The sequence below is a fragment of the Lepisosteus oculatus genome, chromosome 18 (assembly GCF_040954835.1).
Source record: "Lepisosteus oculatus isolate fLepOcu1 chromosome 18, fLepOcu1.hap2, whole genome shotgun sequence".
NCBI classification, from domain to species: Eukaryota; Metazoa; Chordata; class Actinopteri; order Semionotiformes; family Lepisosteidae; genus Lepisosteus; species Lepisosteus oculatus.
The window spans coordinates 6,026,309-6,098,397 of record NC_090713.1 but is presented as its reverse complement, the minus strand read 5'-3'; positions in this window follow the sequence as shown (position 1 = coordinate 6,098,397).

Genomic DNA, 72,089 nt, shown 5'->3' with positions numbered 1-72,089 from the left:
TCCGTATACTAGATATTATGGAACCACTTCAGAAGGGTGTCAGCCAGTCAGATTCCAGGAATCGGTACTTTAAAGGAAAAATACACACCGGTATTCCATTTCTCCCTAAACATTTTAAGTATCGAAGTCTTTAACTAACATGTGAAATAGCGTGTAAAAAAGTGGTAGTTTTAAGCTTTTCTGCTAATACAATATGGAATTGCGTATCTAAAGAAATTAATAACGATATGATTATATTCGTGTACTGCGACATTTCTTTGAAAAAATAGAATAGCAATATTATGGACAATTAATTGACTTTTATATTTCTAAATATCACAACATGATCAAATTTAAGTCATTTTAATAACAATGAATAGTCACCTATGTGTTACAATATAAACATTTATATTGATTTAAATCACGTTTTGATTTAAATCGCAAACACGTGTTTAAATATATGTGTTTTTTGATTCACAATCAGACAGATGCAACATAAATTGATATCTTTGTCTTCTAAGTAACTTAATAAACTTGCAGCATAGCTTTCTCCCCATTTACATTTATTTTTCTTGGGATCAAACGTGGAAAGATTAGATTGTAATCGTTAAATACATTTTAGAAAAGTGTAATCTATACTAAAAAGCTGTACACCACCTGCTATAAAGATACATATTGTAATACTTTCGGGCTCGGATAGGACGGACACAAGAACTCAGACTTGCGGAGTTACATCTCAACAAAACAACAACAAATCTCAATATCTTGTACGAATTATTCGTAATACAAACCAAAAACTCTATCAAATTCCTCCAATTATCATAATCCCGCCCCTTATGCAACACCAAACCCTCCTCCCATCCTAGTTTATCCTCTTTATCATCAACAAAATCCAGCTCAATTTTCAACATAAAGCATTACACAAAATCAATACCTCAACACTCTATACTCAACAACGATAATTCATAAAACAGCCAGAACATGTAACTCCACATTCCCAAATAGACCTCATTTCCATAGCCTTATGCAAAACCAACATCCCTCCCCTGTTCTCTCTCTCCGCTGGCGTTTGTAATCGTTTTTATTTTTAAATACATTTTAGCAAAGTCATGTATTTTAAAAATCTTAAGATTTCTATATTTATGTCTTTATTTAGTGGTTTCATTAGTGACAAACGCTAAACTTTCTTGGAAAAATGTCTTTTATGTAAACCATGTTTGCTATTAATTCATTTAGGGCTAGAATATGTTCATTGTCTTCCAATGAAAGAAGGGTTCCTTTCACCGTAGTCGGGTTGACATTAGAAGCTTGCCACGCCCGGACTGTTACTGTTATTTATTAAGTTTTTAATAAAATGCTTTTATTCACTCATAATCTGACAATTTCAGGAAGACTAAGGAAGGACTAAGGGAATTGTCATCTGTTGTTGAAGCTCTATGAGCTCGGTGACTTTGAGACCACTTGTTATCCCAGGTTGTTTGAATCGCCACAATTCAAATAGAGAAAAAAGAGCTGACTGATTTTTATTTCGAGAGACTGGATAAGTAATTCAAGTGTTTTTTAACTTCCTGAAAAACAAATAATAATTTAACTATATGTGCAAATGTTTTATGATATGTCGCTGTTGTGAATGTCTGAATGTCGGATTCTTGTAAATAGTTCCCTGGTTTCGCACCCCTGTTATACTTGTACCCAATTGCCACTATTTTACCCAATTTTTTGTATGGCTGTGTAACACTGTGTGTGTGGCCAGTAACTGTTGATGTTGTGTAAAATTTGACAGTAATAATCTGTTGCATCTTCAGGCTGGACTGTGATGGTTAGAGTGAAGTCAGTCCCAGATCCACTGCCACTGAACCAACTTGGGGTCACAGAGTTTAGTTTATTTACTAGATAAATCAGAAGTCTAGGAGCTCCTTCAGATTTTTTATGGTACCAGGCTATGTGATTACCATTGCTGTCACTGTAAACTGGACTGCTGGTCTTACAGCTCACAGTGACTGTCTGTCCTTGAAGAACTGATCTCACTGATGGACTCTGAGTCGCAGTAACCTGTCCACTGCACTCTGAAAGAAAAAAGACGGAACAAGAAATACGGAAAGTTATACTAGAATATTGTTTAAAAATGTAGTACAATATTTGTTTACATACAGTATATCTGTTACAAAATCTTTCTGTTGTATATCATTCTAACCTTGAAAGCAGAGAAAGAGAATAGTGACAAAAATGATGGTAACAGTCATTGTTGCTGTGGGTTCTGTTGCCATATAGGGCAGCTCTCAGTCATGAAGTGTTAAACTCACAGGGCTATAAACACAATTTTTGCAAATTGGTTTCATTTGAATCAGGGACACATAAATAAAATATGTTATCTTTGAATGGAGTAAGATAAGTGTAGTGGCAAGGCTTATTAAAATACAGGAATTAAGTTTGCTGTTCCCTTGCCAGTCTCTCTCTCCCTCATCTCAAGTGGTGTTGAATACAGACAGGCCATTCCATTTGGTTCACATTTAAGGTGTTTTTCTAGCTGATAGAGCTTCCTGATAAGGAACAACTCCCAAGGCTGAATTCATCAGCCACCCTAATAAATGGTAATCTCTTGCACCTTACTATCTGGGAGATTCCAAGAGAGAGTCTCATCCCAAGTTGTTTACAACCCCAAGGTCAGAGAGCATGGTTACTCATCCTCCACCTAGATCAGCCAATCAGAATCTGGCAGGGCAGGGTAACCCCTCGTGGGTCTTGAATGCCCACTGAACTTTCAACCAATGAACTACAGTAGTTCCTCAAGGTAAAACAGGCAGCTCAGGGCTCCTCAAGTACTCCTCCTGGACATTCTCCGACTCATCTTGGACAATCACGTAATAATAATAATAATAATAATAATAATAATAATAATAATAATAATAATAATAATAATAATAATAATAATAAGAAGAAGAAGAATAATAATAAGAATAATAATTGCTTACACTTATATAGCGCTTTTCTGGACACTCCACTCAAAGCGCTTTACAGGTAATGGGGACTCCCCTCCACCACCACCAATGTGCAGCATCCACCTGGATTATGCGAAGGCAGCCATAGTGCGCCAGAACGCTCACCACACATCAGGTATTAGTGGGGAGGAGAGCAGAGTAATGAAGCCAACTCATAGATGTAATGGCCAGTGTGTCCGAGTTCCAGGACTTTACTTTGTTCTAAGAGTTGGAGGTCGTCGCATGAAACCAAAGGATCCGCCCGAGGTTAGCCCAGCAGCAGGCCTCTTGAACACACTGTGAATGCTCACCTGATCAACAAGTGAACTACGGTCGGAACTGTAGACAGCTGAATCTCAGGATTCAGGACTAGCGCTACATCGGGAATGACGGTCTTCCCGTCGAAAGAGTATGACCTGCTTGGACCCGCAGTCACTTTTCTCATGTGCACAGTCTCTGCTGGTTTCAGCCAACACTAACTAGCTGGTCTGCAGAGAGCCACTACCAGCGTTGCAGCAGAAATCTTTCTCCCACATTGCACGCCAAACCAGCACTGCTTGGCACCGGGCTAGAGAACGCTGATTGGACACAGGAACAAGCCTGCCGCTGTTCCTTTGTGTCCGCAGGAGATCTGAATCCAAACAGATTGGATAAGTATTCAACATTCTGCATTACAGCTCGAGAATTCAATTGTTACCAATTGATATCAATTTAATTCCTATGAGTGATGTACTTGCCTTTGAGTATCTAGTGTAGAAGTTGTAATCCAAGTTAATTTATGAGCGGTATAAATGAATGATATACTGAATATATGTCCCTCTTGGTTTGTAACTCTTCGTGATTGAATATACCTTTGTATTCTGCTAACCCTCACTATAAGATCTGTTATGTTCATATGCACATTTTATGCATTAATAAATGTATTGTCGCGTAATAGTATCCATGTGTGTGCATGGCTGAGTTATCCCGCAAGGTTGGTTTTATAATAGCCATCAAAGAATCATTTTGTGACTTACTGCTACAATTAATAATTGTCCCAGTAAATGCACAAAACCCCTACATTTATTGGTGCCTCACGAGAGGATGCCTATTAACGTGTTTTAATATGACTCAAAATCATAGTTCTTAATTTAGATTTCCAATTGAGAACAGATCTCTCCGATAGTTGGGTATCCTGATTTTCAACAAGAGGAACATTTGACTCAACATTATTGAGGTATGTTGTGTTTCTTTTCTTTTCAGCGTGGAATAAGCCTTTACTTGTTCCTTTGCAGCCTACTCATGCTGACACAACTGCCCACTTGATACTTCATAGAAGACAATTTACAGAAGATCTTGAGAAGACATGGAAATAGTCAGTTGTGCAAATTAAACACAGTAACAATTTGATTCCAAATATATTAAAACAATCCTTCAGTTATATCTAGATGCTGTTATCTAGGAGGTACTGTACCTCCAAATTGAGCTGCTGGGCAAGGGCAATACTGGATAGGGATGCAACTGTGAGGTCATTGGCTACTCTTACAGTTTAATAATGTGTTCTGCAAACAAATCCGATTTTATTCTCCCCGATAGATCAAAGGAATCATGTCATATCTTATTCTGTACCTATCTTATCTATACCAGACTTCTGCATTTAACTGTACTTCTAAACATTTTACTCCTACCTCAGATACCTCAGATAAGTCAAGCCACCTACAGTACTTAAAGATTCGTTTGGCATAAAAATGTTGACATTTCTGCCACATTACATTTTTCACAGAAGGAACAGGCCGACCTTGTGTTAATGGAAATTCATTACTCAGTATCTTTTTGCAGAACTGACTGCCTTAGTCTTTAAGGAGATTGAAGCCCAAACATGTTTTATGTGCTATTGGGGGCAATTTTTTTTTCTAATTTATTCTTCCAGGGAACTAGCTGCTTTGTAGTTATTAAATCTAGATTTGTTTTATTACTGCTTGTTAAGCATTTTAATCCAGAAGAGTACCTTAACCCAGACTGCCATTGGCTATCTCTGTTCTTTTACACGTACAGTATGAAATGTGTTCTTCCTTTTGTCAACATGCACAGTATTTCACTACTCCCTTTCTTCTGAAGAACATCCTTGTCTTATCCCCCAATTGAAAACTACTAAGTGATGAAACTGTCATGAAAAGGCTGTGATTTTTTCTGAATGCAATTTATCAATCTATTGTTTTATGCATGATATGGAATGGGCAATTTCCCTTGCACTGAGTTATTAGGATTATGTGAATATCTTACCTTAGCACCTACACATTTACAAATTTCTCAAAGCCACTGCCGATTTGACACATTTTCTGCTGGTCCCTTTGCTCATTTGTGAATTCGGCCTGATCTACAGCAGGTGAAGTCTGGGACCTAAGACACACATTCCACTTCTTAATGATGGATGTGACTGTACTCAAAAAGTGAAGTTGCCTTCTCATGATCTGGGCCTTTGAACCACCGTGCTGCCAATTTGTTTTGAGAGCTCTTTGTTCTCAAAGACAAGAGTCTTTGTGATATGACTGTGTGATAAGTGATCTGTGACATTTTTGTGAAGTACTAAGTGAGTTGAGAACTCTTAAGTCTTTAAAGGGAACAGAAAGAGACAGATGCATGTATCATGAAGTCTACTGTAGTTAAACCTCTTTTGATTACAGATGGTGTCCATGGCCAAAAGTGATATTTTTTTTCATTTTACACTTCCACTAAGTTCAATTCACCCTACCACTGCTATTAAGAACATGTGCACTGTAGGACCCATCTGCTTTTTTCACACTCTGAACTCTGAAGTGCCCCAGCCAGGTGATCATCAGCGGGAGGAGGACTGTGGCTCTGAACAGGTTCTCAGGTGTTTGGAAAGCCACAGTGGTCATTGCTGTGTTTACATCCGAGGACACTTCAGACAGCTAGAACTTGATGGCAACACGTGGCTGTTAGTATGGCCACTTTCAATCTTACATTCCTTTCATGAGCTGAATACTGTCACAGTCAAGTTACCAGCGCCGATTAACAGATATGGGCAGATAAGATGATTATCCGTCTTTTGATGGAGATATACATTAGGAGTGAGGAGTTTCAGACTCAATTCCCACAAGACCAACTGTGTCCTATTCTTTTGTGCCACCTGAGCTCTCAGTTACATAATTGTCCACAATAACCACTCTGCCATCTACACTACTATACTGTCTGTACTTTAACTCACTTTTGAATCGTCTTGGAAATCAAAAGCAATAAAGATCTGGCATAAATTGGGTGCTTAATAATGTCTGTTTCAAAGTTGTTATTTTTTTTGTAATGTGCAATTATTCATGTCAATTATGTACATTCTTAGTAGAACACTTTAAAAATATTGACTCATGTAACACAGTACTGGATCACATTTCTGAAAGTATTTTGCAGGATTTTAGGGAAATTTTAATTTGGAAGAATCCTGAAGTGAATTAAGGTGCACATGATTTAATATTTATATATATATGTCTTGTCTATGTTGTAGTAGTTTATCACTGTTAACTGATAAACCGTATTGCACTTCAAAGATATAAAACAATTGTCAGCTTTACTTGTGAAGATAAAAGACTCAGGTTGCCAGGAGATACTTTTCCTGCTCCAGTGACCAGTCCAGAATGAAAGTTAAAGGACATGACAGGGAAGCCCATCTTGTAATTAAGAGGTCTTAAACAGGTCAATGAATGCAAACAATGAACACTTTGTAGCAGGCATATAATCCCCAAATCTCAAATAAATATATATATATATTTCATCAGACTCAATCAATAATCAAAACTGATTCTTTATTAAGAACTTTTAGGTACTGTATCTGCAACAAACTGCCTGTAGGTGATAGTGTGGGCAGTCCTCTGGGACACAAATTAGATTAGAATGGTAAACTATTTAGTCCTGACTGCAACAAATATTGCCCTTTAAGAATATATTGTCCCAAGTTGTGTACTGAAATTCCCTATTACAATAAACTGTTGAATAGTTATTATACTACTTCTAATTAGTTGATTAAAGACAGCATTTCAACTTCCTTCTTATACTCTGAGTACTTGAAGACTACCAGGGTAACACAGTGTTAATACACAATTATTGAGGACATACAGTTCACAAACTCATCTCCATTTGTTTTGAACTGAACGTCATGTCATGTCATGTCATTTACTAAACTGCTTTATACCATATGGTGTCATGGGAAGCCAGAGTCTACCTGGAAAGCAACAAGCACAAGGCAGGGTACACCCTGGACAGGGCGTCAGTCCACCGCAGGGCAAGTGCAAGCCAATCACACATGGGGATAATTTGGAGGCCATGGTAAAGGCCAAGGGGGAAAATTTGGACCTGACACCAGGATAACTCCCTACTCTTGTGAGAAATGTCCAGGGATTTTTAATGACCACTGAGAGTGAGGACCTTGGCTTATCATTTCTTTCCGAACCTCATTCTTACTGAATGTAAAAGAAAAAATTTTAAAGTCAAGATGAAGTGAAAAAACCTGTACTTTGAATTTCATGCATTTAAAATTGAGCACAGGAAGCAATTATTTGTCAATTTGTACTACTCAATTTGAACGGCTGACTACCTCATTGCAGATGGGCTGGACGGCCTCCTCTCTTTTCTAACTTTTCTGATGACCCTGTGTCAGTGAAAAACTCTCTGCTCCTCTAACTGGCACCAACCTGTAAGGGTGGCAGGGTCAAGAAAGACACTTGGCAAGCAGACAGGTCAGAGAAGTGTCTGCAGGTTCTCCTTTTCCCAGTGAGGAACAGGGGCTGAATCACAAGCGTCAGAAGTACTGACAAACCACAATGGAGAACTGCAGAAAAATGAAAAAACAGCAATTTCATTTTGTTAAAAAAGTGCATTGAAAGAACATCTAAACATTCTTGTTCTTGTGATAAAACTAATCCAAGTACTGTATCTTCAACAAAATAATGCCAAAATAGTAGAACTGACAGTGACAGCAATCAAATCTATTTGAACAAGAAATCATGTTTTTCCATCAGTAGGTTGCATTTTACTTTTCATATTTGAGGGAATTAACAAAAAGTTTGTATTATATCTTGTTAACTGTGTATCTTTTTACTTAGATTTTACTAAATCCGTTCCAGTATGCCTGGTCTCAAAAGATAAGATAGTCACATGGGGTCTTTACGCATAGCTTGCATAGTTCTCAGGGAAATGACCAGTGACCTTTCCTGGAACAAATGGTCTATTCAGCAGAAGGGGATGCTTGCCATGCAAGCTGGCATTAAAGAAAATAAATGTCCTGGTCAGCTTTCTAGAATGACCATACATAGCCACAGTGCAAGTAGAGAGTCATGTGGGAGTGTATCTTGTATTGTTTGTTTCACTGTATAAAAGAGCACTGTAAGCATTATCTTTAAGTCTTGTGCCTAAAAGCAAGACTTCCATATGCATATGAAATAAAGACGACTTTTAGCACACAAACTCTCAGCTGATGCCCTTTGTTTGGCAGAACATATTTGAAATAAAAAAAATCCACTCTACTGTAATGTATATTTTAGAATAGTAAGGAAGATGGATTTAGGACTCAATGTTTTTGGCATCATTTTGATTAATTGTGTCATGTAGCTCGAAGCAACGGTAGGTAGGACCCTGTGCCTGGCTATGCTGGAAATCCCTTGTGGTTCAGTGCCAAATCTAGGGACAAAGTCGACGTCTTGGACAAGAGCTAGGGGTCAACAGCCAGGAAGGTTCCAAGGAGGCGAAGTACAATGGCTGTAGGCAAAGTCGTTGTCTTGGACGAAAGCTTGGGGTCAGGAAGGTTTCGTGGAGGCGAAATACATTAATGAGAGGCGAGGACGAGAGCTAGGAGTCAAATACCGGGAGAGTAGTAATTTGGAAATCGAGAAGAAAGTAACAGGGTACTGAGCTCAGGGAGGAAACCTCAATAGTGAGCGCGGAAAGGAGACGTGTGAGGGTTTAAATAGTGTGGAGTTAATTGGTGCGTGGGCATTTAGGGAGAGAAGAGCTTGTGGAAATGCAGGAGTGTTTGCATGCTTGCGTGTGGTTTGTGACAAATTGATTTTGACATGAGTCTTGTTGTGTTAGATGATATTAAAGGACTTCTTGATTGGGATGAGATGAGGAGTGTTTTTCCACTGCTGAATATCAATCCTGGTATAAATCAAGTGTAAATCTTACATATTTAACTGAAGTCCATTCACAGTTCCACTGTTATCATCAACTCCACCCATGTCACCTGTTGCTCTACATCTGCACCAGATTCCTTACCTTGGAGTTTGCCATCTTGCTTCCCTGCATAACCGCACAGCAAAAATAATATTTCCAATTAACATTTACTCTAAACAACACATCCTTACCCAGTGTGGCTTCTACACTGGCTAAACTAATTACTTTCTAATTACTTCCACACCTCAAACGTAACACCGCATTTCCTTATCACTGCCACTGCCAAATGCCATCTACAGGATGAACTTTTAAACAGCATATAAACTTGTTCTCAAACCAGATTTTTCATGGTGTGTATTATCTTTAAGAAAAATAAAAAAATACAAAATTTTAACAAGCAAACAAAAAAGAGGGGTGCCTCTTTTTTAACTAATACATCTAATTTCAAGCCCACTACACAAACACAAAGAGGAACCAGTATCCTCTAATATATCAGGAACACAGCACCCTCGTTTCATCCGGAAATTGGAGCCATTCCTCAGGTGGACTCTCCAACAGTAATACAAAGTATTCTTTAGTTCCGAATCAAGGTTTGGCATTTTTGCCTCAGCATTTTGCTGTGTTACTTAAACTGTCGAGATGGAGTGTGAATCTAGAGGAAGAGTAGCAACTCACAGCCATCAATCTAGAAAATAGCACAAGCCATGGACTCTATTTGGCTTTGACGTGTGGATATCAGAGATGGAGTGCAGCTCCATCAGTCTGTGAGAACATTGGGACTGTACTGGCCTTGTGTGTTTTCTACCACAATTTGACCTCCAGTCAAACTCCATTCAAAACCTCCTTAAAAAAAACAGGAGTCAGGAACCCAGGTTTCAAGGTTTTATTGAACAAACACCAAGCATTTAACTTTTGAATAAAGAGATTAGATTAGATTAAAGATACAAACTAAAATTTGATTAATTTCTAACATTTAAACACATTTTTCATTTCTTGTTCAATTTTTAAACTATATTAACAAAATATATTTTTAGTTTTGTATTTTGAACATTAATAACTGCGCTTTTGTTATATGAATCAGACTGGCCTGGTACACAGTACTATGTTTCACATCGTTCACTCAAAAAAGTGAAGAATATTGTTCTGAAATATATCTGTATATATTGTAAACACATTAAGTTTATATAATAAAACAGCCTGTCTGTTATTAGTCCAAAAGCTTACTCTTAAACCCCACACACATCCTAATGTCCAGACTGACAGAAGGTCTGTAGGTTCTCCTCCTGGAATGGAGACCAGTCTCCCATAGGGTCATCCTCAGCAATGCTGCTCTCATTTGTACAGCTGGGAAGACTTGAGCAGTTCAAGTGAAGTGTCTGGCTCACAGCAGCAGGCCAGTGCTGCAATAGGAGAACAATTCCACAGCCCTCTGTTTGCAAGATAAGAGACCTTACTGCTGCACACTGCCTGTAAAAGATCGAGAGGCAACATTGCATCAGAACAGTAGAGCTTCAGAAAAAATAACACAACTGAAAAACTCAAACCTTGCAAGTGCTGTACATATGAGCTCAATTCTCCCTGAAACAGAATGAGAGGAGGCTGAAAGGATGATACTATAAAAATGAGTAAGTTAATGCTTTTTTAGAAGTCACTGAATCACTAGACCTGGTGTCAACAACTTCCACTGTGCTCGATTCTGTCTTCTTCTCTCTTCCTCAATCAGGACTGTGTTCCCCCCATTACTGTGCTGGGCTCTGGGGGGGGGTCTGTGCGCCATGGTGGCTCTCATGGGGACTTTAACTGAGCTGGGGGCTCAGAACCTGCTGGGCACTTTCATTTACCTGTGTGGAGTGTCAGGATCTACCTGGTGAGTCTGAGAGACTGGGCTCCAAGATCAGTTGTGAGCCTGTGAATTCAGTTCCCTTTCCGAAAGATGAGAAACAGCAATAGATCTGTGTTGATAGTCAGGTCTGCAGTGTAATCCTGGAAATTCAGATTTCAGTCCAGAAGGTTCTTGAAGAGCTGTGGAGTCAGCTGTGCACAATCCATGCACTGGTGGAATGTTTTCGGTTTCTTTCCTGATCTGTGTGTTTGTGTGTCTAACACTGCAAGTGTATGTCTTCTCTGAACCATTACCCACAGTGGTCCTCTCACTTGGAGGATGCAGAGACAAAGATGGTGGAAACACTCACAGGGGACAATTTCAGCTTTTCAAAAATGAGACAAAAAATTTATGAGTTGACAGAGGATGAGAGCTTTTCCTTAACAGACGTACAGTATGGGCTGCCGGTTTTGTTTACAAAGTGGTGAAAGCATTGCCTTTTGTGTATGCTTGTGTGTAACTGCCTGTATGTTCTCTTTCTATGTGGCTGGCTGTTTGTAAACCCGTTTTGCAGATTTTTTGGGGTAATTCAGCCTTTGTAGGAATATATTACCCATCTCTACTTCAATCAACACCTTTTTTCTTCTGAAGAAAAAGAGCCGTATTTCAAAACCATGAATGAGAAGGGGAGATCTTGACTCAGTATTTAATTTCAATATCATGTCTTTAGAGATTAAATTAGCTAAATTCAAATTACTATTAATAATACTTAATAAAACAAAAAACATTTTTTATAAAGCACTCCAGCAAAGTAAGACAGATTGTGACATTGAGGGAAAGGGTGTTTAGTACAACTGAGTGCAGTTACCTCAGATGGCCACTGGAGGACACAATGATCCAGATCTGTGTAGCTCAGACACTGGGCACCTGATTCGTCAGCGTTAAACACCTGCGCTCTGCAGAGGGAAGCTGGATTGATACAGTACACTGCAACTCTGTGTTCCTCTTTTACACCTTCAGGTAACTTAGTCCTGACAAGCTGAATTTGAAGTATGAGAATCCTGGCTACCCTGCCGAAATGAGAAATCTTCCACAGTAGATAATTATCCACTGATTGTCAAAAGTAACAGTAAAGTTAGGTTTCCCATACAAATACTATCTGCTGCAGTAGTAGGTATTGATCACAAAATACACAACTGGGAATACTGGTAAAAATGTATATTCTTATTAATGCAGGTCAACAAAAAAGAAGAAATTACAAAATTCAGCGTTTGTTAAACACATTTATTGAAACTGCTAAAGATTTCAACAATATTATATTAAGAAACATTAAAGAATTTGTTAATTGTGTTAAATCACATATTTTTAAGCTGTAACATTCAATCATCCTACGGTTCATTTTGAGCTGCATTTCTTGTAATTACTGCAATTAACATGTTAAGATTCTCTTCAGCCTCACTGTCCTTGTCCTTCACCTCATTGAATCTGTGCCCAGTCCAGGCCTAGACCTGCAGCACCATTCTGTGAGACTTGGTTTAAAAGAGGAAATCTCTGGACCCAGATGGTTATTCTCACTTGTTTCTTTCCAGATGGATAATCACAAACTTTCAATAGAGGGAGATGAGGACGTGACCAACCCTTACACCATCTGCACAGTCATTGACTAGTTACAGATGAAAAAGGAAAAACACAACAAAGGCAAGACTCCCATTTCAGATGTTTGCTGTAGAGACCATAATTATATACTCTGATTATTATATTACAAGCTGTATAGGCAGATATTGAAGCAACAATAATAGCAGCAAGAAGTAATAGTAATAGCAGCAATAGTACATTAATTTCTTTTAATTGTTGATCCATAAAATGTTGTCCTAATATAGCAGGCAATTTAACTGAACTGAAGCAAACTGAGTAAATTATCTCACTTAAGGGCATACTGTAGCTGCAGTGACTCAACTACTGTAGGATCTGAACTCCCACTCTCCCTTGACGAATTCCAGAGCCCTAAACGCTGCAGCAACAAGCACTTCAGAAGCGGCAGTAGTGAAATAAGCAGTTCTTTTGTTTGGGAAACAAGGTGGATAGTTTTGATTAAGCAACCAAATAGCCAACAGATTTCTTAGATCAGCGATCAGAGGTAGTGACATGACATTCCATTGAATGAGAAGATTGCAGAGCAAGTTGTTTTGACTTGACTGGTGACATTTACCTCTTGAATTATTCTTATTTTGTATGGCCAGCTGCACCAGCAGAGCGTGTTACATCTGCAGTGGTCAGCGGCCACAACTCCACTTTGATTAGATCGCTGAAGAGACAGGAAACTGCAGAGCACCTGGCTGTAGTGAGAAGACACAGTAAGCTGGCCACTCCCCCTGAATGAACTGTGATGCCCTTTCTCTTGGGTCCATCCCACCTCTGTGTCTGCCCTGGTTCCCTGGTGGATGGCCTGTGGTCGTAACAGTTCAAAAGAGGTTCTCTAATTCCATTTCTCTGTCTTCCTTTCCTCCCTGTCTGTTCCCTTTGTAGGGACTTGGTTTGAAATAACCCGTCATGAAGCACGGCACCCTGAGTATGGAGCCTTTGTAAACACCAGTGCCCGTGGGAGTCAGTTCAGTGGGGGAGACAAAATAAACCACAGAGATGAGATGGACATTCTACACTTGCAAGCTTTCATGAAATACAGCTCATATCTGCGTTAAAGAATCTAAAAAATCCAAGTATTTATTTCTGAATGACTTTATAGGTGTAATTAAGCAACAACTTCAAACCAAGTCACTGCTGACCCTCACAATTTTGAAAGCTTTCATATGGGGTGAAGATGTTAATTCAACTCCAAACCAGCTCTGATGTTCATTTTATGCTGTTCTTTGTTTTGTTAGGGCTGTGTAGTAGTGCAGTAGGTGATATGGGGAGAACATAAAATTCATTAAAGGTATGACTTACTACATACTGCCCTAGAACATTAAGACAGATGGGACACCTACGGTATGTTAGGATGCTTTTTATATATTACAACTTGGCCTTCAGCACAATTGTTCCCACCAGGTAAGAATTATATCAAACACATTATTTTAGAATATATTATATACAGTATTTTATATTACAGAATGAAGAAACATAGTGAAGGCAGGTAAAGTAAAGTGCAGGTAAAGTGCACAAAGTGTTGCTCTATTGCTCTGTCCTCTATATGTAGATGTTAAATATCTTTTCAGCAGTGATCAAAACTACACCTCCTTGATCATAAGAACAGTTACAGTGTAAACAAAAGGAGACTACTTGATCCATCTGGTTCGTAGGAGTGAGATGAAATTCCTTTGCAACTCTTTGTGGAATCTCCCCTCATCTTTGAATCCTCCCCTGTGTCCCAAATCTTCCCTTCTATGCTTTCCCAGCTAAGATTTATTTATATCTTTCACAGCCAGAGTTCAGAAAGGAAATGAGAAGTGGGGGTGTTCTGGTGATTACAGAGGGTGTAGGAAAAGCTAACAACTTGAACTTTTGAACTTTGAACTTTATTGCCATATGTAACCGGTAATGGTACAATGGAATTCTTGCTTACAGAAAGTCTCTCGATTGTAAAACAAGTGTAAAAAACAAAACAAAGTGCAAACAGTGCATCAAGACAATATACAAACAATAGACAATGTGCAAGTAAACATGTAGACAGTTTGAATGTAAACAATACAGACATCTAAACAATGACTGGAGATGTGCAATAGATAAGAAATCATAAAGAGGTAGATGGTGATGGTGTAGGTGTGGTCCGAGGGGGATGGCTAAATGTGTTCGCCAGTCTCACTGCTTGTGGATAGAAGCTATTGAAGAATCTAGTGGTAAGTGTCCGTATGCTCTTATATCTCTTGCCTGAGGGCAGTGGGGTGAAGAGCTCATGCCCGGGGTGGTGACTGTCCTCTGTGATGGCCAAAATTCTACCACGGCAGTGGTCCTCATAGAGCTGTTTAATCTCAGTGAGACCGCAGCCGATGATCTACTGGGCCATATTGACCATTCTCTGCAGTGCCTTTCTTTCTCGCGAAGAGGTGTTGCCATACCACACGGTGATCCCGTTGGTGAGGATGCTCTCGATGGTGCAGCAGTAGAAGTTCACCAACACATGTATTGGCATCCCCCATGGCTTGAGGCACATCAAGAAATAACGGCACTGCTGAGCCGTCTTCATAATAGAGTCAGTGTTCACAGTCCAGGTTAGATCTTTAGAGATGTGAATTCCCAAAAACCTAAAGCTGGTGACTGTTTCCACTTCCGTTCCATAAATACTGAGTGGGCTGTGAGTGTATGGCCTGTGTCTCCGAAAGTCCACTATTAGCTCTTTCGTTTTCTTTATGTTCAAGTCCAGGTTATTGCTATGACACCACCTAAGCAGCTGTACGACTTCATCCCTGTAAGTGGACTCGTCATCATCACTGATCAGTCCTATTATAGTGGTGTCATCTGCAAACTTAATGATGTGGTTGTTGCTGTGTCTTGCTGTGCTGTCATGAGTAAATAGGGAGTACAACCTTGGACTCAGACAGCAGCCTTGTGGGGTTCCAGTGCTCAGGGTGAGTGGTGTTGATGTTTTATTGCCTATCCGCACCATCTGTGGTCTCTCGATAAGAAAGTCCAGCAGCCAGTTGCAGACAGAGTTGCACAGACCTAATCCCCTGAACTTTGTCACCAGTTGACTGGGTATGATGGAATTGAATGCTGAACTGTAGTCCACAAACAGCATTCTCACATACGAGTTCTTAGTGTCCAGGTGTTTCAAGGCTGTATGCAGAGCCTGGGAGACAGCATCATCCACTGATCTGTTGTTCTGGTAGGCAAACTGCAAGGGGTCCAGGGACTCTGTGATGGAGGAGTTGATGTGTGACAACACCAGCTTCTCCAGGCATTTCATCACCACAGATCTTAATGCTACTGGGCGGTAATCATTCAGGCATGTCACTTTTGCCTTTTTGGGGGTTGGAACAATAGTGTTTTTTTTAAAGCAGGTGGGGACCATGGACTGTGACAGGGAGGAGTTAAAGATGTCCGTAAACATTGTGGTCAGCTGGGCTGCACATGTCCTCAGTACGCGAGGTGGCATCCCATCAGGCCCTGCAGCCTTACGGATTTTCACCGAGTCTTCTGCACGTCCTGCTCTGAGAGTTTCAGAACAAACTCGCCCTGCACACTTGGGGTCTTCTCAGCATTGCCCGTGTTCAGAGCATCAAAGCGGGCATAGAAATGGTTCAGCTCGTCAGGCAGGGATGAGTTGTTCGTGTCAATCTCCTGGCTGCGGCCGTTGTAGCTTGTGATTGACTGTAATCCCTGCCACAGCCTCCGGGTGTCAGCGCACTAAGTGGGGCTAATGAACAAAGTGACTACATGCAGTTGAGTTAGTGTAACAGTGCAATGTCCTCATTTATCCTAGAGCTTCTTCACTGTCTCAGGTCAAGGTAGATCCGTAAAGCAATCCGATATGTCACCACTGAAATGGAAATGAGTGGTATCTGGAAAATAAATTGTCCTTCAATATTTGTTGATTGGCATCCGCCATACTGTTTGTACCAGAGAAGCTTGGAAACCTTTTTTACTGCAAGGAACAGACAGAACAAAAAAGGACCTCACCATCTCTGACAGTCACTGGCCATTAAACGCATACTTAAAGTACTGTAGCATACTGTAGCTTCCAAGCTACTACCCCACACCCACTTTATTAACTTCATGGAAAAATTATCTGCATTTTATTCCCAGCCAGCTTCATCACTTTTTAAGCTTGCAAAGATTTAGATTTAGTGTTGTTTTTAAAAACATTATCATCTTAATCAGTTTCTCCTGTATACACTGACTCTGGAGGAACACAAGTGCTTCATAACATTGGCAATTATATTCCAATTCAATCAAGAATGCTGGACTATACTACTGTACACTCCAGTAAAATTTCAATAGACATGGATGTAAAAAAATACCCAAAGAAACTGCTTCTCACTAAACTTCAAGATCTTTAATGTTTGGTGCACCAGCATACTTCTACATTGCCTGATGATGTCATTTACAGTGCAGCACTCCAGTCAGCTGCAAGGACCCCTGAGCTGCTCAACACTCCATTTACTGATGTGTCTTGTCTTTCTGTTCCTGTTGCTTCTTCTGTACTCTGTACTGCTTTGTGTTTTCTTCTTGTTATCTATAGCCAAGCTATTTTCTCAATTGTCCTCACTTAGTTTCCCATTGTTCTGTAAGACATACAGATCCAGCCATTCAAAATGCATGGTAGAACCCCATACTGTGCGGAATCACTCACAGTTCACTGCATTGTACCCCAGTATGTGATTTGGCTGGCCAAAATGACCGACAGGGGCACTCGTGGTACATTGGTTGTAAGTGAAACGATTTAATCATTTAATCTCTTTACTGTGTATGTTTTAATCCACTTAGTATTGAATATTTTTATGGAATTTTACAACTAAAGGAAATTTAAAGAAAAAATACACACCAGTATTCCACTTTCTTCCTAAACATTTAAAGCATCAAAGTCTTTTATTTGGTTACATACTGTGGTTATTTTGGAAATGTTTTTATGTGCTCCTTCTGACTATATTAAGTTTATATACTTTCTACAAAGTTATAATGTTTTAACCTTTTCTGCAAATAATTACGCTCGTTATAGCAGTAAAAAAACGCATACTTTTTAGAATTTGATTAATACGGAATATAATATGCAATTGTGTATCTAAAGTAATTAATAATGATATAATTATATTCATATACTGTAGCTCAAATTATCACAGTAGTACACATTCTTTGGAAATGTCTAAAAATGTTGACATTTTTTATATTTCTAAATATGTTCGAAGCTAAGTGATTTATTTATAACAACAAATTATTTCAAACTGCTACTGTACTGCCACTACTGTCATTATTACTGATAATAAATATTATCGACACTATATTGAATTTGTTGGTATTTCTAAATATCACAAAACATTCAAAGTTAAGTGAGTAAAGTGATTAACATTTTTCATGAATACTTGTGCTCGTTATCGCTGTAAAAGAAAGTCATACTTTTTAGAATTTAATTATTAGGGAATATAATATGGAATCGCATATCTAAAGAAATTACTAATGGCATTAATTTAAGGATCTAAATATATGTATTTATATAACTGGTAGTATTACTGTAATCCACTTTCTTGGTAAACATGTTTTATTTTTAATTTGACTTATTCACGCATGATGAATTGTGAGAGAGTGATAGATGGAGACAAGATGGGGGTTTCTTGTCAAAACTACATTCCCCAGAATGCAGTAGGAAATAATGTACCACGCTCACTGATGCACTGTATCAGAGAGAATGATGGAATTTTTAGCTCATTATGAGTGAATTCATAAAGTGAGAATTACGTACAATCCTACATCTGCGAAACATCTGATCCTGTATTCTTCACACCTGAAACTGAGTCACCTCTTGACTGACAAAAGCTTTAAAGAATTTTACATTTTTATTTTCAACAAATTGTAAATATGATGTTTACATTGGCGTTTATTCCTGATGGTAACTGTAACAAATTGTCATGTTTCACATGCTTGCGAAACAACCATGACATTCTCGTCCAATCTAAGGTTTGATGTTTTTTTATTTTGAAACCATGATCTTGACATGCAGGTGTGAGTAGAGTTAACAGCTTCAGATTTAAAAGGTTATCAATAATATCTTCAGTGTCACATTTACATTAGAATGTTCTTCCAAGTGTAAAAACAGGTGATACACAACATGTCTCCTCCATTAATTTTTAGTTTACAGACCGTCCAAAGTCATTTATTTTGAATAATATCTTCCATATCGCATTAAAATTGGAACACTTTTCACAGGTGTAAATCCACCTATTTTCTAACCGCTTTATCAAGGACAGGTAACAGTTTCACCCCTCCCCCTTCCCTCTGCCTGTCTGACCTCTTCCCATTTTTTAACCATTCTGTGCCCGAATCGCAGCGAGTGAGAAAGAGTAGGAAGAAGAAAGTGAATCCTGTTTTGTTTTTAGTCAGAAGGCTTCAACTGATACATAAAAATTATAGCATAATGCGTTCTCGTGTTATGAAGTCATTTGCCCCTGGGATCCGCTTTAGTTTCCCAGAGATTGCTCATTAATGATATTAATTTAGGAACATAAACATATTATGTAAACTGTATATGGCAGATGTTGGTAGTTTAAAGATTTGCATATCTAAAGAAATTAATAACAATATAATTATATTCATATACTGTAACTCAAATTCTGCTAAACTAAAAAATAGACAGAAGAAGAATATTATTGGACAATGTTGTGAGGCTCTGGCGGAATTTCTTTAGATAAGCGATTCCATATTATATTCCCTATTAATCAAATTCTAAAAGTATGCTTTTGTTTACTCCGATAACGAGCATATTCGCAGAAAAGGTTAAAACATTATAACTTTTCACAAAGTATATAAACTTTCTGTAGTCAGAAGGAGCATGCAAAAATGTTTCCAAAATAACCACATGTAAGAAAATGTTTAGGAAGAAAGTGGAATACTGGTGTGTATTTTTTCTTTAAACTACCAATATCTACCATATACAGTTTACATAATATGTTTATGTTCCTAAATTAATATAATTTATTACCTCCAGACATGTTATGCTCCTCTTCTTTTTATGCTCAGCTACTAAAATTTCCCCTTAGATTTAAAATTCCATATAAACATTCAATACTAAGCAGATTAAAACATGCACAGTAAAGAGATTAAATTATTAAATCTTTTCACTCACGACCCGTGCACCACAAGTGCCCCTGTTGGTCATTTTGGCCAGCCAATCATGTACCGTGGTACAATGCAGTAACTTGTAGGTAACTGTGTGCGGTACGGGTTTGTACCATGCATTTTGAATGACTGCATCTGTAAATAATGACAAAATAGAGCATGAAACTCTTAATCTGACGGTCGTGGGTTCGAGCCCCATGTCGGCGAGTGTGAATGTTCTTATTTAAAGAAGCTTCCTGTTTGTCCTTGACCCTCTTACACCTTAATGGTGTAGTGGCAAGGCTTATTAGTAAGACAAAATTAGGTGTTGCTGTGCTTCCTAAATGAGGCCCCCATCTCTCTCATCTCTGTGGTCCAGTCACAGAGAAGCCAGCCTTTAATGTGTGCCCTGATTTAGGAATGTTTGTTTTTCTGATAAGGAACAGCTCCTAGAGCGGGGATGCAGCCCAACTATCATGATCAATGATCGTTCCTGGTGCCTATCTGTCTGTGACATTCTTGGGAACATCAGGATTGCAGCCTTAAAGTCAGAGGTCAGTTACGTTTTAGGGGAAAGTGTCTTTTCCTTCTTCCTTGACTGGCTGACACATCCGGTTTCTTGTAATGTACTCACACCTGCCACCTCAGACAAACTTGAAGATCATTCCTTGCAGTGTTTGTCTGGCAGGCAACGAGTACACCATCGCCAGGAAAACCAAAGCCGGAAGGATGTCTGCTTTAAACACTTTCCCTGTAAGGGGTCAGCGAATGCATTTTCCACAGACCTAGCTACACTTTCACCTTGACGATCCCCTATTAGTCCAGTTCATGGTCTCATGGTCTCATTGTCCTGGCTCTGGAACAAATCCCCCAATATCTTGAGGGGCTCAATGCAGAGCTTACCACCTTCCAATGCCATTGTCCTATCCAGCAGGGAGCTGACGCCTTCCCTTATGGTGTCTCCCAGTTTCCCCTGACAGAACATCTCCTGTCCTACCTCACCTCCATCAGTACTCTTGCCTTCTGCCCCTTCAAGAAAGCAGCACCTGCTTCCACCTCTATCTGCTTTTCTGAAAAAGCTCTCTGTAGAATACAGCCACCACTTCTACTTTGTAGCCCTTATCAAGCACTTCCTCTCCATCTCCCCATCTCAGGCTGCGGATGACCCTCTTCTTCTGGGCTCCCCAGACCTGAATAAAGAAATAAGAGGAACAGGTTTCATGATTTTCATAATGTTCCTTTTGTGCCTTGAACAGAAAAGCCGTGGCTTTCTCAGTGTACAGGTTACTGTCCTTCAGGTTCCTAGCTCTGTCTGAATTGAAGGCTCCACCCCTGTTTGCTGAGCTGTACTTCTCCTCCAGCTGTTTCTGGAGCTGCGCTGCTTCCTTCTTCTCCCTGGTTACCTTCCATCTGTAGTAGGTCTTTGCCAGGGTTTTGGTTCTCTCCTTCACTGCTTCCCACCATTCCACTACTGAGCTGTAGCCGCACTTCATACAGGCCCAGCTCTTGTAGTGTTACTTGAATCATGCCTTGAAGCAGTCTTCCTCCAGTATCTCCCGGTTCAGCTTCCAGTACTCACAACTGAATGCCGGCAGGTTGGTGTTAGCCCCCACTATCACGCAGCTGTCCTCGGAATACCACGCCGGGGACACCGCCGTAGATTCCAGGAAGCAGGTCTTGTGCACAAACATGTAATCCAGGCATTCCCATGTCACTGGGGTAACACCATCTGAAGCCATCCAAAAGGGAGAATTGCTTCGGAGGAAGGTGCTGTTGCCAGGAGTACCTGAAAACAATTTTCCTTGATGGCCTGGCCCTCTTCTTTTGGCCCTCTGACACACAATAGAAACTGAGTAAGAGCTCAATAAGCTGCATGCCTGTATGAGGTGGACCCAGTTACAGAATGCAAACCCTGGATTGGGGTGGAACTGTATCATCAATCTCTATTGTCAGGCAAACACATCTCTAAAATAGGAAACAAAGGATAATATACTGTACTGACTTACAATGATGTAAAAATGAAAATGCATCCTTTTAAGATTCTATTGTTTTACATATTGTGACACAGCATAGACAATTACTTTTCTTAGTGCAATGCCACTGGACACCACTAGAGGGCCAAAACACCAGCAATTACAGACCTTTAGCATTTGTCTAAAATGTGTTTTCTCACATCAGCACCACCGGTACCGGTAGCTGAAAGTCACACTGCTGTCTAAGATATTCATTGCAGAATCATGCAGACAGCTCCATGGGTCAGGTGCATAATCTTTTCCTCATTCTCTATTAGAGAACTTATTTTCACTTGCTCCTAAATGAGATATTCTATACTAAACTGGTGGAATACATACTCCGAAAAGCCATGATGTGTCACACTATGAAAGCATACAGTATCTGACTTTCACCAGGTCCTCACCATGTCCTCACAGTAGATACCTGGAAATCTAATCTCATGTGACAGAGAATGCAAATTTTACTTTACTATTAATCAAAAGTCAATCATGTTGTATTTATTAGTGGATGATTATCTGTAATTGTCTCTCTCAGTGTGTCTCCTGTCCTTTTGTTGTGTTTATTACTACTGCATTCTCTGAGATCACTATGTTCTCCTTTCTCACTATGTGTCCTGTCCTGTTATGTGTGTTTATTATTGAATGATTCTCTGTTATCTCCCCTCTCACTTACTGTGTCTCCTGTCCTGGTGTGTGTGTTTTTTAGTAACAGTTTCTCTGTTATCTCCTCTCTCTCTCTCACTGTGTCTCCTTTCCTGTTCTGTGAATTTATTACTTGTCTCCCTTGTGTGTTATGGTTTTGTACGTTTGCTCCTGTTGTTCTTTTCATTACATTTGGTAAACTTTAAAGGGCACGAATGTACCTGCAATTGAAGTGGCTGCAATATGTGTTCCTGGTATAAATATCAAACAACGCCATTGTCACTTAAATCAGAAGCTTAGTGTTTATTGCGGAACAAAACTTTATATATTTTTCTCTATCACTGCGTTTCCTGTCCAGGTGTGTGTGTTTATTACTGAGAAACCCACCATCTGTTAAGTTATCTAGAGTAGGCTTGAAGAGTAGGCTTTTTGGAGCAAAAAAATAATACAAATAATAACAAACACTGGAAAAGCCAGTGGAAGAATACTGGTATAGCTCACAGGATGTTCTGGTAGACTGAGGGATTAGCACTGTGACGGGACTGTCGTACAGATGGGCAGTGAAATACAGGATGTTAAATTAGCAAGCTACAGTATTAGCTCACCATCATCATCACTACCGGATAAATGACCACTGTCTGACATCTTTCCCTCTTCTTTTTCACAACTCTTCCTGTCTTTCTTCTTGGTGTCCCCTTGACGATATGAGTCTGCTTTTAAAAAGAACAATCCTACCAGTTTAGAATTCTGCTAACAGGAAATAATAAAACAAAGAAGACAATCACAGGCCTCTCTGGCCTGTTAGCTGTGCTGTAAAAGTTAAAAATACAGGGCTCACTGGTGCTGAGATATGACACATCTGAGGCCTTGGAGACACTGGCTGACACTGAGGCCTTCAAGCTGATTGTGAGAGAATTCTCCAAAGATTGTTTAAAGATTTCTGCAGCTCATCAACTTGAATAGCTCAGCATATCTCTGTATCACTAAATGTGAAGATAAGGACAGCACTTAAACCATGTGCACTTGAACCATGTACATTACCTGGGTAACCATTATTGCTTTAGAGACTGAGTGATCTGGGTCAATTGCAATGAACATCCTGAGTTAGCATGGTGATGCATACTGTATGTGTGGAGTACATGTTAGCACAGTACTTTCTCAGGATTATCTCCAGCAGCCTGCTCAGTTGTGATGTAGAACCCCTGGAATAAATGAGATCCCATTCTTAGTACAGTACTGAGGATTAAGCCATTGTTTTGCCAAGCACAAGCTGTAAAGGGCTCAGATTCTGAATGCTTAAATCACTTGTACTAATAAGCTAACATGTAAGGCAACATTAATATATATAGTTCAGGTGGGTAGCTGCGTCAGCATGCGTAGGCTGCAAAGGAACAAGTAATAGGTTTATTCCATGCTGAAAAAAAGAAGAAAGAGAACACAACGTTTCGGCCGTGGAGCCTTCTTCAGGTGAGAGAGAGACAGGGCAGTAAGCAAAGGTAATGTAGTGAGAGAACAAAAGCTGGGAGAGAGGAGGAACAAGGGGCAGGAGCAGGGGACAGAAAGAGGGGCCATTCAAGAGGTGTGAAATCAGGATAGGTAGAGAGAGGTGTGAAATGAAACCTACAATGAATAGAGTGAATTTAGAAGAAAAGTAGTCTGTCATTAAGAGAAGGGGGAGGTGTGATCCTAGCTGCAGGATAATTTTGGTTTCTGTAGTTTTTCTGATGTATGAGTTTGGTAAACCGTCTTTGAGAACACAGACGGACAGATTAGAGTGGTCATGGCCGTCAGAGGTGAAATGAGAAACAATGGGCTTGGAGAGGGCTTGTTACAAGCGATACATTGATGACTGCGCCGGTGCCGCCACATGCTCTAACGACCAGCTTGAGCGCTTCTGCATCATTTCACCAACTTCCACCCGTCCCTCAAATATACAGTTAACATATCTTCCACTACTCTTTTGTTTCTAGACATCAACTTCTCCATCAACTACCCCCGACTCTCCACTTCGGTCTATTTCAAACCCATGGATTCATACAGCTATCTCCTGTATAGATCATTTCACCCCAAACAAACAAAAAACTCCCTCATTTTTTCACAGTTTCTTTGGCTACGGCAATTATGCAGCAACGACAACGACTTCCAGAACCAAGCCCTCAAAATGTACTCCTTTTTCATCAACAGAGGATACCCAAGCAGTGTGATTGACAGGGCCCTTTCCCAAGCCATAAACACCCCTTGGACCATCAACTCAATCAGGAACTCCCGCCATGACAACCGCATTTCTTTGGTCCTTCCTTACCACCCCTAACAACATGCCGCCCCATATATTAGGGAGCACTTTGGAACAAGGTACCGTCTCTTTCAAGACAATGATCTGAAACACACAGCAACAAGGGCGAGGCTTATAGCAGAAGGAGTGAACTGGGTGAAAACTCCAGCCGAATCCCCATATCTAAATCCAATAGAGATGGTATGGCATTCGCTGAAAGTCAATGTTCGGAAAACTGCTAAACCCAGCACAAAACAAGAACTGATCAATGCGATCTACAAGTTCTGGATGGAAGAACTGACAGTTCAAAATTGCAACAATTTTATTAACAGGCTGTTTCGTGTTCTTCCTAGGATTCTTGAGTGGGGTCGGGGGCATTCGGGAATGTGTGTTATGTGAGTCAGATTATGAATGAATAAAAGCATTGTATTAAAAACGCATTTCCGTTTGTCTGTGTGCTGTACCAGCTGTACAGAAAATTAAAGTGCCCCTTTCCATTCAACGGGTGTCTGAGTCGCTGTGTCCTATCTTTCTGACAGTCGCTGTTGTGAATATCTGTAGATTGTATCTTATTTTTAGTTTTTGTTTTGTTTCACGTTAATTTTATAAGGGAGAGTGTCATAGAGAAGACTCCTTTGCCCCCATCTTAATTAATTTTTTTTTATTTTTTCACAATCTGGCAATGCCAGACAGAATTCACATTTGCTGTAGCCAAATGGCCTTGCAGATCAGAAAATCAAGGAACAAAAAAATTATCGCGCCCGGCTTTTCAACGGATTTGCTTTAACTTGCAAATGCGTCAGACATTTCCTGGCGTATTGTGTTTTAAAGAAGATGGGAGTTTTTTTTAAATACATTTTAGAAAAGTGTAATCTATACTGAAAAGCTGTATTTATTCAATGCTACTTGATAGTTACATTAATAGAGATAAGAATTCAAGTTGATACTGTTTAGACTTTTAATTATTTTAAACTGTATTACAGCATCGAGAGAGAGATTTCCATTTAAATCGCAATGCATGTTTAATTAAATGTCTTATAGATTCACAATCTGACAATGCAACGTAAATCACTACCTTTGTCTTCTGTATAATATTGTTCACCTCTCTGTCCAGCAGATTAATAACAGTAATAATAATAAACTTCATTTCATGTAGTGCCTTTAAAGGTGGCTTCTCAAAGTGCTTTACAGGATAAAAACAACAATAACAACAAAAACAATATTGTATTTCATTGCACTTTGTCAGATCATCTTTAAATCAATTGTTGATTTCAAGTTTGACGGTAAATGTTTATATCATAACGCATGCAGCCTCCATTGCTTGTAAGAGCCATCTTACCAGCGCGGTGACGTCACAGCCCTTCCCTGGTTCTAGCAGGGACCGCAGTCACTGGGCTGAGGGGAGATTCTCCTTTGGCTCAAGAGGCTGGGTCCCTGTTGAGTGATGCCAGAGGCCTGCGTTTGGGTCCCTGAAGGTGGGGGGCTGACCTGATACAGCAATGGTGAGGGTGCCCACGTGAACCCCGTAGTGTTACAATATTATTATATCAAATTTTTATTTCTTTATAAAAATTTAAAAAATCGTTTGCACAGCCTAAGAGGGGGGGTCTGCTCTCATTGACTGCTGACACTCCTCCATACACTCAAGTGAAAAATTAATAACACTAATGTAAACGTCGTATTTACAATTTGTTGATAATAAAAAATTTAAGTTCTCTAACATCTGTGTAAAAGCAGAGGAATGCAGCTAAAGAGGCTGAACCATCTAGTGATATACTGCACAACACAGATGGGCTCCATTGAGTCAAGCCAGGGCAATGGATCGGAGTCCACTGTCTATCACCCCAAGGTCCAGGGCAGACACCAGGACCATACCTGATAACTTTCTATCGGCAACTTTGATGTCACATCCTAAATGCTAGAACCCAACTGATTTTTTTGGGTTTCTCTTCTATCTTCATCTAACCAGGCCCTCTGACTTTACCAACCATATGACTCCAAGCAGACCAAGTCATTGCTTCAGATTTTCTCCAAGAAGTGAGAGATAGTGAGTAATTAAAGAGCAGAAGTCTGCCAAAGTCTGGAACAGAAGAAATCTTAAGGTTTGCAAACCCACTGTTCATTAATATATATATGCACTATGTGCTAATATGTGACTATTGAAGTATCTTTAAGAATCTGGATACAATGGGAAACGCTTGGCTTGTGTCAACATTACCAGGTCTCAGAGCTTCAAAGCAAGGAGATATGGGGATGTGAGATTCAGTCATCAAAGCAATTGTGTAATTTACTGTAAGATATCTGAATTGAGTTCTTGGTAAATCACTCATAGTGTCACCAACAATCCAGTAACACTGCTTATAAAACAAACAGGTGCAGAGAAAGGGAGAGAGAAAAAAGACACAGAGCAGGACAGGAGAAGAAGACTGAAGGTGAGAGTTCCTTCTTCAGATTATCTGGAATGACTGTAAGGGATGTTAGTGGGACCATTAGGGGGTGCTTACCATCTGATTTGTGTGAGTCCTAATGCCCCAGTGTAGTGACAGGGACAGTATATTGTAAAAACGTGCTCATGATTCACGTGGGGCTACACACTGGTGGTAGAAGGGAGTCCTCATTAACTGTAGAGCACATTGAGTGGAGTGTCCAGAAAAGCTCAATGTAAGTATATGAGATTTGAGAACATGTCTCTGGGTCCACAACACCCACCACTCTACTAAGAGGCCTTGTGTAGACCTGAAAATAACAAAATCTCAAGTGCCGCATAGGGCTTTTAACCTAGCACCAAAGTAGAACTGCAGATGTGCATCAAAATATCTTGCAATCTCTTATCAACTGAGCTAAAACTTCCTAATGTTTCTGAGAATGTACATCCTTCCCCCCATTTGACATATGTGCATACATGCAGGGTGTGCAGTCTACAGCCGTAACTACAGAGATAAAACAGTCAATCTGGACAAGACCAGAGTTATGGTTTTCCAGAAGAAATCCAGACCTCAGGGAAACAGGTACAAATTCACACTGAACAACAACACATTGGAGCACACATCCAGCTACACATATCTCGGTCTCACCATCAGCTATTCTGTGAGTTTTCAGGGCTTTCTACGCAATAAGAAGGAGGCTCTTCAACGTCAACCCACCAACAAGAATCTGGCTCCAAATATTTGAAAGTGTAATCCAACCTATTGCCCTATATGGCAGTGAAGTATGGAGTCCCCTCACAGACCAGGATTACACTCAATGGGACAAACACCCCACAGAAACTCTGCACATGGAGATCTGTAGAAACATCCTCCGTGTGCAGAGAAAAACACCTAACAACGGGTGCAGGGCCGAATTAGGCCAGTACCCACTATTGATAAACATACAGAAAAGAATATTAAAGTATTGGCTACACCTAAAAAACAGCGACCAAAATTCCTACCACCACAAAGCGCTGCTAAGCCAAGAGCTGAGCCCAAAACAGAGCCCCCTGATCCAGCTGGTCCTGAGGCTCACTGACCTGAGCCACACCAACACTAACTAGCATCAGGACAGCACTGCTAGAGCACCACAACTCAGACTCAACCACATCACAGCACAGATCAAACAGCAATATCTCACACACTGGGACAAACACACACAAACACAACATAAACTGGAATGCTACAGAACCCTAAACAGACAATACACACTAGCTGAATATTTGAGCAAGACAAGAAACAACAAACAGAAAAAGACCCTGATGAAGTACAGGCTCAGTGACCATAGCCTGACCATAGAAATTGGGCGACACAGGCAGACTTGGCTGCCCAGAGAGGACAGGCTGTGCTCCCACTGCCAGCGGGTAGAAATAGAGAAAGAGGTGCACCTCCTACTGCACTGTGACAGATACTCTGGGATTAGAGAAACATTCTTCCCTAAATTCAGTAATCTAGTCCCAGAGTTCCCACACCTGCCAGAATCACAACGGGTCCCAATCCTACTGGGAGAGGGAGCAGGGAACTCAGTGGAACTGGCAACCCAGTATGTGATCTCCTGTCACAGCCTGAGGAACAGTGAGCCTGTCTCCCAATAATGCTCCTTCTGTCTACAGTATATGTCAATATTTTATAATATGTCTTTGCTGTAAATGTCTGTAATATGTCTGTAGATTTATATTACTTTTATTTTTTGTTTTGTTTCATGTGAATTTCATTATTTTATTTGCTTTGGCAACACTGATTGTACCCATTGGTCATGCTAATAAAGCACCTTGAATTGAATCGAATTAATAGCCCAAATAAACCACAGAGAGGCAGGCAAGAGGCATTAGTGTTAGTGGAGGAGTGGGACATCACCAGACAAGATGGCAGCTACAGAGATTCTTTTGAAGAGTAATCACACCAATGATTCTGAGAAATGACAACACTCTTCACACTGTGAGAGGTGTGTAGACGTGTAGGAACACAGGTCTGCAAGCCAAAGTACAGAAGAAATAGCCCACAGAAACCACAGAGAGAAGAGCTGCACGATGTGCTTCCCTTTCTCTGAGAATGAAAGCGAAACAAGAGTGGTGTGTGACAGTTACTAGCCTACTGTCTCACATTTAGTACTTTGAAGTTTACAATTGTATTAAAAACCCTGCACTTGTCTAGTTTTAAATGTAATCCTCCAGGTGCCCTCTCGGTTTCGAATTAATCTAAATCTTTTTGCATTTAATTTTCTGCCTGTTGACGACTTGCTAATTTTTCTATGAACTGGCCTTAATTTGCTAACTGTACCAGAGTCTATGTCAGGAAGATGACTCCTGCCTTATGTTTCAGACAGAATTCACAATACAGCATTTAACCCCTGCCAAACTTTAAACATCTTCAGTATTTAGAAATACAGATGCAGCCATTCAAAATGCGTGGTAAAAACCTGCGGTACGGTAACCTACCCACAAGCCACCGCAGGGCACCGGAGGACACCGCGGTAAGTGATTGGCTGGCCAAAATGACCGACAGGGGCACTCGTCCCAGTGGACATTGATTCGTCGAATATACGTATATTCATGGCGAAAATACGGCTATACGTATATATACGTCGCCTTGACGTATAATCAACGTCGAATTGCAACCGTAAAATCGACGACATTATATATACGTATAGCCGTATTTTCGCCGTGAATATAAGTATATTCGACAAATCAATGCCCACAGCTTGGCATACATGGGTTTTGCGGAGGGGGCCTTGCCACCTGCCTGAAAAAAAAACAGTAAAATGTTTGAGTGCCTATAGAGTTTCTATTTTTATTTTCTTAAGAAAAGTTGATACCCCATCAGTGCGCGGTGCCCGGGGAAAAATCTGTAGGGGGGCATCTGAAATTCTGAGGGGGGTGATATTTCGGTTGAAACGGAGCTGTACGGTGCAGCTACCCAAATGAAATCTCGCAGCTATGCCATTGATTAGTGCTTCATGATAGAAGATAACGACTAGCAATCTGGTATTTGCGATGAAGTTCAGTTTCACATTTTTCGTCACTCTCACGGTTTGTATTGCCTGGAGTGAAAAGTACCATAAGCGTTCATTTTTGCAGCTACATGGACGTTCTGAATCGTTAAGAAAAAAATGTTGTAAAACCAACAGAAAGCACAGACTTCTATAACTAGTACTAGTTATATAACAATTTTAAGTATAATGATAATCTACTGCAAGGAATCGGTCCACCTGAGCAAACAGGATGGTAATGTTGACACTCAATAACGACACTGATATGTGCAGTTCCTGGACGGATAGCCCTCCTGCCCATCAAGCAGACTGAGTGACTGTTCGTGTCATTTAGTGTTGTCTGACCATTGACAAAGTACAACTATTTTTTTAGGGCGCAAATTAAGTTAGGTAAATATTTTTGCCCAAAACTGAAGGGGCGACACTCCTCCCTCCCCCCGTGATGCCAGGCCTGTCCCCATCCTATTCCATAATGTCATTATATATAATACCATACAACAGTGACAGATCCTTACTAACTGCATGCGTTAAAATTGCACATCAGCACATAGCAGGGGACACATAGCCGCGATGTATTATCAATGTTAAATTTCAACCATAATATCGACAACATTAATAAACGCATACGTTGAGAAAATATCGAACCCAGCATATTTTCCGGTTATATACCACAATGCTAGTATTCGTTGGTCACCATTTTGGACACGTTTTTCAAACGTAGAAGTATATCTGCAAATATCTCAGCAATCCTCTTTTGACGAGTAAGTATGAACAATAATAATACCATCTGAAAACATACAGATCTTTCTTAATATTATTTTGATTAAAATAGTACGTGAATAAGCAAAAAATGGCACATAAAAATAGTGTGAATGGGGAAGATGACACAAAATCATTTTGCCGTTTCTCTATTCTTATTCTATGTTGTACTTTCAAGCTTTGGGTACTCTTTAATTAGGACAGACTTTATTGCTCAACTGCTATGATGCAAGCCAAATTTTATACATTTATTTCAGCTTTGAGCTTAGTAAACCGTTCATTTTTTAGATTATACTAAAGAAGATATTAATCATCATTTATTTGGGAAGTAATATTATATAATTTTCTCCTAGCTGCGGTGCTGAAGTCCCACCCTACATCAACAGAAAAATAAATAAAGGAGCACGCAATGTGTTACTTGAAGAATGCATATGCAAGGCAGGGGGCCAGGAGATCTGGACACTGAAAATAATAGGTTTTTGGTTCTAACTGTTAGGACAATTAGACAGGGTTTGCAAATAGTGGACAAAAATCGTCTTAACTTCCATTGTAATATTTTTTTTTTTTCGTGGAAATATAGAAGTTGTACATTTTAAAATGTATATTTGAATCAAAATGTGGTTTTGAGTTAGTGTGTTAATGTAATTAGTTTGTGTTTGTCATTACTATACTGTATATTGCCATGTTACCAGAATTTGTAGCTGAAGTTTATGACTAGTTGTGTTTTTTATGATTATTGCCCATGTTGATTGTTGATTGATTGTATACAATGTATAATTTGAAATACATATGTTTCAGGTGTGAATGTGTATTTTCAGAATAAATTTCTAAACCTAATCATTGGGTTGATTTACTAGTTTCTACACCTGTAAAACCTATCTTTGATGTATAATAGACCTCTACCCATATACGTATAATAGACCTCTCAAGTTATCCGTATAATAGACCTCTAACCATATACGTATAATAGACCTCTAACCATATATGTATACTGTAATAGACCTCTAAAGTTATCCGTATAATAGACCTCTACCATATACGTATAATAGTCCTCTAAAGTTATCCGGAACTCCTACCACATATGTATAATAGTCCTCTAAATGTATCCGTATAATAGAACTTCAACCATTTACGTATAATGAACATCTAATCATAGACGTATAATTGACGTATAACAATAGACGTATATTAGAATTTCATTCTAGATGAATTGCAGACCACATTTAAACGTCTAAGGTATACATTTAATAGACGTATATTATACGTCTTTTGCCCACTGGGGTGGTGCATTGGTTGGTAGTGAAAAGATTTAATCATTTAATGTCTTTACTGTGCACATTTGAATCCGCTTAGTTTTGAATATTTATATGGAATTTTACCACTAAAGGGAAATTTTATTAGCTGAGCATAAAAAGAAGAGGAGCATAACGCATCTGAAGGTCATAAACGATATTAATTTAGGAACATAAACATTACTGTATGTACATAAACTGTACTGTGTATGGCTGGTCTTGATAGTTTAAAGAAAAAATACACACCAGTCTTCCATTTCTCCCTAAACATTTTAAGCATGAAAGTTTATGAAACGGTACCCAAAGATGTGATTGCTGTATAGAATGAATTTTAATTTAAAAAAATTATTTAACACGAAAATTAGGCTGTTTACATCTTCCGCCTGAGAACAGTCACCCGTTGCTATCCAATGCAGAAACACAGCCACTAACTAGCAAAGAGAGGACTTTAGCTAGCCAATATGATATAGAAATAAATGATTATTTTGTTTATTTCTTTTGCACATTTATTTGAACATTTCCATCGATTGTACAAGCACTTGGAAACTGTCCAATCCCTAGTTCATCAGGCATTTTCTTTTACGCTGCAGGCATTCTCCCGGTCTGGCGCCGGTCTGTGTCTTCCAGGATATAATGCCAGTGAACTCTTGTTTTTATGTCCACTATAACAGACAATCTCCTTTGCTTTTAACCGAGCGTTTAATAATTTCCTAAAATGAAAATGATTTACTTTATTTCCCTCACGGGATCAATAAAAGCATCTATCATCTGTCTAAACTATGGGACAGAATTCTGGGGTCTCCCCATACCAGAGATTATGGTAGGGCTTGAAATGGTGATTGGCTGACACCATCTGACACCCCTCTGATTGGAGAAAAAAGACGTGCTGGTTTGCTATACATACAGTACTGTATCAGGAAGAGGATTTCTTTCTATTCGAAACATGTATTTTAAAAGTTTAAGAAGTAAAAACCTTACAGCGTACACAGATTTCTAAACTGATCAGGATCGTTATCTTTGTCTTATGTATAATAATGTTCACCGTTCTGTCCAGCAAATTAATAATAAACTATATTTTATATTGCGTTTTAAACGAATAAGTAATTAGATTGCTCATAAACCTAATCAGTATTCTACATAAACACAGCGTAATTGCTCTCTGAAAATACTTTTTCTTTTTATTTAGGCTCAGATTTCAACTATAAATCGTATTATTAATAACCGTAATAACAACCAACTAACAAAAACAACCATATAAACATAATACCAACCAAAAACATAGATAACAACCACAATACAAAATCAAATATATCAAACCATAACACTCTCGCAAATTCCTCAAATTATCATAATCCCGCCCCTTATCCAAAACCAAACCCTCCTCCCATCCCAGTTTATCCTCTTTATCATAAACAAAATCCACCTCAATTTTAACATAAAGCATTACACAAAATCAATACCTCAACACTCCATACTCAACAACGATAATTCACAAACAGCCAGAACATGTAACTCCACATTCCCAAATAGACCTCATTTCCATAGCCCCTTATGCAAAACCAACATCCCTCCCCTGTTCTCTCTCTCCCCTGGCGTTTTTATTTTTAAATAAATTTTAGCAGTCATGTATTTTAAAAATCTTAAGATTTCTATATTTATGTCTTTATTTAGTGGTTTCATTAATGACAAAGGCTAAACTTTCTTGGAAAAATGTCTTTTATGTAAACCATGTTTGCTATTAATTCATTCAGGGCTAAAATAGGTTCGTCTTCCAATGAAAGAAGGGTTCCTTTCGCCGTAGTCGGGTTGACATTAGAAGCTTGCCACGCCCGGACTGTTAAACCAAAGCATTAGCATGTTAAAGCGATTTCATTGAGGAGCCTAGCTTTCTTAACTAGCAAGTACTGTAGTTACTGGGTTTTTGAGGGGGGGAGGTGTCTTTCGCTGGAAATCTCGCCCCCTTCTACTTTGAAAATACCTGTAAAACCAGTTTAATTCGTCACAGCCAGCACTCCCGCAGAGAGGGGGGTTGTACTTGCAGTGTATACAGTAGATGGGAAAGCCAGAGCCGACCTCTACGCCGCCCACGTGTTATGCTCTTCATTAATGTCTAAGCCGGAACACATCATTATATCAAGTGTTTGCCCAGCCTAACAGTATTGTTGTTATTGTTTTTAACCTGTAAAGCGCTTTGAGGAGCCACCTTTAAAGGCACCATATACAATAAAGTTCATTATTATTACTATTGTTGATTTGCTGGACAGAGAGGTGAACATTATTACACAGAAGACAAAGATAGCGATTTACGTTGCATTGTGCATTGTGCTGCTGTAATACAGTTTTAAATATTAAAAGTCTAAACAGTATCAGCTTTATTTATGGGTTTTAAATAAAGGTGATTTAAACGCGATTTAATTCAATATAAATGTTTATATTATAACGCCTAGGTGACTATTCATTGTTATTAAAATGACTTAAATTTGATCATGTTGTGATATTTAGAAATATAAAATTGTTTGGTGCGAGTGAGGTTTTAATTAATCTCTGACCAAGGAAAACGTTTCATTTTTTCAAAGAAATGTTTGTTAAAAAAAATTCATTGCTCCAGTGGGATTCACAGACCGTGTGAGGTGGGAGTCAAAAACCTAACCCACAGCGCCACCGGCAAGGTCACATGCAGAGTGCTGAAAAAGCACTACAGAAACATTATCAACAGACAATGTAGAGTATGTACTATTCTTGTGTTGCGGTACATGAATATAATTATATCATTATTAATTTCTTTAGATACGCGATTCCATATTATATTCCCTTTTAATCAAATTCTAAAAGTATGCTTGTTGACTCCGGTATCACGTTAGTTAAAGACTTCGATGCTTAATGTTTAGGGAGAAATGGAATACTGGTGTGTATGTTTTCTTTAAAGTACCGAGACCAGCCATAAACTGTATGTTTAAGTTCCAAAATTAATATCATTTATGGCCTTCACATGCGTTACAGTATGCTCCTATTCTTTTTATGCTCAGCTACTAAAATTTCCCTTCAGTGGTAAAATTCCACATAAATATTCAATACTACAACGGGCACAGTAAATACGTTTACTGTAAATCTTTCTACAACAGACCGACGGACCACGAGTGCCCCTGTCGGTCAACCAATCACGTACCGCGGTACCGCCGTCATAGTGCGTCACAATGCGCAACGCCGTAGCCAATTACCTCCGGTACATGTCTGTACCGCGCACTTTGAATGGCTGCATCTGTACTGGTCAGCTTAGCATTGCTATTGTGCAGCACTGGGGTCCTAGGTTCAATTCCTGCCGTCCTGTGTGTGTGGGGTTTGCATGTTCTCTCTGGGTTACATGTTTTTTCTCCATATGTGTGATATGACTCCCTCTCGCACTCCAAAACATACTGGTAGGTTAATTGGTTTATGGGAAAAATGGCCCTGGTGTGTGTGTCTTTGTGTCTGTCTGTCCTGTGATGGACTGGCGCTATGTCCAGGGTGTATTCTGCCTTGTGTCCGTTGCTTACTGGGATAGGCTCCAAATCCTCTGCACTGGATAAAGAGATTAGAAAATGGATGGAAGTAAAGGCACTGTGTGGATGGAACTATACAAAGTGTTAGAAACCCACTATGTAATGGCCCCATTCCTTCAATTAATATGCATCCAACACTTAAATCTCCAAAAGCTGCTTGTGTTAATTTCTTTAAATCACAAATATCATATGTAAATACTGGCCATGTAATACTCTGCATTGTGGAATAATAGTTTATTTTAAAGGGAACTAGTGAAACTAGGAACTAGAGAAATCAAGAAAGGCTTTTTTATGTTAGTTAAAGATGTTGATGCTTAAAATGTTTAGGGAGAAATGGAATACTGGTGTGTGTGTTTTTTTTTAAAGTACCGAAACCATCCATATACTGTATGTTTAAGTTCCAAAATTAATATAGTTTATGGCCTTCACACGCGTTACAGTATGCTCCTATTCTTTTTATGCTCAAGTACTAAGATTTCCCTTCAGTGGTAAAATTCCATATAAATATTCAATACTTAAACGGGCACAGTTAAGACATTAGATATACATATACATACTCTATAGAGTACAGTTTGCATACGGTAATATGTTTATGTTCCTGAATCAATCTCTTTTATGAGCATGTGAAAGGCATGGTGAATCGATTCTCAAAAATTTCTGTACTTTGCATGATTGGAAACAAATGCGTGATTGCAAAATGCTGTGGTGTTACTTTTACAAAGACGGTCAATGAAAAAAAGAATGTGGACCAGGGCAATACTTTGAGTTTACACTTACAGCTTGTCCAAGGTCATTCATTATTAATACTATTAGTAATATCTTCGTTAAAGACTTTGATGGCGACAGCTCAAACATGAGAGGTTGAGCTTTATTAGCTCCACCTTGCGGAAATTTCGGATTCTATATATTGCTTGCGGTATTATAGGAGAATTTACGGTAACTAGCGGTATTTACCGGTAACTCACGGTAGACTGCATACAGCGCATCGGAAAATAATGCGGTATCGCCCGCGCATTTTGAATGGCTGCATTTGTACACCATCAGTTATGCTACAGCTGCTCTCTCTTACCTTATCTCCCTGCATCTACAAGATTCAGTTCTCCAGCTCATGGTCGGAGTCATGAGGCACCAATAGGGATGGACAGTTCTTTTCCTGTATGACGTTGTCTCTGCAGCTGATAGTCTTACTGTCCTCTCTCTACCAGTTCTTGTTGTCAGCAGGGCTGGTTTGGGGTCACAGATTGCACTTCTTCTCATCATTGTTTTTATTAGAATTATGCCTTTAGATATAAATATCGCTGTTATCAGGTTCAACAAGAAAGCATTGTGGATCTTTGTCTTTTACGGTGTAATTAACAGGACTGACAGCAATACTAAAATTCTGCTCTATACTGAAGGACATGAAGAAGTCAATCAAGTGTTTCATGGTCACTCACCCATCTAGATGAGCACTCTGTGTCCCCCAAGTGTTTGATACCCTGTCACTTTGAGAGGCCTGTGCCAGCTTTGAGCTCTCACTGGTGTCTGTGCAAACATTCATGCAGCCACACAGCGCTGGGACTGTTCTGCAGGACAGACACACTGCTGGGGTCTTCCAGCTCTTACAGTATATACAGTATAGACGTCATACAGGAGACAGTCTTGTGCAGTGTTTTATCTGTATTCAGCTCATTACAAACAGTAACACAGAGCTGGGACTGTCCTACAAGATTTACCAGCTCTCATGTATAAAACACATACTGTACCTATGATACAGGAGACAGTCAGTGCAGGTTCAGTCTGTTCCTCTCTCTCAAGTGCATCTCCTGTCCTGTTGTATGTGTTTATTGCTGAGAAATGTTCTGTTAACTCCTCTGCCTCATTGTGTCTCTTGTCCTCTTGTGTTTGTTTATTACAGAAGGATTTTCTCTTATCTCCTCTCTTTCACTTTGTCCTGCTGTGTTGTGTGTGTTAATTAATGAGGCATTTTCTGTTATCTCCTCTCTCTCACTATGTCTCCTGTCCTGTTGTGTGTTTATATTACTGAGAAAGTCACCAGCTGTTAGGACATGGGGGCACATCACTGAACGACTGAGGGGAATAAAGGAGACACCACAGGTGCTTGGAAAGAAGAGGTCTTCCTGCCCAAACAACATCAACAACAGATGCTGTACCGAGGCATCTGAACAGGTGAGTGATTGTGTGGGGACTCACTGGCCTCTCTCAGCAGAGGACCTAGGCGATCTGTCTGGAGCTGGATTGGGCTGAGAAGCCTGGGGGTCTCTGTGATGACATGAATTAGACAGGATAAAGGATGCTGGGGCAGCAATGAACAGTTGCACTCTGGGTTAGCTCAGTGGTCACGCCCAATGGAGAAGTGTGCCCCGAGCCACTGGGCAGGCAAGAGGCGTTGGTGTCTGGAGGAGTGGGACATCGCCAAACAAGATGGCAGCTACAGAGATTCTTTTGAAGAGTAAACACACCAATGATTATGAGAAATGACAACACTCTTCACACTGTGAGAGGTGTGTAGACGTGCAGGAACACAGGTCTGCAAGCCAAAGTACAAAAGAAATAGCCCACAGAAACCACAAGCACAATGTGCTTCCCTTGCTCTGAGAATGAAAGAGAAACAAGAGTGGTGTGTGACAGTTACTAGCCTACTGTCTCACATTTAGTACTTTGAAGTTTACAATTGTATCGAAAACCCTGCACTTGTCTAGTTTTAAATGTAATCCTCCAGGTGCCCTCTCGGTTTCGAATTAATCTAAATCTTTTTGCATTTAATTTGCTGCCTGTTGACGACTTGCTAATTTTTCTATGAACTGGCCTTAATTTGCTAACTGTACCAGAGTCTATGTCAGGAAGATGACTCCTGCCTTATGTTTCAGACAGAATTCACAATACAGCATTTAACTCCTGCCAAACTTTAAACATCCTCAGTATTTAGAAATACACTATCAGTTATGCTACAGCTGCTCTCTCTTAGCTTATCTCCCTGCATCTACAAGATTCAGTTCTCCAGCTCATGGTCAGAGTCATGAGGCACCAATAGGGATGGACAGTTCTTTTCCTGTATGACATTGTCTCTGCAGCTGATAGTCTTACTGTCCTGTCTCTTCCAGTTCTTGTTGTCAGCAGGGCTGGTTTGAAGTCAACAGATTGCACTTCTTCTCATCATTGTTTTTATTAGAATTATGCCTTTAGATATAAATTCTTCTTCTCATCATTGTTTTTATTAGAATTATGCCTTTAGATATAAATATCGCTGTTATCAGATTCAACAAGAAAGGATTGTGGATCTTTGTCTTTTACGGTGTAATTAACAGGACTGACAGCAATACTAAAACTCTGCTCTATACTGAAGGACATGAAGAAGTCAATCAAGTGTTTCAAGGTCACTCACCCATCTAGATTCTACAGGCAGGGACACATATTCTGATTATAATGTAGTTTTTTCTCAGATACAGAGGAGCCCTGTAGCCCTGTATCAGTGCCTCCCAACAAGAGGGGGTTAGAAACATGTGCAGTAATGTTATAGCACAGAGCAAAACAGTACCTATGATTTGAAATAAAGCCGTTACTGAGAAATACAGCAAAAAGGCATTTTTTTAAGCAACAAACTGACAAATCTTAAAGATACTGTATTTCATTGCCAGCAACTACTGCTGCAAGCTGTATTGTTGTGCATTTGATAAATAAACTTTGATTGATTGATTTAGAAAAACCTGCTTCAGGTCTAAAACTGACAAGACTTCATCTTCCAGCAGGACAATAACCCAGTCCATCAGGAAAAAGCTATACTGGAGCATCTTAAAAAAGTGATTATCCTTGAGTGACCCAGTCAATGTCCTGACTTGAATTCTATTGAAATCTCTGGAAAGACTTCAAAACTGTATGGATGTGGTCCCCAAGCAACTTTTGAGATTTTCAGCAAATCTGCCTAAAAGAATCGGGAAAAGCTGCAAAGAATTCCTAGTGCAAAGCTAGCTGAGACACAAAGACTTGATTTAACTGCTGCCAAATATTAAGTCCACAGGTACTGTATGAATACTTATTTAATCAAAAGATTTCAATTTTCATCTAAGTTATGGTATCAGTAAAAACTACATTTACCCTTAATCATCTACAGTTTGAGTATTTGGGGTTTCAGTAAAACATTACATTTTAAAAACGTGTAAGCATCATTTTATTATTTCATGGAATTGGAAGCTGTAGGAAGGGTATGAACACTTTTGCGAAGCACTGTATATGTGTAATATATTTTTTCCAAGAGTTTGTTTGTTTAAAGAAATTAAATATTAGCAAGTAACACTAAAGTTTAACAAAAGCAAACAGCTCAAGGAAAAGCTAAACTTAAAATATCTATGAAGGTGTTTGAGTGGGAACCTGTGTCAATGTTAATTCCACACTGTAAAGCAAAAAGAAGAAACTGCTAGTCACATGAAGAAGAGCCAACACCCATAACGTCATGTTTCTTATTTTTAATTTCCAGTGTGGAATTCACCTTTGTCACGTAGCAGTTCCTTCAGGGCCCTATGCGATCCAGAATAGTGAAGATACACAAGGGAGAAAGTCCGGGGGGCATTACAGGGGGGCATGTCCAAGGTGAGCTGGTGTCCTGGGAAAGTGAGTCCAGGCGAACAAACAAAGCCAGGAGATCCATCCAGGGGTTAAAACCATGAGCCGGGTCGGGACCGGCGGGGCAGGGGATCAGGAACAGAAAATTAAAACCATAATGGAGCCAGAAGCAGCAGGAGCCCGGGCTCTCACGATGTGGAAATCAATGAGGAACCAGGAGTGAGGCCCGCGTCTGGCTTTTAATGGGGAGCAGGAATAGGGGACAGGTGCAGACAATGGGAGGGAACAAGGAAGGGTTGGAACGCCCTTAAGAGGAGGGGTTAGTGATCGTGACAACCTTGACTTGTTCCTGTAAATGTTGAGCGTTTTAGAAAGTTCCCACAAAACAGCCTTCAAAGTGATGAAAATGAAACTGACTGAGCTGCTTTCTAGCTTTTGGAGTATCGAATTCTATATTTAATGTCTCTCCTTCGGGAGAACAATAAATTTGCTTCAGACACTAAGTCTTCATTACAACATAGATCTCCAGGGGTGCAGAACACTGTCTGTGGATCAGATCAAGTGGAAGGACATTGCTGTCCTATGAAGACCAACAGTCAAATTGTGTTACAGCTATACAGAAACACAAAAACCCAGAGGGCTGCACAATGGAACTGTAGTGTCACATGACATCTGAGAATTACTGTTCAACAGATATTTATGAGAAATACACAGTTATTCAATTCAATTCAATTTATTTGAATATAGCGCCATTCACAACAAGGTTGCCCCAAGCTGCTTAACATTGCAATTGATGATACATTTTGTCGATACAGAACAGAAGACCAGAAGACAACAGTCCAAGGTCAATTGGTTGCCCAACCCCATTGGGCATGCTAACATTATATAATTAAAAAAAGGAAGTGATGAGGGTATTAATCCATCAATCCATCATGTCTTCTGTGTGTTAGTACAGATCTCTGTAGACCAGTAAATTCCTCCTAAATGATAGCTTAGTGTTTGTCAAGATCAAAATAAAAAAAAAAACATCAAATCTTAGTTTGGATGAGAACCTCATGATAGTTTCGCAAGGATGTGAACTTTGAACGTTTTGTGATATTTAGAAATACCAACAAATCCAATAAAGTGTCGATAATATTTATTATCAGTAATAACGACAGTAGTAGCAGTTTGAAATTATTAATTGTTATTAATAAATGACTTAGCTTCGAACATGTTGTGATATTTAGAAATATAAAAATTGTCAATATAGTTTCCATAATATTTGCTATTTTAGTTTTTTTTTTAATTATTTGTTAAAAGAAATCTCAGAGTGATAGCTCTGGTTCAGAGCTGGGTTCAAACACCCATGCTAACACATACAAGACACACACTTATGCCATTATGCCACAGACATAATCACATAGGCAGGAGTGAAACTGAAGCAGACATATCCAAAGAAAGTGTACTACTGTGATAATTTGAGCTACAGTACATAAATATAATTATATTGTTCTTAATTTCTTTACATATGCGTTTCCATATTATATTCCCTATTAATCAAATTCTAAAAGTATACTTTTGTTTACTGCGATAACGAGTGTATTCGCCGAAAAGGTAAAAACATTATAACTTTTTACAAAGTATATAAACTTAATATAGTCAGAAGGAGCATGTAAGAACTTTTCCAAAATAACCACATTTAAGACTTTGATGCTTAAAATCTTTAGGAAGAAAGTGGAATAGTGGTGTGTATTTTTTCTTTAAACTACCAATACCAGTCACATACAGTTTACGTAATATGTTTATGTTCCTAAATTAATATCATTTATGAGCATGTGAAAGGCATGGTGAATCTGAGATTCTCAAGAGTTACTTTGTAGGATTGAAAATGAATATGTGATCGGATCGATAAAATGCTGTGGCGTTACTTTTTGTCAATTAAAAAAATAAAGACGGTTCAAAGAAAGTGGACCACGGTAATACTTTCGTTATTTAATTCATTATTAATACTATTAGTAATATCTTCCATTAAGACTTTGATGCATAAAATATTTTTGCATCATTAAAATATTTATGATAAAGGTGGTAGGTTGTCCAACTGAGCAATCTTGCTTTTATAAAATATACCAACTTTTTAATGTTTAATGATTAACATGCTGTAATACACAATTTAAAATTATTAAAAGTCTAAAGAGTATACAACTTAAATTCTTAATTGGAAAAAGATTGTCCTTCAGCAGTGACTGGAGATTGAAACCATGCATTTTCTGGCAACAGCTCCAATGCTGTACATGAGAGGTTAAGCTTTATTAGCACCACCTGGCGGTTTTATAAGATGATTCATAATACTATTATCATACCTGTGGTATGACACAGTATGGCGCGTTAAGATGCATTGTGACGCGCCACGTCCATCGCGTTTTACTGCAGCGTACCTCGCTCATTTTGAATGGCTGCATCTGTATGTGTGCGTTTTTGTGGATGTACGTGTATGTGGGGCAGTGAGGTGGCTCTGGGGCTAAGGATCTGTGCCTGTGGCTGGAAGGTTGCAGGTCCGAGTCCCATGGCTGGCAGAGGAATCCTACTCCATTGAACCTCTGATCAAGACCCTTAACCCCAACTGCCCCAGGGGTGCCGTATAAATGGCTGACCCTGTGCTCTGACTCCAAGCTTCTCTCCCTGTATGTGTCTGTGTGTCTCATGGAGACTAAGTTGGGGTTTGTGAAAAGACAAATCCCTAATAGAAGTTAGGGAAATTTGTAAAATTGTATATGGCCAATAAAGTGAACTTAACTCTTTTCTTGCCTCCACAGAGCTCCTATGTCTCATGAATTTGTCACAGTAACCCATATAATTAATATGTAATAAACTGTCAGTTCTCTACAGCATTTTGACTAATCCTGTACATGCAAATGATCATATAAAGCTAAATACCACAAAGACAAACTCATAATTGTTTCCAATTATGCATCTTTTGTTAGTATTGTGTTCAACCTCTTTGTTAACTGAAACTCTTTCGGGAGCTGGAAAATAACCCTGCAAAAGATCTTTTCTGAAATACAAAAAAAAAACAAGTCAAAAGGGGAAGCCAGTAATCCTAAATCCAGAGAGCACGAACGTGGAGTCAAAGCTGTGATACAAAAGCCGTAGTTCAAGGGAAAAAGCCCAGAGTCTGAAACCAGGGAGAGTGTTTTCCAAAGTGTTAGTATTGTGTTCAAACTCTTTGTTTACTGAAACTCTTTCTTTATTTACTGTTTTAATTTAGATAAGGATCAACTATAGTGTTGTGAAAATCCCCTTATGATTCGATGGCTTTACTTATTAAGACATATTTTAACTTCACCAAATCCTCACCAACTCCTACCAGTAGATACATCTAACCTCGCATGACAGATAGCACATACATATTTTACTTTGTCATGATTTATTCAACAAAAAAATCTGACAACTTACAGAAGCTTTGTATAAAACAGTAAGACCACCCTTTCTGCTTCCATATCAGTTACAAAGTTAATTAGAATCTAAAGAAGTGCAAATGATTAACTGATCATCAGGAATGGCTTCCTACTCTTTTTCAATTAAAAAAAGTTGTCAGTTTGGTCCAGAGCGCTACTTGAGTCTGCTGGTTTCAAAGAGCAAAGAATGGGCTTTGCATAAAGCAGACCTAAGACTTAATCAATGATTGTGGTGCTGATATTAAGAATGTGTAAATAATTCCACTTAACCAGGCTGGTTACATTTCTAGGGTAACTTTTGAGGCATTTAACCTTATTGCAATTAAATGTCAGGAAAAGGATGTTAAAACTCGTCTCCTTAATCATCTACAGGTTTAACAAATGTAATTGGTAGCTCACATTGTGACAAGCCTGTTACAGGAGACTGGCTACCATACTTAACTTTAGCACATTCACAGGTGCCATCTTAGAAACATACTGTAGATTACCACTTTCAATAAGGAAAAAAGTGCAAGTCTATCTGCTATCTTCTAGGTTTCATGATTTAACATGTTCTGGTAAACTGAACAGTTGCACATCTGAACAGAAATGGAAGGCCATTTAATGAGAGGGTTTTCAGTCAGCATGGAAAGAATGTGTATTGATGTATGTACTTTTCTCTTCTACAGCTAAAGCAATAAGGTGTGCCCCAGGGTTCTGTTCTTTGGATCTTCACTCTGTATCTCCTCCTCTTCATATCATCATCTACAAACATTAATGTTCGTGGTTGAGTACACTTATGACACACGGTTATGTCCTTAGACTATATCCTTAAAATCGATTGATAATATTCAGCTACATATCTAACTGATAGGTCAGAACTGGAAGACTGTGTAGCAGCAATGCTTATTAATAACACAGAAGTTACAGTAAATGTGGCTGTCCTTTTTTCCAGTGGTCTCTCTCCCTCGTCTCTGTGGTGCAGGTCACAGAGGTGCCATTCAAAGTAGATTCAGATTTAAATATTTTTCTTTCTAATAAGGAATAGTTCTCAGGAAAGGATGTCCCTACTCTATCATAATGAATGGCTACTCCTGGCACCAGGATGTCAGCTTAGACCCTCTCAGACCCGACAAGAACCTGCTTTACAACCCTAGGATCAGAAGTCAATGTTAGTGGTGAATTAGGCCAGTAAAACCGAAACTAAGAAGCAAACCCACTTGTGGGAGCTGGAAAATAACCCAGCAAAAGATCTTTTCCGCAATACAAAAAACCAAGTCAAAAGGGGAAGCCAGTAATCCTAAATCAAGAGAGCACGAACGTGGAGTCAAAGCCATAATACAAAAGTCGTAGTTCAAGGGAAAAAGACTGGAGTCTGAAACCAGGAGAGTGTTTTCCAAAGCCAAGCCAAAATTCAAAAGCTGTAGTTCAAAGAAGAAAGCCAGGAGTCTAAAACCAGGAAGAGTATTTTCCAAGGCCAAGCCATAGTCCAAAAGCCGAAGTTCAAGTATAAAGTATAAGTATATAAGTATAAAATGAAACGGAGGTGTGGTGGTGAATACATGATCTGATAGGTTGTCTAATTCAACGTGGTCTACACCTTCTTCTGCTGACCGAACTCAGTTGCCGGGAAGCGGGGATTGTAACAGTTAGTCACTTCTACATTTGATCAACCAATCAGGAACTTGGAGGTGATGGTAATCCCACATACTGTAGGTCTCCAATGCCCGCCAAACTGACGACCAATGAACGACCATAGTTGCTCTAGATAAAACCATCTGCAAAGCCACAGAACTTTGCTCCTCCTCTGTGTGTTCTCGTGCTCAACTTGGACAATCACATGACTGAGTGCCAGGACATACAGTAACTTTCATTCTAAGAGCTGAACCAGGAGGATGCCCATGCGTAAAAGACGAATCTGCTTAAGGTTAGCCCCGCAGCCAGCCTCTTGAATTGCCGGTAACCTGCCGTGAATGCCTGCCTGATCAACAAGCGAAATAGGTTAGAAGTCACCAAATGAATACTATTCAGATCTAGTAATACGTTTATTCCATGCTGAAAAAAGAAGAAAGAAAACACAACTTTTCGGCCGTGGAGCCTTCTTCAGGTGAGAGAGAGACAGGGCAGTAAGCAAAGGTAATGTAGTGAGAGAACAAAAGCTGGGAGAGAGGTGGAACAAGGGGCAGGAGCAGGGGACAGAAAGAGGGGCCATTCAAGAGGTGTGAAATCAGGATAGGTATAGAGAGGTGTGAAATGAAACCTACAATGAATAGAGAGAATTTAGAAGAAAAGTAGTCTGTCATTAAGAGAAGGGGGAGGTGTGATCCTAGCTGCAGGATAATTTTGGTTTCTGTAGTTTTTCTGATATATGAGTTTGGTAAACCGTCTTTGAGAACACAGACGGACAGATTAGAGTGGTCATGGCCGTCAGAGGTGAAATGAGAAACAATGGGCTTGGAGAGGGCTTGTTACAACCGATACATTGATGACTGCGCCGGTGCCGCCACATGCTCTAAAGACCAGCTTGAGCGCTTCTGCATCATTTCACCAACTTCCACCCGTCCCTCAAATATACAGTTAACATATTTTCCACTTCTCTTTTGTTTCTAGACATCAACTTCTCCATCAACTACCCCCGACTCTCCACTTCGGTCTATTACAAACCCATGGATTCACACAGCTATCTCCTGTATAGATCATTTCACCCCAAACAAACTAAAAACTCTCTCCCTTTTCCACAGTTTCTTTGGCTACGGCAATTATGCAGCAACGACAATGACTTCCAGAACCAAGCCCTCAAAATGTACTCCTTTTTCATCAACAGAGGATACCCAAGCAGTGTGATTGACAGGGCCCTTTCCCAAGCCATAAACACCCCTTGGACCATCAACTCAATCAGGAACTCCCGCCATGACAACCGCATTTCTTTGGTGCTTCCTTACCACCCCTAACAACATGCCGCCCCATATATTAGGGAGCACTTTGGAACAAAGTACCGTCTCTTTCAAGACAATGATCTGAAACACACAGCAACAAGGGCGAGGCTTATAGCAGAAGGAGTGAACTGGGTGAAAACTCCAGCCGAATCCCCACATCTAAATCCAATAGAGATGGTATGGCATTCGCTGAAAGTCTATGTTCGGAAAACTGCTAAACCCAGCACAAAACAAGAACTGATCAATGCGATCTACAAGTTCTGGATGGAAGAACTGACAGTTCAAAATTGCAACAATTTTATTAACAGGCTGTTTCGTGTTCTTCTTAGGATTCTTGAGTGGGGTCGGGGGCATTCGGGAATGTGTGTTATGTGAGTCAGATTATGAATGAATAAAAGCATTGTATTAAAAACGCGTTTCCGTTTGTCTGTGTGCTGTACCAGCTGTACAGAAAATTAAAGTGCCCCTTTCCATTCAACGGGTGTCTGAGTCGCTGTGTCCTATCTTTCTGACAGTCGCTGTTGTGAATGTCTGTAGATTGTATCTTATTTTTAGTTTTTGTTTTGTTTCACGTTAATTTTATAAGGGAGAGTGTCATAGAGAAGACTCCTTTGCCCCCATCTTGATTAATTTTTTTTTATTTTTTCACAATCTGGCAATGCCAGACAGAATTCACATTTGCTGTAGCCAAATGGCCTTGCAGATCAGAAAATCAAGGAACAAAAAAATTATCGCGCCCGGCTTTTCAACGGATTCGCTTTAACTTGCAAATGCGTCAGACATTTCCTGGCGTATTGTGTTTTAAAGAAGATGGGAGTTTTTTTTAAATACATTTTAGAAAAGTGTAATCTATACTGAAAAGCTGTATTTATTCAATGCTACTTGATAGTTACATTAATAGAGATAAGAATTCAAGTTGATACCGTTTAGACTTTTAATTATTTTAAACTGTATTACAGCATCGAGAGAGAGATTTCCATTTAAATCGCAATGCATGTTTAATTAAATGTCTTATAGATTCACAATCTGACGATGCAACGTAAATCACTACCTTTGTCTTCTGTATAATATTGTTCACCTCTCTGTCCAGCAAATTAATAACAGTAATAATAATAAACTTCATTTCATGTAGTGCCTTTAAAGGTGGCTTCTCAAAGTGCTTTACAGGATAAAAACAACAATAACAACAAAAACAATATTGTATTTCATTGCACTTTGTCAGATCATCTTTAAATCAATTGTTGATTTAAAGTTTGACGGTAAATGTTTATATCATAACGCATGCAGCCTCCATTGCTTGTAAGAGGCATCTTACCAGCGCGGTGACGTCACAGCCCTTCCCTGGTTCTAGCAGGGACCGCAGTCACTGGGCTGAGGGGAGATTCCCCTTTGGCTCAAGAGGCTGGGTCCCTGTTGAGTGATGCCAGAGGCCTGCGTTTGGGTCCCTGAAGGTGGGGGGCTGACCTGATACGGCAATGGTGAGGGTGCCCACGTGAACCCTGTAGTGTTACAATATTATTATATCAAATTTTTATTTCTTTATAAAAATTTAAAAAATCGTTTGCACAGCCTAAGAGGGGGGGTCTGCTCTCATTGACTGCTGACACTCCTCCATACACTCAAGTGAAAAATTAATAACACTAATGTAAATGTTGTATTTACAATTTGTTGATGATAAAAAATTTAAGTTCTCTAACATCTGTGTAAAAGCAGAGGAATGCAGCTAAAGAGGCTGAACCATCTAGTGATATACTGTACAACACAGATGGGCTCCATTGAGTCAAGCCAGGGCAATGGATCGGAGTCCACTGTCTATCACCCCAAGGTCCAGGGCAGACATCAGGACTATACCTGATAACTTTCTATCGGCAACTTTGATGTCACATCCTAAATGCTAGAACCCAACTGATTTTTTGGGGTTTCTCTTCTATCTTCATCTAACCAGGCCCTCTGACTTTACCAACCATATGACTCCAAGCAGACCAAGTCATTGCTTCAGATTTTCTCCAAGAAGCCAGGCAGAGATAGTGAGTCAGTAAAGAGCAGAAGTCTGCCAAAGTCTGGAACAGAAGAAATCTTAAGGTTTGCAAACCCAGTGTTCATTTTCACCTTATCAATGAAATGAGACAGTTGGATACTTCTTTTGTTGACATCCGGAATATTAGAATATTCAGTACCAAGCTACAGTATAACTGAAATAAACCAGGTTTCTCTCATCTGTCTAATTTGTGGCTAGTCCCAAGAAAACAACTGCACAGACTTCTGGCAAAACTGCCCTCAGCAAATGCTAGGCAAAGCTTTCCTCCCCCTATCTTAACACAAAGGCATTCCCAGCACAGTGCAAGCTGCTACTCAGTTACACCACAAACCAACTTGGCCCAGCTTCATCTTTCTAGCAGGAGTTTCAGAACTCGAGATGTTTGGCCAATAGATCATAAGAGTATAAAATGTTTTTTATTCTCATTATTATTCTTGAGAGTTGAACACGTTTACAAACATGTTTACATGGAGGTGTTGTGCATATTAATCTGTATCTAAACAAAGTTTTCTCAAGGAAACAAGAAAGCAAGAAGCAAGCAATAAGAAGATGACATCTCTGGAACTCTTCCCTGGCATCAATAGGGCCTTTCCTTTATGGTACATATATATGTGGGAATCAAAGAGGTTTTTTACTTGCACTCTTAGGATAACATGCTTTTTATTGCATTTTATTGTGTGATTAGGTTATTAAAAAATAAAAAAAGCTAAATAGTGTAGTGTGCTCTCAAGGCACCAGTTCTGTAGGGGTTTGGGCATTTACTGGGACAATTATTAATTGTAGCAGTAAGTCACAAAATGATTCTTTTAATGGCCTTAGAATCCAACCATGCGGTATAACTCAAACAATGCGCACACACGGGTACTGATACACAAGAATACTTTAATACATAAAATATGCATGTAAAGCTAACAGATCTTATCATGAGGGTTATCAGAATACAAAAGATATATATTCAGTCAGTCACAAAGAGTCACACATACCAAGAGGACATATGTTCAGTATATCATTCATTTAGACCTTTTCGTAATTGAACTGGGTTACAACTTCTACATTAGATACTCAAAGCAGGTACATAACTCTGAGGAATTAAATTGATATCAACTGGTTGGGATAACAATTGAATTCTCGAGCTGTAATGCAGTAAAGTTTAATACTCATCCAATCTTTGGGGATTCAGATCTCCTGCGGGCACGAAGAAAGAGTTGCAGGCTTGTTGCTGTCCAATCCACGCTTTCTGGCTCTGTGTCAGGCTGTGCTGTTGCCGCTTGGTGGAGACTCCTGCGGCGCTGCTCTCTGAAGACCGGCTAGTTAGTGTTGGCTTTAACTAGCAAAATTTGTGCACAGGAGAAAAATGACTGTGGGTCCCAGCAGGTCAGGAAGAGGACCGGTTCATTCCTGATGAAGCTAATTCTGAATACTGATTCAGCTGTCCACAGTTCTGACCTGTTCACAAGGCTTGCTGCTGGTGCTAACCTCAGGTGGATCCTTTGGTGGCAACCTCGGTTCTCGACTCTTAGAACAAAGCAAAGTTCTGTGACTCGGACACACTGGCCATTACATGGTGGTCCGGGCTGAGTCTCAGGATGGTCAGGAGGCACGCTGTGAGAATGTCCTGCCCTTGGGAGCTTTCTGCTCCTGGGCCGTCCTGCCCTGGAATTTTCTCGCACCCTTGGAATTCTCCTTAGAAATTCTCCTTAGAAATTCTGTGTTGCCTGTTTTTACCTGGAGGAACTTCAGCTCGTTCATTGGCTGAAAGTTTCATGGGTATCAGAGACCCACGTAGGTTACTCTGCCCTACCAGTCCCTGATTGGTTGATCAAGGTGAGATAGGAGTCACTTACCCCTGACACTTAGGAATGCAGTCCAGATGTCCATCTGGCACTCCCTAGACAGATAGGCGCCAATGGATGACCATTGATCATGATAGCCAGGTTTAGCTAAGTGCATCCCCATTTGGGAGCTGTCCCTTATCAAAAGTAAGCACCTTAAATCAGCCTGCATGAAGAGAGAGATGGGGCCTCATTTAGGAAAGCACAGCAACACTTAATTCTGTCTTATTAACAAGCATTGCTGCTACAATAGATTTCATTTTAAAAAGTTAAATCTAGATTGTCAATAAAAAAAACATTAAACTGTGTAAAATATGAGTTTTAATTGCATTAAAATTGAAGCTCTATTGTAACTCTTCAGTCAGTATTGTTTTCTGATCCATAAACAACCATAAAATTGCCCACTATTCCTGTAGATGATAATGGCGCCCCCAGTTCTGTTGACAAATGAAAATAAGTTTAACTTGTCTCCTCCAAACAGGTACAGATTAAAAAAGGGAATGGCTGGTGAAACACTTTCCTTGAAAGAGCAGGAATAATTATCTTCACCACTTTAATACACAAGAGCAGAAGAACAAAGGTAAGAGTTCATTCTTTAAATAATGAGAAAATTAGAATTAGAATGATAAAAAAGAGAATGTCATTTCCACATTTAGTAATTTGTTTTTATTTCAGGAGCTAACTAATTCAAGGATCTGATTCAGCTGTTCCATTGATCCACAAATGCCTGCTTTTCTCACTTTTAAATACAAATCCTCACAGTTTCCACTTAAGTCCTCTAATTTGTGTTTCACTTTTCATTCTGAAGACATCCTTTGGGTCAACATTGTCCACTCATTATCTTCTCTATTACAGACTAAAAAAATATGTTCTTGTTAGTTAAGGACTTTATTTTGAACACATTTCATGTGTTATCTGTGCCTGTGTGAGGGCTTTGGTAAACAGTTTTAGTAATTTTCAGTCTTGCTGTTTTTCTTAACATCAAGGTGAATTTAAAATTCAATTGAAGGATCAATGTATAATTGAATTATAGAAAACAAAGTCTAAAACACAGAAACAAGTCTTGCAAAAGTAATTAGATCCTTCCTATGGTGTTCTATTTTGTGACATTTTTAAATCACATACTGTATATGCATTTTAAATACTTTTTTTCAGAACCTGCATTTAAAAGATTTCTAAGTTTTAGTAAATGTCAGCATTGATGTTGGATAATAAGGAGATAAAACTGTAATCTGTTGATTACACAAATATTCTGATCTGTGAATTCAGTATTCTGGCTGTAATTACAGCTTGGGTAAGTCTCCACCAACTTAACACCCAGGCTTGATCCAGTCCTTGCAATCTGCTTGTCAGGTTGCTGAAGCTCCCTAAAGTTGCTTGGACATTGCTCAAAAATAGCAGATTGCAAGCCTTTTCACAGGTTTTCAATATCATTTTGGTTAGGACTCTGTTTGGGCCACTTGAATGACATTCACTTTCCTATTATACACTGTAGTGTAATTTTAGTGTTTTGGGTCATTGTCCTGCTATTTTTTAAATTTTCTGTGTTATATGTCTGCATGTTGCTGTCTGACTGTTCCCATCAGTCTTGGCAAGCTTCAAAGTCATTGCTGAGAGATAAATATCATAATGCTGTCAGCAGCATGTTTGACAATAGGGATGGTGTTATTTAAATGATGCATTATGTTGGGTTTGTGTCACATGTAACAGTTTGCATTTAGACCCTTAAATTCTGATGTGGTCTTATCTCACCATAACACCTTTTGCCACATTTTGCAGGATCGTTCAAGTGCTCTGTTGCAAACTCCATGTTATTTGGCAATGACTTTCTTCATGCCACTCTGTCTGTTCAGTTTGGAAAGACATCCTGATGTACTGTAGGCAGTGTCTGAGTGGTGTGATACACCCTCCATTTCTTCATGATTGATTAGACTGTGCTTACAGCAATGTTCAGAGATATATTTTTGACCTTCTCTTGACTGTGCTCTTTCATAACTTCATCCTGGATTTACTTGAGATAAACAAAAAAGAAAGTATAACAAAACAAACCTACATGTATAAATCAATCACACTAACTTCACATTTCCTTGTTCCTTGACCTTTTTTCTCGAGATGAATTAGAGGTTCAAGTGGGGTGTTACAAGGAAATGAACAGAGGTTTGTTCTACATGATTTTACCCTCTAAAATGTTATCTGTGAGGTTTATGATATTATATCAGATGCACAATACAAATGATATACAGATGCAGCCATTCAAAATGCATGGTACAGACACGTACCTTGGGTAATTGTCTACGTCCTTGCACATCATGACGCGAAATACCGTGGTACATGATTGGTTGACCGACAGGGGCACTAGTGGTGCATTGGTCGGTCGTAGAAAGATTTAAATGTCTTTACTGTGCCCGTTTTAGTACTGAATATTTATGTGGAATTTTACCACTGAAGGGAAATCTTAGTAGCTGTGCATAAAAAGAATAGGAGCATACTTAACATGTGTGAAGGCCATAAACGATATTAATTTTGGAACATAAACATATAGTATATGGCTGGTTTCGGTACTTTAAAAAAAACACAAACCAGTATTCCATTTCTCCCTAAACATTTTAAGCATCAAAGTCTTTAACTAACATAAAAAAGCCTTTCTTGATTTCTCTAGTTCCTAGTTTCACTAGTTCCCTTTAAAATAAACTATTATTCCACAATGCAGAGTATTACATGGCCAGTATTTACATATGATATTTGTGATTTAAAGAAATTAACACAAGCAGCTTTTGGAGATTTAAGTGTTGGATGCATATTAATTGAAGGAATGGGGCCATTACATAGTGGGTTTCTAACACTTTGTATAGTTCCATCCACACAGTGCCTTTACTTCCATCCATTTTCTAATCTCTTTATCCAGTGCAGAGGATTTGGAGCCTATCCCAGTAAGCAATGGACACAAGGCAGAATACACCCTGGACATAGCGCCAGTCCATCACAGGACAGACAGACACAAAGACACACACACCAGGGCCATTTTTCCCATAAACCAATTAACCTACCAGTATGTTTTGGAGTGCGAGAGGGAGTCATATCACACATATGGAGAAAAAACTTGCTTGATTAATTTTAAAAGCTAACTTATAAATGCAGACGCGATTGGTGCCATTAAGAGCTCCAGGCAGCACAACGTTCGTTCTGTACTGGTAAGCTCCACGCCTCCTCCCTCTCTCGGTGGGATGCGACATGCCCACCGCGGTGTACCGCGAAATACCCCACCCATTTTGAATGGCTGCATCTGTACTGTACAGATTACAAGCATGTAGTGACCATAAAAAAGTTGGCAGTGCACATTCTAATTGCTTTATTCCAGGCCTTATACACAATGTTTGGAACAATTGAGGTGTTTGTCTGGCTGCAAGTGAGCTAAGAGGTAAGAAAACACAGATGATCAAAGGTGGATCAACAGTCATACTATTAAAATAGTCAACAAGAAAAAGACAGAGAGAAACAGAAAAGATACAGAGTGACGAAATACCTTTGCCCCTTTCCTCTCTACTTGTGCCATGTGGTAGGTCCTTGTTTTCAGTCATTAAGACCAGATTCTGACTAAGTAATCTGAGCTTTATTTTCTCTTTGTGATAATTTGTTAAGTAGTCATTTCAGTTTAATTTGCATTTGTGTTTCTGGGTATATAGAAATGGGTATATGAATTCTATGACAATCCGTAAAGGAATGGACTGAGTGGAGTTCAAAACCTGTAAAACAGAAAAACTGTTAGCTGAGTATATCTTAGTAGCTGAGCATAAAAAAAAATAGGAGCATACTGCAACGCGTGTGAAGGCCATAAACGATATTAATTTTGGAACATAAACATACAGTATATGGCTTGTCTTGGTACTTTAAAGAAAACATACACGAAACATGGTTTCATTATGACCAGAATCGGTCTTGAGATATTTTTAACTTGATTTACAGTATTTGAGAGGTATGTCTTGACACCGTTACTACGTAAATACTGCTCACGTATATGTTTCTAGGCTTATATTATGCATTTCATACGGTCAAATTACTTTGGAGCAACTGATAAGAAGCGCGAAACGATATGCCCAGGGTGTTCTAGTTTTCGTTTTGTTTTAATGCAGTGCAGTGGATTGATCAGAGATATCAAGTACATACAAGTCATTTTTTAAATGTTGTAGTTCGTCTTGTAAAAATGTTACGAGTACATCATCTGTCAACAATTACACAGGTTCTGTTTCCATATTGCGGATTTTGGTTACGTAATATTATTTTCTAATTTCACGTTGTGAATATATGATTTGGGCAAACAGAGCCGCAAAGAAGTACATTATGGGTTGTTGTTTTTTTTTGCAGTTTTACCTAGAATAAGCGATGCTTAAACCTTTGTCTGATTCTTGTGAAACTATCCACACGACAGTTACAGTACCTAGGAGTTGACTTCAGTGATGTCACTGATGGGATGTTTCTAAAAACCCATCCTCTGTAAAACGTCTTCTCTAGTTGTCCTGCATATGTATTCGCTAATGAAGCTGTGTGTTCTGAGCCTGGATCTCTACATTTCTGTATGAAATTTCTCTACATTTCTACATTTCTACATTTCTACAAAAACCGCACTCAAAATGCAATTTAGAGCTTTCTGCCTAGAGGAGACACCCAAATTAATAATGTACCATGCCACTGTTTGTGCATGAACAAAGTTATACTGCTATTTCCTTAGATACGCGATTAAAAAAAAAAATCTGAATCCCCGGCGGAACACATTCCATAAGAATCTGCGCTTTTATATATCGCCTTTAAAGGTGGCTTCTCAAAACGCTTTACAGGATAGAAACAACAATAACAGCAACAACAACAATATTGTCTTTCATTGCACTTTGAAAACCAGGTAATAACTTAACTATATGTGCAAACGTTTTATGATATGTCGCTGTTGTGAATGTCTGTGGAGTGCATCTTATTTGCCTGTCTGTCCTGGCCCTCTCGCTCGCCCTCCCCCCCTCTCTCCCTCAATTCAATTCAATTTAAGGTGCTTTATTAGCATGACAGATGGGTACAATCAGTGTTGGGTATTTACTTTGCTTTGAGATTCCACTTTTAAAGGTGATATATATATACAAAGATATCAATTTATGTTGCATTTGTCTGATTGTGAATCAACAAACACATATTTAAACCTGCGTTTGCGATTTAAATCAAAACGCGATTTAAATCAATATAAATGTTTATATTGTAATGCCTAGGTGACTATTCATTGTTTTTAAAATGACTTAAATTCGATCATGTTGTGATATTTAGAAATATAAATTTGTTTGGTGCGAGTGAGGTTTTATTTAATCTCTGACCAATGGAAACATTTCATTTTTTCAAAGAAATGTTTGTTAAAAAAAAAAGTCATGGTTCCACAGTGGGATTCAATCACCATGTGACATGGGAGTCAGGAACCTAACCCACAGCACCACCGGCAAGGTCACATGCAGAGTGCTGAAAAAGCACTACAGAAACATTATCAACAGACAATGTACAGTGTGTACTATTCTTGTGTTGTGGTACATGAATATAATTATATCGTTATTAATTTCTTTAGATACGCGATTCCATATTATATTCCCTTTTAATCAAATTCTAAAAGTATGCTTGTTGACTCCGGTATCTCGTTAATTAAAGACTTCGATGCTTAAAATGTTTAGGGAGAAATGGAATACTGGTGTGTATGTTTTCTTTAAAGTGCCGAGACCAGCCATATACTGTATGTTTAAGTTCCAAAATTAATATCGTTTATGGCCTTCACATGCGTTACAGTATGCTCCTATTCTTTTTATGCTCAGCTATTAAAATTTCCCTTCAGTGGTAAAATTCCATATAAATATTCAATACTTCAACGGGCACAGTAAATACGTTTACTGTAAATCTTTCTACGACAGACCGATGGACCACGAGTGCCCCTGTCGGTCAACCAATCATGTACCGCGGTACCGCGTGTCATCGTGCATCACAATGCGCAATGGCGTAGCCAATTACCACCGGTACGTGTCTGTACCGCGCATTTTGAATGGCTGCATCTGTACTGGTCAGCTTTCTAGAATGACCATACATAGCCACAGTGCAAGTTGAGAGTCATGTGGGAGTGTATCTTGTATCGTTTGTTTCACTGTATAAAAGAGCACTGTAAGCGTTGTCTTTTAAGTCTTGTGCCTAAAAGCAAGACTTCCATATGCATATGAAATAAAGACGACTTTTAACACACAAACTCTTAGCTGATGCCCTTTGTTTGGCACAACATATTTAAAATCAAAAGAATCCAAACACTCTATTGTAATGTATATTTTAAAATAATAAGGAAGATGGATTTAGGACTCAACGTCTTTGGCATCATTTTGATTAATTGTGTCATGTAGCTCGAAGCAACGGAAGGTAGGACCCTGTGCCTGGCTTTGCTGGAAATCCCTTGTGGTTCGGTGTCAAATCTAGGGACGAAGTTGTGATTTTGAACAAGAGCTAGGGGTCAACAGCCAGGAAGGTTCCAAGGAAGAGAAGTACAATGGCTGTAGGCGAATTCGTTGTTTTGGACGAAAGCTTGGGGTCAGGAAGGTTTCGTGGAGGTGAAGTACTTTAATGAGAGGCGAGGACGAGAGCTAGGAGTCGAATACCTGGAGAGTAGTAATTTGGAAATCACAGGGAAAGTAATAGGGTACTGAGCTCAGGGAGGAAACCTCAATAGTGAGCGAGGAAAAGGAGATGTGTGAGGGTTTAAATAGTGTGGAGTTAATTGGTGCATGGGCTTTTAGGGAGAGTAGAGCTCGTGGAAATGCAGGAGCGTTTGCATGCTTGCGTATGGTTTGTGACAAATTGATTTCAACATGACTCTTGTTGTGTTAAATGATATTAAAGGACTTCTTTTGGGGGGGTTTGATTGGGATGAGATGAGGAGTGTTTTTCCACTGCTGAATATCAATCCTGGTATAAATCAAGTGTAAATCTTACATATTTAACTGAAGTCCATTCACAGTTCCACTGTTATCATCAACTCCGTCCATGTCACCTGTTGCTCTACATCTGCACCACGTTCCTTACCCTGGAGTTCGCCATCTTGCTTCCCTGCATAACCGCACAGTAAAAAGAATATTTCCAATCAACATTTACTCTAAACAACACATCCTTAAGCAGTTTGGCTTCTACAAAAACGCTTAACTAATTACTTCCACATCTCAAACGTAACACTGCATTTCCTTATCACTGCCAGTGCCAAACGCCATCTACAGGATGATCTATTAAACAGCATATAAACTTGTTCCCAACACGGATTTTTCATGGTGTATATTATCTTGAAGAAAAATGAAAAAATACTAGATTTTAACAAGCAAAAAAAAAGAGGGTTTTTAACTAATACATCTTATTTCTAGCCCACTGCACAAACACAAAGAGGAACCAATATCCTCTAATATATCAGGAACACAGCACCCATGTTTCATCTGGAAATTGGAGCCATTCCTCAGGTGGACTCTCCAACAGTGATATAAAGTACTCTTTACTGCTGAATCAAGGCTTGGCATTTTTGCCTCAGCATTTGCTGTGCTAGTTAAACTTTCGAGATGGAGTGTGAATTTTCTAGAGGAAGAGCAGCAACTTACAGTAATCAGTGTAAAAAATAGCACAAGCCATGGACTCTATTTGGCTTTGACATGTGGATATCAGAAATGAGGTACAACTCCATTAGTCTGTGAGAACATTGGGACTGTACTGGCCTTGTGTGTTTTCTACCACAATGTGACCTCCAGTCAAACTCCATTCAAAAACTCCTTAAAAAACAGGAGTGAGGAACCCACGTTTCAGGGTTTTATTGAACAAACACCAAGCATTTAACTTTGGAAAAAAGAGATTAGATTAGATACAAACTAAAATTTGATTAATTACTAACATTTATACACACTTCATTTCTTGTTCTATACAAATTTAGATACCTTCAGTTATTTGCAAACAATTTTTTACTATATTAACAAAATATATTTTTAGTTTTGTATTTTGAACATTATTAACTGCACTTTTGTTATATGAATCAGACTGGCCTGGTACACAGTACTATGTTTCACATCGTTCACTCAAAAAAGTGAAGAATATAGTTCTGAAATATATCTGTATATACTGTAAACACATTAAGTTTATATATTAAAAAAGCCTGTCCGTTATCAGTCCAAAAGCTTACTCTTAAACCCCACACACATCCTGGTGTCCAGACTGACAGAAGATCTGTAGGTTCTCCTGGACTGGAGACCAGTCTGCCATAGGGTCATCCTCAGCAATGCTGCTCTCATTTGTACAGCTTGGAAGACTTGAGCAGTTCAGGTGAAGTGTCTGGCTCACAGCAGCAGGCCAGCGCTGCAATAGGACTACAATTCCACAGCCCTCTGTTTGCAAGATAAGAGACCTTACTGCTGCACACTGCCTGTAAAAGATTGAGGATGATATCATCAAAAGGATGATACTATAACAATGAGTAAGTATTCATGTTATTTTAGAAGTCACTGAATCACTAGACCTGGTGTCCATAACTTCCTCTGTGTTCGATTCTATCTTCTTCTCTCTTCCTCAGTCAGGACTGTGTTCCCCCCATCGCTGTGCTGGGCTCTGGGGAGGGGTCTGCGCGCCATGGTGGCTCTCATGGGGACTTTAAGTGAGCTGGGGGCTCAGAACCTGCTGGACACCATCATGTACCTGCGTGAAGTGTCAGGATCCACCTGGTCAGTCTGAGACTGGGCTCCAAGATCAGCTGTGAGCCTGTGAATTCAGTTCCCTTTCTGAAAGATGAGAAACAGCAATATATCTGTGTTGATAGTCAGATGTGCAGTGTAACCCTTGAAATTCAGATTTCAGTCCAGAAGGTTCTGGGAGAGCCGTGGAGTCAGCTGTGCACAATCCATGCACTGGTGAAATGTTTTCGGTTTCCTTCCTGATCTGTGTGTTTGTGTGTCTAACACTGCAGGTGTGCAGTATGTCTTCTCTGAACCATTACCCACAGTGGTCCTCTCACGTGGAGGATGCAGAGTCAAAGATGGTGGAAACACTCACAGAGAACAATTTCAGCTTTTCAAAAATGAGACAAAAAATTAACGAGTTGACAGAGGATGAGAGCTTTTCCTTGTGGTGAAAGCATTGCCTTTCGTGTATGCTTGTGTGTAACTGTCTGTATGTTCTCTTTCTATGTGCTGGTTGTGTTTGTGAACCTGTTTTGCAGAACTCTTTGGGTAACACAGCCTTTGTAGGAATCTATTACCCATCTCTACTTCATTATCAATACTTTTTTTCTCTTGAAGAAAAAAGGGCATATTTCAAAATGAGAAGGGGAGATCTTGACTCAATATTTAATTTCAATTTCATGTCTTTAGAGATAAAATTAGCTAAATAAAAATTGCTATTAATAATACTTTATAACACAAAAACCATGATTTTATAAAGCACTCCAGCAAAGTAAGACAGATTGGGACAGTGAGGGAAAGGGTGTTTAGTACAAATGAGTGCAGCTACCTCAGATGGCCACTAGGGGACACAATGATCCAGATCTGCATAGCTCAGACACTGGACACCCGATTCGTCAGTGTTAAACACCAGCACTCTCCAGAGGGATTTAGCGGTCAGGGAAGCTGTATTGATACAGTACACTGCAACTCTGTGTTCTTCTTTTACACCTTCAACAGGTAACTTAGTTCTGACAAGCTGAATTTGAAGTATGAGAATCCTGGCTACCCTAGAGATATGAGAAATCTTCCACAGCAGATAATTATCCACTGATTGTCAAAAGTAACAGTGAAGATAGGTTTCCCTTACGAATACTATCTGCTGCAGTAGTAGGAATTGATCACAAAATACACAACTGGGAATACTGGTAAAAATGTATATTCTTATTAATGCAGGTCAACAAAAAAGAAGAAATTACAAAATTCAGCGTTTGTTAAACACATTTATTGAAACTGCTAAAGATTTCAATAATATTATATTAAGAAACACAATTTGTTAATTGTGTTAAATCACATATTTATAAGCTGTAACATTCAATAATTCTTACTGTTCATTTTGAGCTGCATTTCTTGTAATTACTGCAATTAACATGTAAAGATTCTCTTCAACCTCACTGTCCTTGTCCTTCACCTCATTGAATCTGTGCCCAGTCCAGGCCTACACCTGCAGCACCGTGCTGTGAGACTCAGTTTCAATAGAGGGAGATGAGGACATGACCAACCCTTACCCCATCTGCACAGTTATTGACCAGTCACAGATGAAAAAGGAAAAACACAAGGAAAGACTCTCATTTCAGATGTTTGCTGTAGAGACCATAATTATATAATCTGATTATTGCATTACAAGATGTATAGGCAGATATCAAAGCAACAATAATAGTAGCAAGAAGTAACAGCAATAGTACATTCATTTCTTTTAATTGTTGATCCATAAAATGTTGTCCTAATACAGCAGGCGATTTAACTGAACTGAAGCAAACTGAGTAAATTATCTCACTTAAGGGCATACTGTAGCTGCAGTGACTCAACTACTGTATGATCTGAACTCCCACTCTCCCTTAAAGAATTCCAGAGCCCTAACCACTGCAGCAACTAGCGCTTCAGAAGCAGTTCTTTTGTTTGGGAAACAAGGTGGATAGTTTTGATTAAGCAACCAAATAGCCAAGAGATTTCTTAGATCAGCGATCAGAGGCAGTGACATGACTTTCCATTGAGTGAGAAGATTGCAGAGCAAGTTGTTTTGACTTGACTGGTGACATTTACCTCTTGAATTATTCTTATTTTGTCTGGCCAGCTGCACCAGCAGAGCGTGTTACGGTATATCTACAGCAATCAGCGGCCACACCTCCACTTTGATTGGATCGCTGAAGAGACAGGAAACTGCAGAGCACCTGGCTGTGGAAGACACACTGCAGCAGGTTCTCTGGGATATTTTGAGACCTGGTCAGTCTCTACTCGTGACATTGATATTTATGCCACTTTACTCCTGGTTTGTACTGCACACTTTTAATGACTGCATCTCTATAAATTCTGAGACAAATTTAAAATTCTGATAAATTCTGACTCACATGTTCTCAATATTTTAAATTTGGATTTGGCATTTGGATGTTTTATTTCACATATAATATATTTTAATAGGTCATTCAATATACAGATGCAGCCATTCAAAATGCGCGGGCGATACCGCATTATTTTCCGGTACGCTGTACGCAGTCTACCGCGAGTTACCGGTAAATACCGCTAGCAAAATAATAGTATCCAGAATTCCCGCAAGGTGGAGCTAATAAAGCTCAACCTCTCATGTTTGAGCTGTCACCATCAAGTCTTTAACGAAGATATTACTAATAGTATTAATAATGAATGACCTTGGACAAGCTGTAAACTCAAAGTATTGCCCTGGTCCACATTCTTTTTTTCATTGACCGTCTTTGTAAAAGTAACACCACAGCATTTCGCAATCACGCATTTGTTTCCAATCATGCAAAGTACAGTAATTTTTGAGAATTGATTCACCATGCCTTTCACATGCTCATAAAAGAGATTGATTTAGGAACATAAACATATTACCGTATGCAAACTGTACTGTATACAGTATGTATATGTATATTTAATGTGTTAACTGTGCCCGTTTAAGTATTGAATATTTATATGGAATTTTACCCCTGAAGGGAAATCTTAGTGCCTGAGCATAAAAAGAATAGGAGCATACTGTAACGCATGTGAAGGCCATAAACAATATTAATTTTGGAACATAAACATACAGTATATGGCTGGTCTCGGTACTTTAAAGAAAACATACACGAAACATGGTTTCATTATGACCAGAATCGGTCTTGAGATATTTTTAACTTGATTTACAGTATTTGAGAGGTATGTCTTGACACCGATACTACGTAAATACTGCTCATGTATATGTTTCTAGGTTTATATAATGCATTTCATACGGTCAAATTACTTTTGAGCAACTGATAAGAAGTGCGAAACGGTATACCCAGGGCGTTTTAGTTTCGTTTTGTGCGGGGACTCTGCTTTAACTATATCGCAGTGGATTGATTAGAGATATCAAGTACATACAAGTCATTTTTTAAATGTTGTAGTTCGTCTTGTAAAAATGTTACGAGAACATCATCTGTCAACAATTACACAGGTTCTGTTTCCATATTGCGGATTTTGGTTAGAACAAGCGATGCTTAAACCTTTGTCTGATTCTTGTGAAACTATCCACACGACAGTTACCTAGGAGTTGACTTCAGTGATGTCCCTGATGGGATGTTTCTAAAAATCCAGCCACTGTAAAACGTATTCTCCAGTTATCCTGCATATGTATTCGCTAATGAAGCTGTGTGTTCTGAGCCTGGTTCTCTACATTTTTGTATGAACCAGCTTAGAGGGCTAAAGACAGCTTGTGTTTAAATTGAGTGTAAGGTAATTTATGCTTCTAAAGTCATGGTCAGCATTTATTATTGTACTGTGCTGTAAACTTGTTCTGTGCCTAATTACATTATTTTATAGCTTTATCAAATCTGTACATTGCCTGTTGATAATGTTTCTGTAGTGCTTTTTCAGCAATCACCATGTGACCGCGCCGGTGGCGCTGAGGGTTAGGTTCCTGACTCCCATGTCACACGGTCTGTGATTGAATCCCATGTAACTATGACTTTATTTTTTAACAAACATTTCTTTGAAAACATGAAACGTTTCCCTTGGTCAGAGATTAAATAAAACCTCACTCGCACCAAACAAATTTATATTTCTAAATATCACAACATGATCAAATTTAAGTCTTTTTAATAACAATGAATAGTCACCTATGCGTTACAAAATAAACATTTATATTGATTTGAATCGCGTTTTGATTTAAATCCTAAACGTGTGTTTAAATATATGTGTTTAAAGGCGATATACTGTATAAAAGCGCTGATTCTTATGGAATGTGTTACGCCAGGGATTCAAAAAAATTATTTTTTTTAATCGCGTATCTAAGGAAAATTGCAGTATAATTTTGTTCATGCACAAACAGTGACATGTTACATTATTAATTTGGGTGTCTCCTCTTGCCAGAAAGCTCTAAATTGGTTTTTGACTTTTTCTCAATTGCAACCCATAAATAAAGCTGATACAGTTTAGACTTACTGTATTACAGCAGCACATTGGACAATGCAACGTAAATTGCAAAAATGCACTTGGAATCTGTTCAAGCCCTACTACGAAAATTATTTAAACTGCGACACTTATCATTCATCTTTACATAAACTTTATTTTATATAGCGTTTTAAGCGAATAGGTAATTAGATTGCTCATAAACCTAATCGTTTTTTCTACATAAACACAGCGTGATTGCTCTCTGAAAATGCTTTTTCTTTATATTTAGGCTCAGATTTCAACTATAGATCGTATTATTATAAACTTTCTTGGAAAAATGTTTTTCCATCATGTAAACTTTATTGTTAAGCTTTAATGATTGATGTTGTACCAGTAACCTTTCTCTCTACAAACATTTCTTTGTAATTGACCACATTCTTCATAAGAAGCAGTTTTATACAGACATACAGACAAAAGGAAGTATATAAATAAAAGGTGTGAAATGAGCTAGACATTCTGCTGTTGTAGCATTAATATCAAAAAGTCAAATAATATGCTTGCAATTGTTCTTTCACACTGTTGCTGGGCAAAAGGCATTTTTCAAAGCCAACTAATCACTATCTTATACACTTTAAAAAGGTAAATGTTAAAATTCTTCCTCAAAACATTACTATGATAAATAAAAGCAAAAATAGTAATCAACTAATCATAGTAATCAAGTAAACTTGATCAACTGAATTCATTGACTCTAAGCCCTTCAATAGAAGTAAAGCTGAAGTGTTGTTATGAAAAATGCACACTTATATAGAGAAAAGGAGTGAAAAAATACCCATGTAGAAGACACATCTCTGGGCACAGCCTGAAGGTAATCTTCTGGTTTCATATGTCAGATGTTAGACATTTCAACAATTCCAAATGTTTAGTTCCAAGTTAATAGTTTAACTAATTAAATAACGAATATATTATTTGAACTGCTTCAAAATATACCTTTTTAGTTTTTTATACAGCCATGACTGTTGCTGAGTTAAAAGCTGAATTGCCCAAAAACAAAGCTCATAATTATACTTTTCCTGTGTAGACCATGAGTAGAAGAGATGCTTCTTTTCATGTCAAAACATATCCATCAACATTATGACTTTTCTAAATATTTAGATTGTGGTTAAGATTGATTTTTCACGGTAAATATTAATCCTGATGTTTCATAGAAGCAGGAGTTGAAATACTTCACATGTAAATGTTAACATTTTCCCACTATTATGTATAAATGTATTGTAACATTTTGTTTAGCACAGCTTGTCTTTTGTTATTATTCCAACTGTCCTAATTGTCCTAATTATTAACAAAGAAAGAAAAGTCACAGTCTAAATGGTCCAGTAAAATCAGCAGAGGTAATAAGATTAATGGGAGTTAAAAGTTTCACTTTTCCAAAATATAAAACTCTTTAAACACTTGATATACCTACTGTACTACTGATTATAATACTATCCATGATCTTTTCATGATTAAGTTGCAAATGTTCTCAAGATTTCAGAGACTTATGTCTGCTTGTTAAATACTAACCTTGGCCCTTTATTTGACATCTTTAATTTACAAAGAATTACCTTTAAAATACTGCTGTGACATCCAGAATGATGTTTGTTCTTGGTTTCAACACCTACCTTTAACCCAGACAACACATACAGCAACTCCCCATTTTCTTGGAGCAAAGTATATCTTTCTCTTTTACATCTGCTTCTTGTAAATGTGGACAGCAAATGTTCATTTTAAATAGATAAAATTCAAGATTGGGCCCCTTTCGGATTATATTTAAATTAGACAAGAACAAGGGCTGTATCCAGGGAGAAAAAAAATCATGTAGAATACTGATTGGTATTTATGTTAACATGACATTTACCTCTTCTGGACAATGTGGGGAAAGCAATGTAAAAGACAAACAAATAAGACTTTTACAAGTTTGAAATTGAAAATCAAGTTTCCTTGCTTGGAATCAGTCCAGATAAGAGTGTTGTAACAGAAAGAATAAGGTTCTGGATCTCGAGATTAAGTAAAACAGATGAGTTTATTGCATGCACTTCACTTCTACATGAATCCTATTTACTTTTAACAGCATAACTTCTCATAAAACTCGACATCGCTTATTATTCGTCTGTTTATTTTTTTACCACTGCGCAGACACTGCTCAGACCAAACACCCGTCTGACAGTCTGTACCCTTTTTTCAGCTTTCGATCCTCCTGCACAGCCTCTTATGCTTTTGTTCACACTCTTTGTAGCGAGTAAAGTATCTTTTCTTTCGGGTTTTTGTTTTTCCTGTAAACACACTTTTAAGAAGTCACATTTTCTTTTCTCGTGTATCTGCCACCACTGGTGCCGGCCGTGCACCAGGATGGGAGCTACATGCTTGTGCTTTTGCCAATCAATACTCATATGCTTTCTTTACAGGCGTCTTCGCCCCAAACTCCCTCTGACAAACTCAGCTTTTCCCATATTTTTCTCCTTCTTTTCCATCAATTTACTTTTTTCCGATATATAAACGGACCCTTACACTACTTTCTCAGACCATCAGTTAGCACACATGTTAGGTTTCTTTAAGAGGTACTTTGTCGTGTGTGAGGTAACAGCTCATACAGTAGGGGTATGCTTTCACTTGAAAAACCTGTGCATTCCTGCTAAGGGCGTCTGTTACCTCCAGATCTAAATGCCTCTCAGAGGCTTTAGAGAGGACTTACACTGCACTGTTCACAGGCAAGGAACGAGACCTCGAAAACCCCCTTTCTTGATCAGTAATTCACCATCCCCAGAACGCCAGCATCGCTGCTTTTGCCCCGGGGTGGACCTAAGCACTGAGCTCAATCAGGGCGATTCTCGGATCTAAGCATCCTTTAAATCCTGCTACTTAGTGCTTTGCTCTTTTATTATGAGGTGTGTTTATGTTAGTGTCGTGCATGTGTATATGTATTCACAAACAAGGAAAACACCAAAAACATACTACTTTTCTCCTGTTCCCTTTTAAAACAAAAAAACATGCCACGCCAATCAGTGCACGATCAAGATGTAGCTAATCTCAGGACCCCTGCACGCAATTAAGGCCAAACTGGTCCTGGAATATACGTGCATTTAAAGCACCACTCCAGCTTCAGAATTCCTGGGCACACAAGGCCCAACCCAGTCCTAAGCCCCAAAACTCCTGTGCACATTTAAGGCCCAACCCAGTTCTGACCTTCGAGGTAATAGTTCAAACCCGTTCAAAAACTCCACGCGCAATTAAGGCATACACCAGTTTTGAACGCCTATGCACAATACTGCGTACTGCCTGCCAGACCAACTTCTGGGCTTACAACAAACTACTCCTTACATACTGTACATCAGTGTCTTCCCCGGGCCAGAGGAATTCAGGAACTAACGTTTACTCCGTCATCTCAGGTGATTCTAGCAGGGAGCAGAGACTTCCCAATCGGTCAGAGAGAGTCGGGACTTTTTTTTAAAAAAAAAGAGGAGTCCTTACCTCATAGTAATGTGAGCGCTGACCGTCTCTTCTGCCGATGGGAAGTTCTGCGCCTTCTGGAGCATCCGCCGACTACACCAAAATTGTTGTAACAGAAAGAATAAGGTTCTGGATCCTGAGATGAAGTATAACAGATGAGTTTATTGCATGCAAGGAACAATAAAGCCAAAGTCTTGTTTCCCGCAAGAAAAAACAAAACCGAAGTATTGTTCGATGTGCCGCTACAAACTTTTAGGTTATATAGTCCTTCCTTGCTGCTTCGGACGTCATTCCGTGTTATGGTAAAGAGGGAGGGTCATGGTATTTGGCCAGTTAAGAGACCCTGGCCAAATGGTCAGTTTAAGATTACGCCCACAGGGGGTTCCTAGCTCGCATCTGGAATCCTTATAAGTTAACCCCCTTTCCTTATAAGTTAACCCCTGTTGCTTAGAAGTCTAATTTTCAGGCAGAACTGACTTAAGTTAACCCTTTTTACATCTTGTGTCTTACTTCAAGAGTTATGGTTTTCCAGAAAAAAAGCCAGACCTCAGGGAAACACGTACAAATTCACACTTAACAACAACACATCAACACCTAACAACGGGAGCAGGGCCGAATTAGGCCAGTACCCACTATTGTTAAACATACAGAAAAGAATATTAAAGTATTGGCTTTAGTATTAGCCATACAGAACATTAAAGTGCCCCTTTCCATTCAGCGGGTGTCTGAGCCGCTGTGTCCTATCTTCTGACAGTAGCTGTTGTGAATGTCTGTAGAGTGTATCTTATTTTTAGTACTATATTTTTATATTATATTCCCCTTTAATCAAACTCTAAGAGTATGTATCGGCATGTCCCCCCCTCCCGCCCCTCTCTGTGTACAGTAGAGCCTCCTGTCCAGCCAGCACATGTCCACAGACATTCACAACAGCGACATATCATAAAACGTTTGCACATATAGTTACATTATTAGTTGTTTTTCAGGAAGTTAAAAAAAACACTTGAATTACTTATCCAGTCTCTCGAAATAAAGTTATTTTTCAAGCAATGCAACAAACGTCGGGCAAAGTGTTTTTTTTTTATCCAACATTAACAGCCACATCTTAAATCTTGTCAGTCAGCTCTTTTTTCTCTATTTGAATTGTGGCGATTCAAACAACCTGGGATAACAAGTGGTCTCAAAGTCACCGAGCTCACAGAGCTTCAACAACAGATGACGATTCCCTTAGTCCTCCCTTAGTCTTCCTGAAATTGTCAGATTATGAGTGAATAAAAGCATCTTATTAAAAACATGTTTGCGTTTGTTTGGGAGCTATATTATGTATTTTTCATATGTAAGATATAATGATGTGTTCCAGCTTACACATCGCATGACTTTAAAAGCTAGAAAAACAGGTTTCGATTCACATTATCTGGCGAGCCTTGTTTTGTCAAAGGACAGCACAAAAAAAACAGACAATACACAGGGGTGGGGGAGGGCAAGCGAAAGAGAGAGTTTTTTACACTCTGTCAAAAAAACCCAAATCACCCGGGGCAGAGACTCTGGGGGGATAATTGTGTGGTACAGAACAGAGCTCAGTCAATCCAAACAAGTTCAGTTGTAAAGAGAGAAAAGTCAACAATTGATTTAAGGACGATCTGTCAAAAGTGCAATGAAATACAATATTGTTGTTGTTGCTGTTATTGTTGTTTTTATCCTGTAAAGCGTTTTGAGAAGCCACCTTTAAAGGCGATATATAAAAGCACTGATTCTTATGGAATGTGTTCCGCCTGGGATTCAAAAAAACTGCAACGGACATAAAAACTCCCTTATTTTTAACAGAGCGTTTCATAATTTCCAACTACGAAATTTATTTAAACTGCGACACTTATCTTTCAACCAGAGCTCGAAATATCACAAGGATCCTCTAGAGCACAGCAAAGACTGTATTAAAAGTTTTTTCTGAACCGGGGAAAATCTGATCATGTTTCTCTATAACAATAATAAAAAACATTATTTTATATATCACCTTTATGTGATATCACTTTAAGGACAGCACATACAAGGCTTAATTGCACAATGGACCGCGCAAAGAAATTTAAAATAGTCTTCTTTAGGTGTGAGGGCAGGAGTGGATCGCAGAAGGCATTATCAGCAAATTAGGAAAACAAAGAACAGGACAGGTGAGACGTTTATCCAGAGAGCGAGTGTTCAGAAAAAGGAACAGCTGTGATGCCCAGGTTTTACGCTCTTTCTCTGCTGAATGAATAAAAGCATTTTATTAAAAACGCGTTTGCTTTTGTCTGGGTATTTACTTTGTAATCTGTGGTTTACATCTACTGTATTGCTTTGAGATGCCACTTTTAAAGGTGATGTGTAAAATAAGGTTTTTTATTATTGTTATAGAGAAACATGATCAGATTTTCCCTGGTTCAGAAAAAAGTCGATTAAAATCTGTAATCTTTCCACATGTATGTCATCGGAAAATACAAGAAGTTTCTGCTTTGTGTAAGGGTGGTATCAAAAAGTAATCTAAGTGTTGAGAAAGCTGTGCTCCTCAAAGCGCTTTACAGGATAAAAACAATAACAACAATAGTGTTAAGCTGGGCAAACGATTTTTTAATAGAACTACAAAATGAGATATAATGATGTTTCACCGGTGTTTATGTAGAAAAAGTGATTAGGTTTATGAGCAATCTAATTACTTATTCGTTTAAAACGCTATATAAAATAAAGTTTATTATTAATTTGCTGGACAGAGCGGTGAACATTATTATGGATAAGACAAAGATAACGATCCTGATCAGTTTAGAAATCTGTGTACACTGTAAGGTTTTTACTTTTTAAACTTTTAAAATACACGTTTCGAATAGAAAGAAATCATCTTCCTGGCACAGTGTGTATAGCAAACCAGCACGTCTTTTTTCTCCAATCAGAGGGGTTAGACGCTCGGTTAAAAGCAAAGGAGATTGTCTGTTATAGTGGACATAAAAACAAGAGTTCACTGGCATTATATCCTAGAAGACAGACCGGCGCCAGACCGGGACAATGCCCGCAGCGTAAAAGAAAATGCCTGATGAACTAGGGATTGAACAGTTTCCAAGTGCTTGTACAATCGATGGAAATGTTCAAATAAATGTGCAAAAGAAATAAACAAAATAATCATTTATTTCTTTATCATATTGGCTAGCTAATGTCCTCTCTTTGCTAGTTAGTGGCTGTGCTTCTGCGTTGGGTAGCAACGGGTGACTGTTCTCAGGTGGAAGATATAAACAGCTTAATTTTCGTGTTAAATAATTTTTTAAAATTAGAATTCATTCTATACAGCAATCGCATATTTGGGTACCGTTTAATAAAACTTTAAAGCTTAAAATGTTTAGGGAGAAATGGAAGACTGGTGTGTATTTTTTCTTTAAACTACCTAGACCAGCCATACACAGTACAGTTTACGTACATACAGTAATGTTTATGTTCCTAAATTAATATTGTTTATGACCTTCAGATGCGTTATGCTCCTCTTCTTTTTATGCTCAGCTACTAAAATTTCCCTTTAGTCGTAAAATTCCATATAAATATTCAAAACTAAGTGGATTAAAATGTGCACAGTAAAGACATTAAATGATTAAATCTTTTCACTACCAACCAATGCACCACGAGTACCCCTGTTGGTCATTTTGGCCAGCCAATCAGTTACTCCGGTGCCCTACAGTGCCCCGCGGTGGCTTGTGGGTAGTTTACCGTACCGCGGGTTTGTACCGCGCATTTTGAATGGCTGCATCTGTATCATTCAAACCCACGCAACACTCGCTCAACACTTAAACATGGTCACTAAGATGTTTCAATGTATAGAGGAGCTTCAACATAAGCACACTGGTGGGTTTCCACTTCCAGCCATGTAGAAGCCATTTCTGCCAGAAAGAATGCGTGCTGGAACATTTTGCATTACAGAAGCAGTCATCTAGAAAGAACATCAGATTTCACTTGAACAATAAGCATACCACAGTTTTGGACAGTGCGCAGCTTCATTTAATCTGTGCTTTTCTTAGTCTAATGATCATATGTCTTTATGTAGTAATTGAATGTAGTAATTTTAAGATTTCAATTTGCAAATTCACAGAATTCTTTAACTCGTGTGGGGTGTTGGAAAATGTAGTTTTGGATGTCCGTTACGAGCACAACTGGCATCAATTGATCCTCATTATTCAATCTCCTCTTCCTTCACTATTTAAACCCTCCTAGTCCTCGCCCGGTATTAGGAATACTTCCGCCTCCTGAGCTCACCACTGCCTTTGACCACTACAATGAAGACTCTTCTCGCCTCGGACCCTTTCGACTTCCCTTTCGTCTCACCCCTTTCTGATTTGTTTGCCTCTCTGTTTTCGCTACCTGGACTCGACCACCTGACCTGGAACTACCGACTACTCAGAGCCTTTCGGGCTCATTTGGAAGACCTGTTTCGAGTTCTTTATAACTCGTTGTGCAACAATGTCCAGGTATTTGGCCCACGTGCCTGATTAAAGACTGTGGTACAGTACATGGTTTTCTTGGTATGTCCTGTTCCTGTTTGTAATAGCACATTAGAAAATGGAACATTTGTTTTATAAATGTAAAATTAATAAATGGCACTCACAAAATCCACTAGTATCGTGAATATTTGTCTATCGACTTTGTCCCCTATTTATACATTGCAATACATACAGTACACATTGAACAGCCAAACCATCAGACAGAGTCTATTCTTTCATGTTGGTGCTAATGACATCTAATTAACATAAATAGTATTGTAGGTAAATTGTAGGTTTTTAGTTTATGTCACCTATACCTGTATAAATCAGAAGCCAACTAAAGGCGGTATGGAGAGACATGATTGAAAATTGTTACCTTATTCCATGGAAGAGGTTTTGAAGAATGAAATAATGCACATTCTTATTATTAACTTACTTTAGCTCTGTCAAGTTAATCAGCTGCAATATTCAATTCTTGCCACCAATTTTCATGAGTCTATTCAAGTCTTTTGAAGAGTCTATGTCACTCAAAGACATTCACTTTCTTATTCTTAAATCATTCTAGTGTTTTCCTGTTGTCTTTTAAGGCA